Source organism: Lynx canadensis, chromosome A2, assembly GCF_007474595.2.
Source record: "Lynx canadensis isolate LIC74 chromosome A2, mLynCan4.pri.v2, whole genome shotgun sequence".
NCBI classification, from domain to species: Eukaryota; Metazoa; Chordata; class Mammalia; order Carnivora; family Felidae; genus Lynx; species Lynx canadensis.
Window position 1 is genome coordinate 1 of NC_044304.2, and position 54,758 is coordinate 54,758.

The 54,758-nt window shown below is 56.5% G+C and overlaps 2 protein-coding genes and 1 pseudogene across 2 annotated transcripts; all 3 read right to left on the bottom strand.

Annotated features, from left to right (window-relative positions):
- Positions 1-698: 698 nt before the first annotated feature.
- On the bottom strand, positions 699-20,078 carry MIER2 (MIER family member 2). The gene is made up of 10 exons (XM_030297438.2): positions 20,042-20,078; positions 13,174-13,264; positions 11,865-12,007; positions 7,962-8,087; positions 7,338-7,461; positions 6,748-6,839; positions 6,172-6,241; positions 2,990-3,141; positions 2,279-2,360; positions 699-2,189 (listed from the first exon to the last, which is right to left on the bottom strand). The coding sequence occupies exons 1-10, from the start codon at positions 20,048-20,050 to the stop codon at positions 1,879-1,881; spliced, it is 1,200 nt and encodes a 399-aa protein (XP_030153298.1). The 5' UTR covers positions 20,051-20,078; the 3' UTR covers positions 699-1,878.
- Positions 20,079-27,685: 7,607 nt separating this feature from the next.
- On the bottom strand, positions 27,686-39,492 carry THEG (theg spermatid protein). The gene is made up of 8 exons (XM_030293913.1): positions 39,194-39,492; positions 38,107-38,226; positions 37,746-37,817; positions 37,259-37,320; positions 36,268-36,337; positions 34,401-34,518; positions 31,135-31,294; positions 27,686-27,924 (listed from the first exon to the last, which is right to left on the bottom strand). Exons 1-8 carry the CDS (start codon positions 39,490-39,492, stop codon positions 27,686-27,688), a joined length of 1,140 nt encoding a protein of 379 aa, XP_030149773.1.
- Positions 39,493-40,374: 882 nt separating this feature from the next.
- LOC115509540 lies at positions 40,375-40,553 on the bottom strand (annotated as a pseudogene).
- Between the last annotated feature and the right edge of the window lie 14,205 nt (positions 40,554-54,758).

A 54,758-nucleotide genomic window follows, 5' to 3' on the forward strand; every position in this document is an offset into this window, starting at 1 on the left:
CCCAGCAGAGGGGGAGCAAAGGTGCTGGTGCAGCCACAGGGAGGGAAGCCTGCTTTTCCCACCAAGTGCAAAGGGTCACGAACAGCAGGGGAGAGCTTCCCACGAGGGCAAACCAGACACCACTAAGGCACACGCCACGGGTTCGTGAACCCAGCTCAACAACACAACAGGGAAAAGCGAAAATAACTTTGTGTGTATGGTATCCCGGGAAGGGAAGCACACAAATATGTCTGGCGGGGAGCTGGACCCTCCACTTACAAAACCTCTTGTGGGGAAGAAAAGTCACAGGAATGAAATGTACAACCCAGGGAACATGGTCAACGAAGTGTAACAAGGTCACAGAGCAACAGAAAGCGACTATGTTACTGGGGTGAGCGCTGACTGACACACAGAACTGTCCAACCCAAAACCAATACGGTATCACGTGCCAACTGTACTTGCGTTAGAAACAAATGTTTAAAAACCCTCTCTTGGGGCGCCTGGGTGGCGCAGTCGGTTAAGTGTCCGACTTCAGCCAGGTCACGATCTCGCGGTCCGTGAGTTCGAGCCCCGCGTCGGGCTCTGGGCTGATGGCTCAGAGCCTGGAGCCTGTTTCCGATGCTGTGTCTCCCTCTCTCTCTGCCCCTCCCCCGTTCATGCTCTGTCTCTCTCTGTCCCAAAAATAAATAAACGTTGAAAAAAAATTAAAAAAAAAAAAAAAACCCTCTCTTGACAACACAGGGCATCTTCCCACTTTGGAGGACCAGCCCACGGCAAGCCCAGGGCTGTGCCTGCAGAGGGCAATGGCACCAGAGTCCACACCACTGTTGGCCAAGATGAGGGACCAGACACTGGTGCCCAGGACGAGTCTGGAAACCAGCAGGGACAGGGACACACGTAGATGGTCTCATCTTCTCAGTGAGACCCCTTCGCACACCCATCTTGCCAGGGGATGAAGTCCTGTGCAATCTCCCTGGGGCCAGCTCCAGCAAAAACCGGAAGTGCCCGGAGAAGGAGGCCACAGCCGTAACCAGGGTGGGCAGGCACGTGGCTGACGGCACGCAAAGGAAACAACGGCACTGTGCCGACAGTGCCGTGCTTATGAAAGCGGCCTGGGCTGTGGTGAAAACGCAGTGAGCAGAGAGCTGCATCAGGCCACAGGGCACAGATGTGACAAGAGAATCAAGCACTGCCTGTCACAGCGCTGGGCATGGTCAGCTGAGCACCATCAGCCCCCTGACTCTCCACAGGCCCCTGGCCCCCAGCAGGCACCTCATTCACTCCAACCTCCCGGGAGAAGACGCCGAGGCCTGAATGCGAGCCTGGCCTCAGCCAGGCCCTTCTCTACTACATACGTCCCCATGAGCAGCGGGAAGGAGCCACACTAGTAGCCCTAGACAGAGGACAGCAGACTGGATGACAGGTGAGGTGGGGGAGCCACGGTGAGACGGAGCCACAGGCATGTGCCCAGGTAGATGTCCCCCAGGCTGCACACCAGAGGGGCCAAGGCTCTGCCAAGAGGTCAATCTGGGAGTCATGACGCACGAAGCCACGGGCAGATGGCATCACCGAGGGATATGCAGGGACCAGCAGAGACCCAGGCCTGGGGGGGCGGGGAGGCAGGGGAACCTGGCACTCGGCTGTGCCCCTGGTCATGAGTGTTTGCCGTGGGTGGGTCCTCTGAGGAAAGCAGAGACCCTCAGACCGCAAGGCAAGCGGCGGAGGGTGGAGTCCAGGCTGGGGGTGGGCAACACACCAACCAACAGGCTCTACTTCAAGGAACAGCAGGGCAGTACCGAGGAATCGCGAGCAGACAAGACTGCTAGAGTCCACCTCGAGGCAATGTCTCTCCCCAAACTGGAGCCTTCTCTTGGGGACCGGAAGGTGGCCCAGCAAACGTCAGCAGAGGAACCAGAGCAAGACATCAAGGGACGTGTGGCAAGCCAGAGGCAGGCGACAGGGCGTCAGCCACGGCTCAGAGGGGCCCGCCCTGGGCCTGGTGAGTCTCAAGCTCGCTGGGGGGTGAAGGCGACGTGCCTGGGCTCCCAAGCCGCTCGCAGCCCCAAGGCGTAGCTGGTGGAGCCCCGGCGGGAGCAGGGCAGGCCACACCCTCACCTTGTTGGCCTGGATCAGGTGGAAGTTCTTCCCGTGCACTCGGAAGCCATGCTCAAAGTTCCTGCACTCCTCCTCGCTCCAAGCACAGAACCCATCTGCAAGCAGGAGGGAGGGCACAACGGCATCAGCAGTGCCCAGGACGTGACAACAGAGAGAGCGGGAAGAGCTGGCGCTGCACGCTCACCTCGGATCACCTTCACGTTGAATCGCAGCCTCCGCAGAGCCTCCTCTGCGTTGAAATTGCATTTCACCAGCTCATAAAGTGCCTGGGGGGAAGCCACGCTCACTCTTCCAACCTGCCCGCTTCATCCCACCCAACCCACCCCGGAGTAACAGCCAGGGACGTTCACACCACCACGGGGTGGGGGGGGGGGGGGGGGAGACAACATCAGGGGGCATTCAGACCCCCACCAGGGCAGGGATACCGGGAGCGCTCACACCACCACCGGGGTGGGGAATGTCAGGGACGTTCACACCGTCACCAGGGTGGGGATATCGGGAGCACTCACACCCCCATCATGGTGGGGATACCGGGAGCACTCACACCCCCACCGGGGTGGGGAATGTCAGGGACGTTCACACCACCACTGGGGGGGGGGGGGGGGACGACATCAGGGGGCATTCAGACCACCATCGGGGTGGGGATACCGGGAGCGCTCACATCCCCACCGGGGTGGGGAATGTCAGGGACGTTTACACCGCCACCGGGGTAGGGATATTGGGGTGTTTATACCATCATTTCCCCCTTGACAAGTTGTTTTTCATTTCAATTTGCCACCATCACACGACCACACTGGCGCACCTCCCAAACCCCCTCCCGCCCTTGCGTGGGCCCTGCCCTCTGACTCAGGGTGCTACAGCGCCACCGCCCTCTGCGCCCCTGTGGCAGCCCCACCTGCTCGCTGTCTTTCACCGTTTCTCCCTCCGGGAGCTGAGACCCAGCCATCTCGTGCCACCTGCGCTTCACTGCCCGGTACAGGAACTCCTCCACCTCCCTCTCAGGGAGGACGTTGGGGTCCCAGAGCAGCTGGTCGTCATTCTCATAGACTGTGGAGAAGGAGAGCCAGGGTCACATCACAGGCACGCGGCCTGCACCCACCTCCGGAGCTCACGCGCCCCTCTTCCAGCGGCCCCGTCAGAAGCACCTGTCAGGGCAGGCCATCTCAGCTCCTTCCAGGGGACTCCCCTGGTTCTTCCACAACGAAGACCGTACACACAGATATCTAAAGATACTATTTCACGACCAACTAGCGTTTACTCCAGAATGCGAGGTTGGTTTAATGTTTGAAAATCTATCAATATAAAGCATTACCTGAACAGGATGGAAAAAAAAACGACCATCTCAAGAGACTCAGAAAAAATACTTGACACGAGTCCAACTCGTTCATGGTAAGAACTGTCAGCTACTAACAGGAGGGAACTTTCTCCTCTACAGATAAAATTATGTTTGTTTGTTTATTTATTTTTTGAGAGAGCATGAGCGCAAGTGAGGAAGGGCAGAGAGAGAGGAGGGAGAGAATCCCAAGCAGGCTCCAGGCTCTACACTGTCAGCACAGAGTGCAACACAGGGCTCGAACTCATGAACCATGAGATCATGACCTGAGCTGAAACCAAGAGCTGGACACGTAACCGACTGAGCCCCACAGGCGCCTTATCCAATACAGAGCACCTACAGAAGCTTAGAGCCAACAGCATACTAAAGGGGTTACTGAACACGTCCCCCAACTTTGGGAACAAGAGAAAAACGTCCTCTATCACCTCTAGATCCTAGAGGAAAAACCAGTACAACAAAGCAAGGAAAAAAAATAAAAATACGAAGATCGCGAAGAAAGAAAGCCATCACAAGTTATGCCACTGAATACCTAAGAAAATACAAAAGAACCTACAAAACATTAAAGTTGGTAAATGAGCTTAGCAAAGTCACTCCGCACAAGATCAACTAAAACAAACTGCACTTCTACTGACAGAAATCAAGTACAGATGAAACTTCTGAAAACCTCTCGTAAAGCAGCACAAATAGGAGCACAAAGTATGCACAGGACTGCTGCAAAACCACGGCTGGCCCCGCTGGGGTTCGAGAGGGAACCACACGTGTGGACGGCGAGTGTCAATACCACAAAGATCAATTCTGCACAAGTTCATTTCAGGGTCCAGGGCACCTCTGATCACAGTCCTGGCAGGCATCTTGAGGCAGCTGACAAGCTGTGCACAACTTGTGTGGACAACAAGGCTCCAGAGGGTGGAGGCCTGGCGTCGTCTCCCACTTCCTCTGAGCGGCAACAGTAAGACAGCGTGCTGATGGCCAGGGTCCCGCTAGAGAGACCGGCAGGGCAGCAGCGGACCATTCCAGAAGCGGTGCTGGAACAGCGGCACACCACATGGGTTAAAGCAGTCCTGACCCACACCTCCAACCACACCCTGGACATGAAGCCAAACCTCGGCTTTCTGTGCAGCAGGGAAACAAAGCAGAACGTCTTGCACAGAAACTTCTCACCGGCACACACACTATGGGCAGAGTGAAAGCTTGGCCGCTGCCTCCCGGGAGGGACCGTGGCGGCACACGCGGCAGATGACAGACTCGTACCCGGAGCGCAGGAGGGACTGCCACAAATGAGAGAGAGAGGCACACGGGTTTGAAAGAGGGGAAAAGCCTTGAGCAGGTGCCTCACAACAGACGCAACGGCCAGTAAACGTGTTCGCCCTCAGAGAAACGCCAATTACAGCCACAAAGAGACGGCCCTCCACACCCGCTAGGAGGGCTCCAGTCAACATCACATTGTCACGTGTGCACAGGGACGCGGAACGTCGCCGGAGGGGCCCCTGACAAGTGTCTCCTGACCAAAACATGAGCCGACAGTGCAGCTCCCAGCCATCTGTCCGGGAAGAGAGAGACACACACGTACACGTTCGCGGCCACACGTGCCAGCCGTAGCTATCGACCAACAATAGAAGAGATGGGCCATGCGGTCCGTCCACACAAGGAAACAGGGCACAGCGCAATCGAGGTTCTTCTCGGGTGCAGCACAAAGGGAGATGCCAGCTCCCAGCCCCTCGGGGTCAAGGGCCGGCTTGCAGAAGAGGAAAAGGCCCGAAGCCCAGACGCTACGAGGCTGCGGTTCCAGACTGGGGTCCACCCGTCCTCAAGACCCTCCAAGGGTGTAGCTAAGGAGTGCGCACTGGTGCCTCTTTCTGGCGGACAGTCTCGGGTTCTCTCACAGACTGACCTCCACCTGACCTCCCTGTGACCCAGCCGACCTGAGCTTTCCCGGCCCCTCCTTTACCCAAACTGCTTATGGTGCAGCAACCACGTGCCACCAAGCCCACATCCCAGCCACCAGCCAGAGCCCCTGACATCTCCCCTGCCTGCCCCGTCTCTCCGCCAATCTCAGCTGCTGAATCATCCTGGGAAAGACCCCTGGCCATGAGTGCCAGCCCCAGGCTCACAGGGGCTTTGGGGCCCGGAAAACAAGACTCAGGCCAATAGCCAGGTGACTTCACGTCCCATTTTCTTCACCTACAGCTCGAGGTGTCAACGCCTATCTGGAAACACAACAAGCCTCATCCCATGTTCTAGGGGGATCGGGGACAGACAGACATCAGGTCCGGGACGGCGAGCATCCTGAGCCTCACCCCATGTTCTAGGGGGAACAGTGCAAGGCACAGAGACCCTAGTCTCTGGAGGACACTTGGGACAAGGTCCAGACACATGAAGGGCCAGGCGGGGAAAGGTGTGCATGCCCAGAGAGACGAGGACAGTGACCTGGGCAGGGAGGAAAGGGGCAGAAGGGGTGAGCCGAGGGCAGCAGAGGGGTACCAGCTGCACAGGGTGGCAGGACCACACAGCACTAAGCTGGAAGGACAGTGAGCAGGGATGGGGCGTCAACTGGCCCACCTCTTCCTGCCCTGGCCTTGGCCCCAAGTGTCCTACAAGCTCAGGGTGGTGCAGGGGGCACCTGGCCTGAGCCTGGCCCCTCAGATCCCCCCACCAAGAAGGCATGCAGCAGGTTCGTTCCTGACTGGACTAGGGCTCTCCTCTCTTCTCCTCCCTGTAGCCCACACTCACCGGGCCTCACTTACTTTTCTCACCATGGCGGTCCAAGTGCAGGCTGCTGAGGTCAGCTTGGAACTGAGGCCCAACCATGATCTCCTGCAAAGGCAAAGGCCCAGGACACTCAGGGATGATGGGAGGCCAGGCCACAAGGTGATGACATGGGCCCCTGGGTGGCTGCCTAGAGCCCAGGGCTCATCTGTGCAATCTGCCCACAGATACCAAGTCCTGTGATCTTGAGCACAAGAGGCAGAGGTGGATGTGTGTGCGTGTGAGTGACTCTGTCTACATCCACTTATCCATCTGTCTGCTATAGCTGTCATGTGGCCGGGGCGGGAGGCTCAAAGACCCAAGGGTTCTGAGGTCCAGTCTGAAGGCCCCAGAAGGACCTCCAGGACAGGACCTTGGGCCACATCACAGGGACAGGACTCCGGGGACAGGTCCTCAGGCCACATGATGGGGACAAGAGCAGCAGGTGTGAGTCTCAGTCCCCAACAGCACGGTCAGGCCGCAGCCCAGCTCCCCTCTCAGAAACCACGTGCTCAGCCTTGCCCCCAAGGGGCACAGATCCAGGTTCAAGGCACCGCTGGGTCAGAGCCACTCACCTTCTTACACTTGTTGGCAGGAAGAGGGTCCTCCTCTGTGTCGGACGAGGTGGAGGAGCCAGGCTCTTTGTCTCCGTCAGCCAGGAAGCAGGCTTTGGGGAAAGGGGAACAGCTGAGTCGCGCCCACGGCAGTCTGAGTGGCCTAACTGGCTAGTGGGCCCTGGAGGGCCACTGCCTGCACTTCCCCCCGACTCTCCATCCACCTGACCCCAAACTTCGCCCTTCCAGAAAAGGAGCCTGACCCTGGAGAGGCGATGGGTGTGAGATGGGCACAGGGCACAGGACAGGGGACTCAGGAGGCACCTCACACTGCCAGGCCTCACAGGCAGGCAGAGTCGAGGGGACGGGCTGTCAGCTACAAGAACCCGCACATTCCCTCCTCACGTAAACCAAAGCCATTCGTGTCAGCTCACAGGCAAGGAGACCGGAGCCCCTGAGGAGCTCAGACTGAGATCGGGACACATCCAGGTGCAACAGACATCCGTGCACAAGTCCTCGATCCCCAGCATCCCGGGGCCCCTTCCCCTGCATCACCAGAGCTGTGCGCGGCCCGCCCCCAAGGACAGTGCAGGAGCGGGCGGGACACCTACGTCCACTCCGGTTAGGAAACAGATCGGAGGCCTCATGGGAGGTCACGGACGGGGTAAGGTCGTCAGCCGAGGACTGTGTCTCTTCCTCTTCTTCCCCTGAAAGCAAATCCTTCGCTATTTGTTCCTTTTAACAAGAAAGCAAAGAACGTTTTTGTGGTTTGTTTCAACAACCTCGAGATGACACTTAATAACAAGTGACCGCGCTAACTCAGCGACTACCAGCAGCAGCCTCACGCTGGAAACGCCCCGAGAGCGCCCGTGGGTGGTTCCTTCCGCTCTGAAGATGAAGGGACCAGGCACAAGGACAGGCCGGCAAGGGGACCACTCCTTACACCCAGGGTCAGCAGAGCCCCTCCCTCCTGACACCTGCCCCAGAGGGCCCGGCCCAAGGGCATTTCTCCACACCAGTCTCCACTCGGCCCCTTCTCTAGCCCCTGCCCGTGGCCACCCGAGCCATGGGTGGGAAGCCACAGCCACTGAATCAGCTCTGACTCTGGGGAGTGGGGCGGGGGAACAGACAGGGCTCTTTAAGCAGTAGGCCTGGCCTGATGCCGCGACAGCACATCTGTGAGCGCCAGGGCCTTCTCGCCTGTCCTCCCTGAACCCTGCTCCCAGTCCACTCACCTTGTCCAGGGTCATGTCAGGGAGATTGGCTGTGGTGTCACTGCCCTCGCTCTCCCGCTCCGAGATGGGGTCTGACGCTTCATAGCCATAGAGGGCAAGCAGTTCATCAAGGGGCATGTCGCTGCTCTGCAGGGGCCAGGGCTGAGTCAGGAGGCTGCTCGGGGTTCTGAGCCACGTTGGCCACCACAAGCAGAACCACCTCGTCACACTCACAGCAGCTAACTCCAGCCAGACCCCAGGCCCAGTCCTTCAACCAAAGACTCCCTTACGACCCCCAACAGATGCAGGGACAAGACACCTGTTCCCAGAGAAGTCAGCTATTTGCCCAAGGTCACCAGCCTTGAAGGGTGGGGCCAGGATTGGCCTCTCCATCCTCATGGCACTGCCCAGGCTTAACTCCAACAATGCAAGGATGGCTCGATACCTGTAAATCTACCCTCACAACTTATGATGTCAATAAATCAGACGGGGAAAAACAAGACCATCTTGATAAACATGAAAGAAACATCTGGGAAAATCCAACATCTGCTTCTGATTGAAAAAACCAAAACAACAACTACAACGACAACTCAAGATGCTAAGTAGACAGATGTCTGCCTCATCAATGTAACAGAGGTGCCGTGAGCCCTCAAGGGGTTGGTAACGAGCCACCAGAGCAACCCCATCCCATCTGAACACGAAGGGAGGCTCAAGCCCACCGTAAGACACTACACGCCAATGCAACAGGACAAGAAACAGGAATGAAACATTTGATGACTGGGAAGGAAGAGACAAAACTACCACTGCCTTCCTCTCTAGTGCTGGTCGCTGTTCCTCACACCCACCTGTCTGCTCCTGAAGCCAGTGTTGTCCAGCCACACTGCGCCCTGACCCTGCGGGTCACAGCCAGCCTCCAGCTCCCTGGACCTCCCTCTCATTCTCTCAAGATGCCTGCCTCCCCTGTACCCCAGTTCCTGCCCTGCCCTCACCCCGGGGGGCTCAAGTCCACGTGGAAGAACACCCAACTTGTGCCCAGCCCCCTCCCAACTGACTCCGAGGTCCCCCTTCCACCCTCACGGGACCCCACTGACAGGGACATTCGCTACCTCCACCACAGTTTCCAACCGTGCATTTGTTGGGGGATTAACACAGTGGCCCAAAGACCCCCGGGGGTCCCAGAGGCACGGCAACTTTCACGGTAATAGGACGTGACTTCCGGCTCTCGCTGTGCTGGCGCTGGTGCCAAGGGAGCGAGCCAACGGTGGGGCACAGCACCCTCCGGTCGAGGCAGGAGCACAGGGTGTGAGAGCGGTTAGCGTGGGCACCTCCCACCACCCACTCAGCTGTAAACGTGCCATTCTCGCTCCAGAATATCCTGTACAAAATCACTGATTTCATCAACTCTCCCTCTGAGCAGCCGTGGTTCAATTTGCTGCGTGAGGAGACAGGAAGCACGCGGAGTGGCTGCCACACCCTGCAGTGAGGGTTTGTGCAGAAGCACCAGGGTCACGGCCGTGCCGGACGCACACCGTCCCGAGCTCGCCGCTGCACTCGTACCGGACGGCACGGCTGGCAGGTGACAGTGGTCTGGCCCGGCGCAGACGCCTTCGGACACGGGCCAAGTTGGCCGTTACGTCCAAACAAACAACTATGTGCTACAAGGGTGAAACTCCGGTCCCTGAGGAAAAAATTAGAATTTTGGGAACTCTGGATCTGACAACGTGTGCCTAACAAATTCACGATCCCGTTAGGTAAGGTCATACAGAACGGCAGTGTTTCCATAATTACCTTGGATGTTATATTCTTTCCTAATCAGTTTTTAAGAATTACGTCTGAAGAAAACCTAGATAAGGTATTCAAGTAATAAATGGCTGACTTTAGTTTTTGGTTAGATTTGAGAAGTTTTATTTATTTTTTTTTTTTTAATTTTTTTTTTTCAACGTTTATTTATTTTGGGGACAGAGAGAGACAGAGCATGAACGGGGGAGGGGCAGAGAGAGAGGGAGACACAGAATCGGAAACAGGCTCCAGGCTCTGAGCCATCAGCCCAGAGCCTGACGCGGGGCTCGAACTCACGGACCGCGAGATCGTGACCTGGCTGAAGTCGGACGCTTAACCGACTGCGCCACCCAGGCGCCCCGAGAAGTTTTAAATTCACGTTAAACTTTTGTTTTTTTCTTTAATGTTTATTTATTTATTTTTGAGAGAGACAGAGCATGGAAAGGAGAGGGACACACACAGGGAGAGAGAGGGAGGGAGGGAGGGAGGGAGGGAGAGAGAGAGAGAGAGAGAGAGAGAATCCCAAGCAGGCTCTAGCTGTGAGTGCAGAGCCCCAATGTGGGGCTCAAGCCCAGGAATCTTGAGATCATGACCTGAGCCAAAGTCAACAGTCAGATGTTTAACCGACTGAGCCCCCCAGGTACCCATGTTTTCTTTTTTGTTTTGTTTTTAACTTTTTTATGTTTGTTTATTTTTCAGAAAGAGACAGACACAGTGTGAGCAGAGGAGGGACAGAGACAGAGGGAGACACAGAATCCGAAGCAGGCTCCAGGCTCCGAGCCGTCAGCCCAGAGCCTGACATGGGGCTCGAACTCATGAGCCGTGAGATCATGACCTGAGCCGAAGTCGGACGCTCAACCGACTGAGCCACCCAGGCAACCTCCATGTTTTCTTTTCTGAAGAGAAGACTTGCCTTTGGTCTTAAGACCAAATTGGCACCGAGCGATACATAGCACCAAACTGCATAAAGTGCCCGCGATTATTGCGTTAAAAAAAAAAAAAAAAATTCCCAATACTTGAAAGATGTTTGATGAGATCAGTGTAGATACTGAACAAACCAAATGTTCGTGTCTCGCCAAGATGCACATGCCAGAGCCCCAACTCTCAATGCGACTGCACGTGGAGATGAGCCTTTACACAAGGAATTACAGGGAAATGAGTCGTGAGGATGGGGCCCTGATCCAAGAGGGTCAGGTCCTCAAGAGAACGGGCCCCAGACAGCCCGCCCTCGCTCCGACACGAGCACAAGGACACAGCGAGAAGGCAATGAACCGGAAGTCAGGATGAGGGCCCTCGGCAGAAACCACCACGCCTGAGCCTGGCTGCGGACTTCTGGCCTCCACGATTATGACAGAAATAAATCTCTTGTGCGGAAGCCCCCCGGGTGTCTCGGATCCTGTGGTGCACAGGCTGCAAACACCTCACGATGAGGAGGATAAAGAGCCACCGCAAGTCACCACCAACAGGTCCTGACACAACCAAGCACAGAATGTCACAGGGCATGTGGCAGAAGCCCCTCTGCAATCCCCTTTAGAGAACCACCACTGACTGACTCTGGGGGCAGCGTCCAGGAATATCCACCACGATCTGGGAAGGCGCTCTCCTCTTCCAAGAACAGACGTGTATGAAGCTAGGTTTACACTCCAACCAAGAGAACAGATCACTGCTCATCAACATCTGCCTTCAAGACAGTAGCTGGGCTCTCGGATCCGCTTCTGCATTTACAGAAACACAAAGCGGTTCCACTCTTCTCCCCAACTTGCTTTAGTTGGGGAAAAGCTGTTTTTTCATTTTCACAAAAATACGCTATTTCTATTAACAATGGATTTACTGCATAACCCGCACAAAACCCCTTGAGATCCTCCAACATTTGAAGGCCATAGAGGGGGTTCTGAGGCCAAAAAGTCTGACGACGGTGGGTTTTGTGCCTAGAACCCTAAAGCCCCAGAGGCACGACCGGGTCTGGCCCGGCCCCCACCATCTCAGCTCCTAGCACAGTGCCTGGCGCTTTGCAAACAGATGTGCACACAGCACTTGTCCCTGTGAAATCTGAGCTTCGAGACTAATTCAGCAAAAGAAGAAACCGTGACCTTGCCCGGGGGCTCCCCCTACACAGGGGCACGGGGGACGAGCTCAGCCAAGCACCTGGGAGATGAAGTCCTTCTCCAACTCTCCCTCCGGCTTCCCTGGGTCTCCTGCAGCCTGGTCGCACTCCTGCCGAATGCCGTAGTTCTGTGACAGGATCTCAACAAGGTTGAACTGATGGTCTGCAGAGCCCATGGACACCACTGTGGAGGAGACACCCACCTGCGTGAGCTCCCCACCCCTCACCCCACGCACACCAGCCATCGTGCAAGGCTGAGGACGGCTGGGGTAGGACACAACAGCGGCCCGCTGTCACCTGGGACAAAGCCCACAGCCTGCAGGTATGTGCACGTGTGGGTACATGCATACACGTGCAGAAGGCTGTGTGTGTGTGTGTGTGTGTGCGCACGTGCGTGCACGTTCAGATGCGTGTGCACACCAGTGGCCAGCATGGTCAGTCTACCACGTGGGAACTCCCAACAGAACGACCCCTGAGACAACAACACACCTGGCTAACTGGACACACGGATTCTGGACATTTGGGGGGATGTGTTCTCCTGGGCGCTTGCTTGGTCCCCCAACCACAGACACCGGTGAGGGCGTGGGCAAGAGCCCACACACTGGGAAGAAATGAGCACCAGGCGAGCGAGGGCAGGAAGAGCAGAAGGCCTGGCGGGGCCCTCAACTCCGGAAACGCACAGGTGACTGCGCACCCACGAGGGCCTGCAGGGCCAGCACGGCGCGGGCAGGACGCCCGCAGGACACACGCAGCAGGCCCGTCCGAGGCCAGTCCTTTCTGCTGCCTCGGCAGAGCAACACCAGTGCCACCCGCACAGGCCAATGTGTGGTGCACGTCACCGGATTTCTGGTTTTCCCAGAAGAAGCAGGCTGTGATCATTGCTCTCTCTCTCCCCATTCTGGTCTTCAGTAAGTCAAATTTAAAGAAAACAAACTCAAAAGGAAATGGCTAGAGCTCAATCCCCCCAGGCCAGGGAGCGATGAAGGCTGAGGCTGGACGGGAAGGGGGCCAACAGCCAGCCTGGGAGGGGTGCACAGCACCCTGGAGCTCACCCACAGCAAAGCCCCCAGTTTTCCTGCGGCCAGCGGCTCCAGCCCGAGGCCTTGGCTAAGGTGCCTGCCAGGCCAGCGGGACATGCCAGGAGTAAGGCACTCTGGCCCTCTCTTGGGCAGCCCTGCCCACACCAGAAAATGGGGAGAGCCCTGGCCACTCCGCCTACATACCTGTCCCTGGACCCTGGGAGCCAGCACACTGTGTCTGGCTCTGCCAGGCTGGGTGGGACTCTGTCTGTCACAACCACAAAGGCCCTGGTGGCCCTGGGCAGGAGGAAGGAAGGGGCAAGGAATGTACCTGCTGTTGTCTGCAAGCTGGGCTCCCCGGGGCACAGGCTGTGAGTGAGGCAGGAGGCCACGCGAGGGCTCTGCCTCTCCAGCGAGGAGGCCTGCAGAGAAAGAGAAGCAAGGTTAGCCCGGTGGGCCCAGGACCCGCTGGGGCACATCTCTGCATCCCGCCTGGGAGCAGGTTCAGGTCAGAGCCCAACTCCCCAGGCAGCCTCAGAAGTGGCCTCATATGGGAGGAATCTCATCTGGCTTCTGTGCAGAAACTGACAGAGTCCAAAAATCACATGAGGAGGGGCAGACAGCGAGGGAGACACAGAATCTGAAGCAGGCTCCAGGCTCTGAACTGACAGCACAGAGCCCAATGCAGGGCTCGAACCCACGAACCATGAGATCATGACCTGAGCCAGAGTCGGACACTGAACCGACTGAGCCACCCAGGTGCCCCAAGACATAAAACTATGAAACTATAGAAGTCTTAGAGAAAAACACAGGAACACATCTTTTGTTACCCTGGACACAGGCCGTGGCTTCTTAGATAACGCACCAAGAGTTAAACTACATGAACCGGATTTCATCTAAAGAAAAACTTTTCTGTTTGAAAGGCCATCACTGAAGAAGGCAATCCACAGAGCAGGGAGAGGCCTTCGAGCCATGCAGCTGAGAAAGGACCTGTGTCGAGAACACACAAGGAACTCTTGCAACTTGTTAATGAAAAGATAACCCAATTTAAAAATGGGCAAAGCATCTGAACAGACATTTCTTCAAAGAGATACACAGACGGCCAATGAGCACATGAAGAAATGCTCATCAGAAGAAAGCAAATCAAAGGCGGAAATGCAAAACGGAGCCAACACTTTGGGGAGCAGCTGGCGTAGGAGTTCCACTGCTTGCTAGACACCTAGGGGTCAGAGTGTGTCACCCCAACGTGTGCCACTCTGGCGTGAGGGCTACTCTGGGACGAAGACACTGAGCAAGAACAGACACAGGACGACCTCTGTAAATCACTGTGCGGGTGCCTCCCCTCCCGAACCAGGAAGGGAGCAGGTTAGCACTGAAGATGACCGGGCACCCAGCTCACTGAACACACACACCTTACTGACTAGCCTGACCTTCTACTAGTTCCCTGCACATCCACCTTCCCACGACTTGTTGCCTGGACAGACTCAAAGTCCTCCTGTGTCGTAACAGTCCATACAAGTTTATCGTTCTTTTGTGCAGACGCTCTCAGAAGTCCAAGCCCTAGCCACCCCCTTGGGTTACTCATCTGACTTCTCCGGCACATGTGCTGCTGGGTTAATAAACTGTGTATGTTTCTCCTTTGTTCATCTGTCTCTTGACAGTCTAAGTCCCCACCTGAAAACCTAAGAGGGGAAGGGAAAGGGTTAAGCCCTGCTTCCCCTAAGACACCCAAGGGAGAAGAAACCACACATCTACACTAACACTTGCACATGAGCATTCGTGGTGAAACCATTCACGAGAGCCAAAGATGGAAAGAACACGAATGTCCATCCGCTGATGAACAGACAAACCAAAGCTGAACAATGGAACGTCCCTTGGCCCCGAGCAGGAGCGAGGCGCCCACACCCGCCACCCCGCGGACGGACCCTGAACACACGACGCTCAGGGAGGGAACCAGACACAAGAGGCCACACAGGGTGTGAGTCCACGTGTGTGAACGTCCAGAACAGGCCCATCCACGGACAGGAAGGGGGCTCGTGGGGGCCGGGGGTGAGGAAAGATCAGGGGTGATGGCTGATAAAGACAGGGTTTGCTTCAGGGGAGATGGAATGTTCTAGAGTTGACTGCTGATGGTCATACAACTCTGAATGTACTTAAAACCACTGAATTGTACACGTTAAAACGAGCGAACTGTATACGAATTATACCTCCTTAAAGCCATCTGTACGTGCGCGCGCACACACACACACGACTGGAGTATTTAATAAAACTTTTAGAGCTTAGAACGGCAGTTTAGTAAGAATTTCCTCAGAGTCCTCAAGAAAACCTCAAGAGGTTGTGTAACCCTCCTCCTAAGAGAAACAAAGGGACTGAAGCTCAGAGAGATGGAGCCACATACCCTAGCTCACACAGCACATAAGGAGAGCGACTACAAACTCCGACCGAGGCCCTTCAAAAACCTGGCAGCATAAATGAAGGAACGGCACAGCCAGGAGAGAGAGCTGGTAGGCAAAGCCAAGCCACAGGCACCGGAGCACAGCAGGCAGGGGCTCACGAGGACCGTGGTGCAGAAATGAGGGGCACAGGGCTGGTGGGCACGGGGCCCCAGCTTCTCCAGGAGGAAGTGTAGCATGGTACACGGCCTCTGCCGGGAGCACTGGGAGGTTCTGGGCTGGAGCAGGGAGTAGGGAGTTAGGGAGCCCGGTCGGGGCAGCAGAGGCAGCACAGACAGAGGGGAAAGGAGCCAGTGGGGTGGAGCTGAGACGCGGCAGGGGGGCTGGAAGCAGGCAGGGGACACAGAGCACCGTGGCCTGCGTGGCCTGCCACAGAGGGCTTCACCTTCAGCCGCACCCTAAGTGTCCTCTGAAATCACACGGACCCCCTCTAGGACCCTCCGCAGTGATGAGTGTCCAGCCTCCCCCAGTGCAACTAGGCTGGCTTTCTGTCTCTTGCTACCAAGAGCTCTGATGGGCAGGCCGAGAGAGGCCAGCGTGTGGACGGCTCCTTTTCCAGACAGAACGCTGCTCCCAGTCCAGACCTGAGGTGCAGGGTCTGAGAAGGATGCGGCCCTTATGTGACTTGCCCTCTGACAGAGGAGCTCAGGCAAAGGAGCAAAGACAAGTGTCTGGAAGGCTCCTTCCCACCCCACCCCACCCCCAAGGAGGGGGCAGGACTCTGAGCACCCTGCTCCCCACAGGGGACTCAGTGGCCTCAGATCCCCAAGTTCATTTCCAGAGGACTCCAAGTTCCTCAAAACTCACCAAGAAACACTGACTTTGTGGATTCTCTTCCCTCCCCCCGTCCCAACATCTGACCTCTCAGTGCAAGCCCTGGGGTTCCCAGGGGTTCATACTTCCTCTGTTCAGAACCCTCTGGATGTCTCCATCAGAGTCAAAGCCCTCCACTCTGCCAAAATGGAAGAAGAAACAGGATGGGGAGTGGGTGGAGGACATTCTGGGTAAAAAACAAGGAAAGGAGGGAGGAAGAAAAGGAATTCTAAAGACTTGATCACAGAGGAGTGGGCGACCCCAGCCTCGGGAAGGACAGGCACGGTCACCAGTCCTGACTCAGGGGACCCTGACTGCTCAGATGTGGAGGCCAGGGCAGCTCTTCTCCCGGGACAGCGTATGACTCCTCCCACAACTTCCAAGCAGAACCCACAATGATGCCGTGGCAGATTCCACTCTGCAAAACAGCTGCACCCACACATCCCGTCCCGCAAGCTCTTCTGGGACACTGACACACCACCCCCTCCAGAAGTGGGATTCTGTGCCCCTTCCCTGGGGATCTGGATGGGCCTGGGACTTCAGGCAGGGTGGGGGACGGGGGCACACTCCATGTGACTTCCAAGGCTAGGTCTTAAAATGCAAGTCAGGTTCCGTCTGGTACCTTCTGGCAAAGCCATTCAGCTGCCATGCTGTGAGGAAGCCCAAGCTACATGAAGGTCGTGTGTCCGTGTCCCAGACAACAGCCAACACCAACCACACGTGAGCAAGGAAGCTTGCCTCCATGGGGGTCGGCTCCAGCCCCGGCCACCAACCACTGCAACCGCCAAGAGCAACCCTGAGTGAAAACCTCCTGGCTGAGCCCAGCCAGCCCTCAGCACCACAAAAGACAGCAATGAAACAACTGTAATTTTAAATTGAATTTCAGGGGTGCCTGGGTGGCTCAGGTGGTTAAGCGTCTGGCTTCGGCTCAGGTCACGATCTCGTGGTCTGTGGGCTCGAGCCCTGCGTCGGGCTCTGTGCTGACAGCTCGGAGCCTGGAGCTGATTCGGATTCTGTGTCTCCCTCTGTCTCTCTGCTCCTCACCCACTCACGCTCTGTCTCTCTCTCTCAAAAATAAATAAAAGATTTAAAATTTTTTTCTTCAATAAACAAATAAACAACTGACTTTCAAAGTGATTCCTTACACGGTGACAGCTACCCAGAACACCTTCCACCCACAGCCAGCTGCACTGCCTGGTTCCCCACTGACTGCTGGGGCGCCACCCTCCCCCAGCTGACCAACGCTTACTGAACATGTGCTCTGGGCCAGGTGCACCACAGTCCATCAACAAACAGGTTCTGCCCGTCTCCTCCCACACACGTCACCCGTCTAGCTGGGGACACGGACAGCAAACGAGTGGGAGTGGACATCCACAGGACTGAGGGGACACGATGGGGTTCTGGGACAACGCCAGGGCAGCGGAGTCTCCCCAAGGGCATTACGCCGCAGGAGGGAATGGAAGGAGTGGGGGCGGGGGGAGGCGGTCCGTGAGGGTCACATCACTGGGGTGAGATCACAGGGAGGAGATGCACTTTACCCTAAGGACAAAGGAAAGGCGTGGAGGGTTTTAAGCACAAGACAAAGTGTACTTGGGTCTTTCAAAGACCGATATCCAGGAGGAAGACCGTGTGAAACGCTCCCATCTTTTCTCCTGGTGCTGACAACTACTCCAGCAACTACACCAATCAGGCGGCTAATACCGATCAAGCACGTACCAGTAGCTTACAAACTGCCATCTATACCGGTTAGACACAGCCGATTGCCAGCAGCTTCCCCGTGCAAGCCACGGAGCTGAGATCTTGGGAGAGCTCTCGACTGGAGGGTCTCATTTCAGAGATGAGGAAACCAAGGCTCTGAAACATTCAGTCACCTGCCCAAGGTCACACAGAACTAAGAGGTTCCAGCGCTGCAACAGGTCCCCTGGGCAGAGACTGGCTGTGGCTCACCGCTTCTGACATCTGCACACTTCTTGGCCCTTTACTGACCAGGCTCTCTCTGACCAGACTCTAAGGCCCTTCATTTAGGACAGGCACCATCAGGTTTGTGCTCACGGCCAGATGCTCGGGACTTGCACCGAGCCAGGCACGTGGGGGATCTCACACAAAGACCTTCTCCTAGGAAACCAACTCAATTCCACTCAAATGCACCACTACACACTGTCAACACGTGGGACGGGGACACCCTGGGCAGCTGGCTGCTGTGAGGGTCTAGGGCCTTTGCACCAGGCAAGGCAGAGTCAACAGCCAAACCCAACAGCTCCCAGGGGAGGCCAGCTGGGGAGTCTGCCCCGTCCACCCACAGCACACCTGCCAGGCCGAGAGTGCTGACCCAATGCGGGGCTGACCCAGCCCCTGAGCCGGGAGCGCACACAGACCCAAAGACACTACCGCCACACCCCGCTAGGCCACTGAGACACCTAGCTTTTCTGCCCTTGACTCCCAAGACCAGCTTCCCTAAATGCAAAGCAAGGAGAACTAAGAAACCTTCGGGTCCAGCCACCCCACACAACAGGCTGGTGAGGCCTCGCCTTGCACCCAGACACCCACACCACCTCTAGCGCAAACCAGGGCCTGTTGCTGCCCCTCAGAAGGTCACTGGTGGAAGAGAATGGCCATGTCCGCCCTGCACAACACCTACCCACGTCGTGCCAGGACAGAGAACTCACCTTGGCCCCACAGCCATGCCGAGTATCCCACGACCCTGCTGCGCCTCACTGGGTGGACCCCTTCTCCTCTCTGGGTCTCGGGGAGGGGGGGGCGGGGCTACGCATTTGATGAGGGTTGCGTGCTGAGTCTGACAACCGGCTGCATCCCCAGACTAAAACGTCGCGCGCTGAGAGTCACATTACTGAGCCCTGGCAGCTGCAGTCTCCTTTAATCCTCAGTAGGGCCCCAAGAGCAGACCAGTGCACCCAGTCTTATCCAACATTCCAAAGTTTAAAAAAGGCCCAAAAGTGAAAGTTTCCCGTCCCTGGTTTGACAGGACTTGAAACTACTTGCTGACTGTGTTTTCCCAAACGATCCCAGGCGTTATCAGATCAGCCCTCACAGCTCCACACCCCACAAACCCTCAAATCGGAAAACCTCTGCATCGGAAAACACATCTGGCCCCAAGGACTTCGGGGAAGGGTTCGTGGGCCTGCTTCACGGCCCGAGACAGGAGGCTCCGAGAAGTAACTTGAAGCAGCCGGGCCAGGCTGGTCTGCCCGCCGGGGAGGCGGGGTGGGGGGAAGCCCCGACGCCCTAGGCCCTCCCAGCGCACCCCGGTGCCGGCGCCACGCAGGGCGGGCCCTATGTCGGAGTTCGAGTCCCGTTCGGGACCTGGTGGGAGCGAATGCGCGGTGCCCAGCACGGAGGGGGGGGGGGGGGGGAGGGGCTCACGAGCGGGCTGCGGTGCCGGGTCTCACCCGGGGTTCCGACGGGAGAGCGCGGCGCGCCACGACCGCGCGCCCGGAGAGCGCACTCCGCAAAGTTGGCCAACGCCGGGAGGGCAGGGCTGCGCGCCGCCGGGAGCCCCCGGGGGTCCAGGGCCTAGGAACGAGGAACCGGGGAGGGGGGTGGGGAGCGGGGTGGGGGTCGAGTGCCGGGGAATCCCGGCCGGAGAGCAGGGCGCGTGCCCCCACCCCGCGTCTGCCCTCTCCCCGCAGGCCCGCCCCTCCCCTCCCCACTCCGCGCCCCCGCCCCCTGCCCGCACATGCGCACTGCACCCCGCGATGTGGCAGCCGACCGGGGGGGGGGGGGGAACAGAGCCGGGGGCGGCCGCCGACGGAGCTCCGCGCCCCTCGGGCCCCGACGGGCGCGGCGCCCCGCGCCCAGCCTCCGCGCCCCGGGGCAGGGGTCTCCGCGCCCGGGGCCCCCGCACGGCCGGGCCCAGGGGCGGGGGGTGCGGGCGCGCGGGGGCGGGGGGCCGGCTCCCCCGGCCCGCTCACTCACCTCCGCCATGGCCGTGTGTGCGCGGGAGGCGGCGGCCGCGCCGGGATCCCCGGATGCGGGGCCGCGCGCTCATTGGCTGCGGCGCCCGGGAAGGCGGGGGCACCGGGCGGGGCCGGGGCGGGGCCGGGGGCGGGGCGCGGGCGGGCGCGTAGTAGGTGCGCGGAGCTGGCTATGCGGGGAGCGCGGAGCGGGCGCGCGGACGGGGATGCGCGGGGCCGTCGCCGGACCCCGGCCTGGGCCGCGCCTGGGCGGCGGGCTGTGGTGGAGGGAGGCTGATCCCTGAGAGCCACACCTGCGCAGGGAGCCCTGTCCCATTTCCTCCTTCCGATCCCAGGGCCGAGTGCTGTCCGCGCCCCGAGTTAGGGATGAGGAAACGGGCCGCCCGTGCGCCGGTGTTGGACCCAGGATGGAAGGCTGGGCAGCGTGGTTCTGGAACTTTCTGCACTTTTGGCCCGGGGATGACCCACCTCGTGTGCCGCAGAGTCGACTGGGGCTTGCGAAAATGTGCCTGAAGACGAGCTTTGAGAAGGCGGCTCCCTGTGCTGGGAGCCGGTCCTGGCGGGGTGGGCGAGAGGGGAGGATCTCAACGCAGGGCCATTTGGCTCCGAAGTCGTAGTTGTTGTGTTTAGTTTATTGATTAAATGTCTGTGGACCTAATGCACTTCCCGAACCTTTGCTAGGCACGGGGGCAGAGTTTGAACGTGACAGCCCCAACATTTTAAATTTCGGACTGACGAGGGCTCTGAGCACGAGGGCAGAAGGTGTACCAAGAGTGTTGTAATCAAAAGCAAGAGAGGACGGAGGCAGGCCAGTGGCAAGGCCCTCAGCCTGCAGAGACGTCAGCTGCTGACTAGGATGGAGGGGTGGGGACAGAGGTGGACAGCTTGGAAAAGTAGACCCCACAAGACCCCCTGATGCAGTGAAGGTGGCGAGAATGTGACGATGGCTCCCAGATTTCTGGCTGGCACAAATGAGCGGGTGGTGGTTCCAAGACTGAGGAGGTGGGGAATTCAAAAGCCTAGTTCCTTTCCCAGCCGTCAGCCAGTGGGGTACTGAGAAGTTGAGATCCACCAGGCATGATGCTTGATAAAAAGCATTATCCCCAGCCCTCTGAGAGTCTACCAGCCAGGAGACAGAAGAACCACTTTTGAAAGGTCTACCCTGGGGCACCTCGGTTAGTTGGGCATCTGACTCTAGCTCAGGTCATGACCTCACCATTGGTGAGTTTGAGCCCCTCATCGGGCTTTCTATTGTCAGCACAGAGCCCTCTTCGGATCATCTGTCCGCCCCCCCCCCCACCCCACTCTCTCTTGCTCTCTCAAAAATAAATAAAAACGTTAAAAAAAAAAAAGTCTACCCTGCCCTTCACAGTTATATGAGTCAGTGGGCTCCCTACTCCTTGTGTTAGATACACCTCATTCAGATTGGAGGTTCAGGCGCTTGTGTCTGAGAGTCCTCACTGGTACCTAGAGCAGTTGATCATTCATTCATTCATCCATTTATTCATTCAGTTAATCAATGAACTAAGCACATGGCCCCTACAGCCCTCAACTAGGTGCTGGGCTTGCAGGGATCCAGTGAGGCAGGGAGACGGCCAATAGATACAACGAGAGGGGGGTGTCTGTGTTTATAACGTGCAGAAACCAAGGCAAAGGGTTTGAGTCAGGCTGAGAAACCAGAGAACACTTCTTAGAAACGGCTTGGACAAGAATCATCAGAGAGATGCGAAGGGGCAGCAGGGGATCCAGATGAAGGGAAGAAAGTTTTTAAGGTCTGAAAGCCTCTCTCCACAGGCTGATTATTACAGTTACAGTGTAGAAATGAGGCAACATTGGCCGGCTGATAAAAAATTAACATGGTAGTGAGGGGCAGACGAACACCATGTGCCTTCCAATGTGATGCCCTTAGAAGGACACTACATCACTTAATCTGGCCAGGAATGCATATCCTGCACATATTTGAGAAAACTGCAGACAAACCCTGAATAAGGAACATGCTGTTAAACAAACAGAGAAGGACTGTATTCTTCAGAAATGTTACTGCCATAAAAGACCACTTTTTCCGACAGGACAACTAAATGCAGTATCTGATCCTATTGGAAACATAACTGGAACATGAATGACAAAACTGGAATTCAGACGTGGATTGGATAAACGTGTTACATCAATGTTAAGTTCGGGGACGTTGATAACAGTCCTGTGGTTCTGTAAGAGAATATTCTTATTCTCAAAAAATTTACACTGAAATATTTAGAAGTTAACATAGACTGAATGTCCGTGTCCCCCCAGAATTCATATGTTGAAACTGAATCCCCGATATGATGGTATTTGATGGTGGAGACTTTGGGACGTCATGAGGACGGAACCTACGTGAATGGGATGAGTGCCTTATTTTTCTTAAATTTTTTATGTTTATCTATTTTTCAGAGAGAGACAGAGGGGAGGGGAGGGTCAGAGAAAGAAAGAGAGAGCCTCCCAAGCAGGCTCCGTGCTATTGGCACAGAGCCCGATGTGGGGCTCGAACTCACAAACCTCGAGATCGTGACCTGAGCCGAAACCAGGAGTTGGATGGACGCTCAACCAACTGAGCCACCCAGGTGCCCTGGGATCAGTGCCCTTATGGCAGAGACCCCAGGGAGCACCCTTGCCCCTTCTGTCCCCATGAGCAGATGGTGGAAAGACAGCCTCTGAACCAGGAAGCAGGTCCTCACCAGTGACCAAATCTGCTGGCACTTTGATCTTGGACTTTCCAGCCTCTAGAACTATGGAAAATACTTTTCTGCTGTTTACGAGGCACCTGGTCTGTGACGTTTCTGTTAGAACAGCCCAAAGGACTAGACAGGAGTAAGGTGCCATGACACCAGCAACGTAGGTGGTTCGGGACAAATGATAAAGCAAACGGAGCAAAATGCTAATAGCGGAACCTGGGAGAGGGTACGTGAAGATATCTTCTACGCTTCTTCTTGCAATTGTTCTGTATACCTGAATGGTTTTCCAATAAAAAGTAAGAGTAATAAAGCTAAGAAAATAGAAAGCAGTGTCTTTAATGTTTATTTATTTTTGGGACAGAGACAGAGCATGAACGGGGGAGGGGCAGAGAGAGGGAGACACAGAATCGGAAACAGGCTCCAGGCTTTGAGCCATCAGCCCAGAGCCTGACGCGGGGCTCGAACTCACAGACCGCGAGATCCTGACCTGGCTGAAGTCGGACGCTTAACCGACTGCGCCACCCAGGCGCCCCAGAAAGCAGTGTCTTTAGCCGAGTCTTCAAGGAGGAAGAAGAGGCTGGGAGGGTGTCCTCCCAGTAGGGGCCATGAAGACAAAGGCCTGGAGAGCTGATGCTTGGGCACCTGCAAGTGCGCAGGCCCTCCTGGTGCAGACGGGGAGTGCACAGCACCCTTGGTCTGACGGTTGCTGACAAAGCACTCGGGCCCCTCAGGGACTGGGGTCTGGGCTGGGCTCCCCCAGCAACTCAGCCTCGGAGACAGGGAGAGAGGGAGGAGGGTGTGGCTGCAGGTGGGGGTGATGAGTCCAGCCCAGGGTGGCGTGGCGCTGGGGGCTGTAGCTCACCACACTAATCTTTTTCTTACAAGTTTCCCTGCAGAAAAAGAAGCCTAACAAGGTCCTGGGTGAGGTGTTTCCAGAACGTACATCGAGCTGAGCAGTTCTGGGTGGACTGTACTGGATGCTGTGTGCACCATGCAAACCCCCCAAACATACAGAAGCAACATTTCTCTCAGCTGCTAGGGGTGCCAGTGGCTGGTGGCTCGAAGCTGAGTGTCTCCCAGGTCCCCCCTCCTTCACAGAGGCTGCCCACACCAGGACTTCTCCATGCAAACGCATAACGGCCAGCACCTGTGGCTACCGGGGGACAACTGTGTAGCTCCAGAGGCCCCCGTAGGGTCAGCTGAGACCGTCTTCTCAGCCCCCTGTCCCTCTGTCCAGCCCTGCTTCTTTCACTGCCTGGCACGCTCCAACCACAAGGGCGGTCCCCAGGAACCCCCCTGTCCATGATCCCTGTCTCAAAGTCTGTTTCCCGAGGGCATAACCTCCGAGTCCTATTCTGAACGACTTAAAGAACAAACAAAAGGAGTTATACAATTTTAAAGCGTAACATGAAACTGAGGAAGAACTAAGACCAAATGTCCAGTCAGGAGATGTAATAGGCCAAACTCAGAAGGACTCTCAGAACAGGTAACAGGGCAAATCCCAGCCACGTGCTCTACATGCTGTCTAGTAAGGACAAGCTGCATGGAGACAAAGCTAGTCACACTCTTCCACCAGTTTACCATGTTCCAGAAAATTCCAAACCGTGGGGACAGAGAACAGATGAGTGGTTGCCAGGGCCCCGGGGTTGGAGGGACCGGATGACAGCAGAGCAGCGTGAGGGAAGTTCAAAGGGGGACAAAACCCGTCTCTGTCAATAGTGGTGGCAGTTATACAGCTGCCTGTGTCAGTCTCGTCAAACTGTATCCACAACAGTCCGTACGTCTCGATAAAGCTGACCACAAAACACAGTTGTGACGTGCAACATATACGATTCTTCATTCGTGCCTTAAATCACAAGATAATAATTTAAACAGCACTATCCACAATAGCCAAAGTATGGAAGGAGCCCACGTGTCCATCGACGGATGAATGGATACAGAAGATGTGGTCTATATGTACAATGGAGTATTACTCGGCCATCAAAAAGCACGAAATTTTGCCATTTGCAACTACGTGGATGGAACTGGAGGTATTATGCTAAGTGAAATTAGTCAGAGAAAGACAAGTATCCTATGACTTCACCCATAGGTGGAATTTTAAAAACTTAGCAGATGAACATAGGGGAAGGGAAGGAAAAATAATATAAAAACGGGGAGGGGGGCAAAATACAAGAGACTTTTTTTTAATGTTTATTTTTGAGAGAGACAGAGACAGAGTGGAAGCGGGGTGGGGCAGAGAGAGACACACACAGAATCTGAAGCAGGCTCCAGGCTCTGAGCTGTCTGCACAGAGCCTGACGTGGGGCTCGAACTCAAGAACCGCGAGATCATGACCCGAGCCGAAGTCAGACGCTTAACCAACTGAGCCACTCAGGCGCCCCAAGAGACTCTTAAAGATAGAGAACAAACTGAGGGCTGCTGGGGGGGGTTGCGGGTGGGGGGATGCGCTAAATGGGTGAGGGGCATTAAGGAGGACACTTGTTGGGATGAGCTCTCAGTGTTATACGTAGGGGGTGAATCACTGGGTTCTACTCCTCAAATCACTACTGCACAACATACTAAGTAACTTGGATGTACATTAAAAAATAAATAAATAGATTGTAACCCTAGAAAAATACCTGGCTACTCATGTTACAAAGGGCTAATTTCCATAATTCTGTATCTAAGGACTTTCTACAAATCAATGAACACCAGCAATTCTCATTTTAAAAAAGATAACAATTTAAACTTCGGCTGGTTAAATTTTATTTTATAAAGATACGTCAGTGTGAAGTTTGTTTTTTCTCAACTTGTATAGGAACATTAAAACACGAGATGGCCTTTGACCAGAGATCATACACGTCACTTCGGACCCTGAGTTGGTTCAAAGCTTCTGTTTCGTCTTGTTTCGAAGGTCCCTGAGGTTGAAAATGCCGGTTCGCCTTCCCTTTCTTGGTGGAAGTGTGCCTGAACGGCCTGGGGGGCCGCCAGCTGCGCGGCAACCAAGGACGGTCCTCGCCCTCCGCCTCCTGTTAGGAGTCTTTAGCGTCGCTAATCTGTACTAGCTTCCTCTCGCTGCTGTAACAGATCACTGCAAAATCAGCCAATAGAATCCACACGCACGTGTCATTCGGGGGACAGAAATGAAGGGGCCGGCAGGGGCTTGCTCCAACCCGAAGCCCTAAGGGGAGAATGCGTTTCCTTCCACAGCTCGTTCCTCCATCAAAGCCGGGGCTTGACATCATCTTGCTCCGGTGGCAGAAAAAGTACCTTCTTTTTCTGAGGCCAAATCTCCCTTTGCCTCTGTAAGGATGTGTGACTGTATGGCACAGGATAATCTCTTTACCTCCGAATCTTTAATCTCATCCACAAACTCCCTTTTGCCAAACAAAATAAGATTCACAGGTTTCGGGACATCTTTGGGGCATTCTTCAGGGAACCACTCTGGCAGATTCAGGATGGGACCTCACGACATCACAGGGGTTTGAGTCTTGCTTGTTCACTCGTGCTCTTCCTCCCAAACACGTCCTCGGAAGGTCTTCAGTGGTCCCAACTGTGCCCCCCAGAGCAGCGTAGAGAGTCAGCGGGTCCACCCATTAGAGCAGGGGCGCCTGGCTGGCTGGGTCCAAGGATTTCAGGTTTGTGAGTTCAAGCCCCATGCGGGGTGTAGAGATTACTAAAATTAAATTAAATTAAAGTTAAAATGTGTACATATTTAAGCAACAATTGCCACAGGCTCTGAGCTAGGGTCCCAGCCTCCTGGAATGTCAGTTATTTGCTGGTTTATGTCATCATATCATTCAAGAGGGTGAGGGTAGGTTTTTGCTGCTAACTTTTTACTTCTGAGCACCTGTCTCGAGCACCTGTAAGTATTCACTAAATATCCTTTGTTAGTGAATGAATTAATGTCTTTAAGTGACTTAGAGCCTGTTAGCAATTTTGTATTCTCAGACTCATGGCTCCGGACCCGACACTTGGCAGGCGCTAGGAGAACCCTTGTGGAGGGCTGGCCTAAGGGGGTCATCACAGCACACTGTCAGGACCCAGCAAATAGCCCAGAAGTAGCCTGACCAGAATCAGCAAAATATGAGCCTTTGTTTAGAGTTTCAGAAAGAGAAAAGATATCTCTCCGGCTGTGGTCAGCTGAGTAACAGCTCTCAAAGATGCCCATGTCATTGTCCCGGGACCTGGGATTTGTCACCTCAAAGGGGGACCTTGTCAAGACCCCTGAGGCAAGAGTGACCCTGGGTTCCCAGGGGGCCCAGCGTCCTCACGAGGTCCTCACAAGAGGGAGGCAGAGAGCCGGGCGGACCCCGCGCTGCTGGCCGTGAGGATGAGGAGGGGCCGCGGGCCCAGGATGCGGCGTCTCTGGCAGCCGGAAAAGGGGGACACGGGGCTCCCTGGGGCCCCGGGGGAACCGGCCCTGCCCACGCCTGGGTGTTAGGACTTCTGAGGCCAGAGCCGTCAGAACCAGTGTGTGTGGTGAATTGCTAGAGCAGCGCCCCCACCCTGGAGGCTCGGATAGGGGCTGTGAGTCTTTCCCAACTTCTGAGAGCCTCAGTGTCCACGTCTGTAAAATGTGCACAAGTACAGCCCCCCTTCACTGGGCCACTGGAAAGATCAGTAAGTCATGCAATAGGCATCAGCTGGTTTTATTATAGGGTCACTGAGTTTGAGGTGCACGGGGACACCCAGGAGACTCAGAGGGAACGAGGGAGGGAAGTGGGCACCTGAGAAGCGCAGAGGGCAGGAGAGCGCGATCTGGAAGATAACAGGGCCGTACAAATCCCAGGCTGAATGTAAGCATGAACATTATCATTTTCCTCCTTGTCCTCGATTTGGCCACCAGCCTGCCCTCCCGCCTTCGGGCCAAAACACTCAGAGCCAACGACACACAAGGTTAGGGTGCAGTTGGGTGTTTACTGGGAATGGGATCTCAGAGGCCAGGCCTGGGTCGCTCACACTCTTTTGGTGATGCTCTTGGGGGTGGCCAGCTCGTACAAGCGAGGGGATGCCTGAGCCACCAGAGACGCGGGGGAAATGTGGTAGGGGTCATAGCCCTCGTTGAGGTCTTTGCGCACTTTGGGCTTGGCCAGGGAGATGATCCGGGGACTGGCCACTGCCTTCTTGGTGACGTCCAGCACCTCCCAGCGTGGATCTCGGTCAGGAACACACTGGTCCGACTGGGCCTTGGGCACTGGAGAGGGCAGGAGAGAGGGACCGAGTCAGGCACTGAGACTTCAGACATGTGGAGGTCAGAGCTCCCAAGTTCAAAACGGATACACACGACATGGCCCATCCGCCTGCTGGACCACCACTCAGCCAGAGCGGAGCGAGGCGCCCACCCCCGCCGCCCTGCGGACAGACCCTGGACACACGACACTCAGGGAGGGAACCAGACACGAGAGGCCACACGGGGTGGGAGTCCACGTGTGTGAAACGTCCAGAACAGGCTCACCCACCGACGGGAAGGGGGCTCGTGGGGGCCGGGGGCTGGGGAAGGGGTGTAACCTCTCATAGGGACGGGGTTTCTCTTTAGGGAGATGAAAATTCTAAAATTGATTGTGGTAATTGATGCACAACCCTGTGAACGTACTAAAAACTTTTCAAATGTATGCTTTATTTTATTTTTTACTGAGGTATGTTGAACTGTACGCTTCAAAAGGGTGAATTGAAAAGAGAAAAAATATTTCAAGTGGCCACAGGTCCCAGACAGGGGCACACAGAGGGGCCAGCCAAAGGAGGGAGGCTAGCGGCCGAGGGTGAGGGGGGTGCCTGGCCAGCCCCTTCACCTCCTCCCCTCCCTGCTCTGATGCCTCAACCTCTGAAGCAGATGGGTGTGAGAGGCATCTCCTCTCCCTGGCCGGTGCTGCACGCCTGGTGGGGGGATGGAGGGCAGCTCCCCAGGACAGGGCCCCCTGGGGACTCGGCACCAGCCTCCTGGCTGAGACTGCCCTGATCCTCTGGGCTCCTGCCGGACCCTCTCAAGAAACGCAGCTTTCTGCACTGGGTAACGTGGCTCCCACCAGCCACGTGTGAGTACAGAATGCCTGATTTGGGCTGCAGCTTTATTTGATTCAATTTTAATGAAATCAATCAACTAATTCAGATCAACCGATAGGTTGATTTCAATTTCAGCGAAGTAGCCACACCCAGCCAGCGGCTGCGGTTGAGGACTCACGGCTCTCACGCGCAGAGGCCTGTGGCTCAGCCAGGCTCCTCCTTCTCCCCCCCCCCCCCCGCGGCCCCCGCGGAAACCCCTCCTGCTGGTCTGCCCCTCCTCACCTCCTCCCCACCGCCCCTTCCTGCAGCACGTGGGCTGTCTGGGTACTAGAAGAGAAGTGGTCACCGGTGGTCACTGTCTTAGCCTTCGGTCTGTGCAAGCTTCAGGACCCTGGGGTTGCCTCCTTTCCACACCCGCTTGGCCCAGAGCCTCCGTGCGAATGGAAACGGGCCGTCCGCCCTCTCGGCGGAGCAACCCCAGCTCAGTGGGGTCCCTCCCACCAGGCAGGCACAAGTCCACGGGGGGGCCTGGCGGGGCAAGGTCACCGGGGTTGGACACAGATGTGCCGGGCAGGTGACCCAAGAAGCGGCCTGTCCAAAGGGAAGGGGCCGAGCAGAAGGGCCTCGGCGCCGCTCAGGGCTAAGAGGACCGTGCCCAGACCCGGGCTTCTTTGAACTCCTCTGAGACTCTAGAAGCACGACCGCCATCGTGACATCTAGACTTTCCGACTCTGCCCGGGACAACTTAACAGTGGTGACAGAGTGTGTGTCCATACAATACACAACGGACACACGGAGAAGCAAAGCAGCCATGGACTGTGCCCACACCTGTCTGGCTTCACGTGCAAGGTCTCTCCCCTTCAAGTGCTGGTCACAACCATCAGTGGACACGAGTCTGCAGTGTGAAAAACACAGCCTTATACCCTCCTTGCAAACACACAACACACACATGTATGTTTATATCCCAGATGCGGGTGTGTGACAGGGACAGAAAGACAATGGGGCCTAACACAGTGGTACGTGTTCTCACGTGTACATTCACTTAACTGGTCTTTTCATGAATATTAAGAGAATGGATAAATGGATGGGCAAACAAAAGATCCCATAAGCACAGTTAAAAGAAGAGAGACCAGGAAAAGGTTATGTTGCCATGTGCTCAACAAAGGGTTGGTGATTATCTTATATAAAGAGCTGCTCTAAATCAATAACAAAAAAAAAAAAAAAAAGGGAACTAGAAAACCAGGAAAATGATAGAGTGAACCAAAGTGGCCAATCGGGCTCTCTGGTGACTAAGTGCCTCTGACACTGTTGGCCTGGCACATAACAGATGCAGAAATGTACTGGAAGGTCTGTTAGAAGGTGACGGGTGCTGAACAAGTGGTCCCCAGAGGTGGGCTGGCTTGTGGACTGAGACAGGGCAGTGAGGGCCCTCACCAAGGGGGCAGAGAGGAGCCAAGCCCTGTGGGAGGCAGAGGGGCATCTGGGGAGCGCCTGCCAGGCTGTAGGAAGGGCCACTGGGGAGGCGCAAGCAGAATGGAGTCAGGTGGAGGAAGCCAGGGCACAGATCGCAAGGTCCCGTGGGCCACACCGAGAGAGGCAGGTCCCCTGAGTGGGTCATGAGCAGAGAAGGACAGAATCTGAAACAGGCAGAGGTGGCGCCCAGGATCAGGGCAGTCCTGGTCTGGTCCAGGGATGCACGGTGGGCCCACAAGGGTTGTGGGGGTGGAGGCAGCTAGGGGCCTCCATAGCTCAGAAGGCAGAGCCCACAGGAGTCCTCCTTGCCTTGGACGTGGACGGTGTCATAGAAACGCCGGGCAGGGAGAGCATCTGGAAGGGTGCACGCAGGCAAGCACATACACGTGGCCACACAACTTTGCGGATCTGTGTGTGCACACCCAGAAACACACCAAACTGGATTATCTTTGGTGTGGGGTCCAGTTCTCTACCGCTCCTGTGTGGTTGGGGGGCCGGGTACCTCATGTGTTTTAGAGGAAAGGGGAAGAATCAGGTAGGTGCCACCTGAAAGCTTCCCTTGGACCTCAGCCAGGCTCTTGGGTTGGCGTCTGGCCTTGCACCCCACCTTGCTCTCCTGCACCCACTTGCCCTTGGCAGGAGACCCAGTCAGGCCACAAGCCCTCTCAGTTCTGCTCCTGGGGAGTGGTCCCCACTGCCAGCCCCCAGGGGAGCCTGTATGGGCCACACTGTGAATGGTCTACAGGTGTCTGGACAACTGGTGTGCAGTCTGGGGAGAAGATGAAGCAAAGGGGGAAGGGCAAATCTAGAAGAAGCAGGCCTGTAGCCCAGGTCTACTGACTGACCCCCCCACCCCCACCCCATGGCCTGTGGCCAGTGGGGAAGGACACAAGAGCCTGACAAGGAGGCAAGCCCCAGCGGAACTACTTACTGGCCAAGTGAAGGAGGCGATTGTAGTCCGACACGTGCGGCTTGGGTTTTGGCATGGGGTCCCACTCTTCCAACAGGGTGGCTGGGGCCCTGGGCTTTGCCAGCTGTAGGATCCTTGTGCTGGGGATTGCCATCTGGGCTGCCTTGGATACTTGGGACACCTGGAAACAATTACAAGGGAAGAGTAAAACAGCCCATGATTCCTCATAGGCCCCTGGATCAGAAAGACCCCTTTAGTGTTCTAAAAAAAAAAAAAGAAAGAAAGAAAAAAAAAAAAAAGATTGGGAAGTTCAGCAAAGGATTAGTAGCTATCATATATAAAGAGTTCCTCTAAATCAATAACCCAAAAATCACTATGGGTTTTTATGATTTATATGACTGGGCTAATCATGTAGGAGAGTAAACCTAAATGGTGAATAATCATCTCCTTGACCAGGGAAATATAAATTAAAACCACAAAATATTACTTTATGCAAGCAGACTCGGAAAAAATTAAAAAGTCTGAAAAATTATCATGCCCTGGCAAGAATATGGGAGGAGAGAAATCCTCATGCATGGCTGGTAGGACAGTAAATTAGTACAAACGCTTTGGAGAGCGTTTGTCCTTCTCAGGTTGAACATGTGCACTGTTGAAGACCACCATATAGAGAAGCCCTACCGAAGCACAAGGGAATGAGTGGTATTCACCGTAGCTTGAATATCATGGCAAACAGTTGGAAGCAGCCGGGTTGTCTACCAGTAGGGGACTGGGTAAATCGGTTATTCTATACTCGTATGGTAGGGTGCAATCCAGCATGTTAAGTAGTGTTTCTATACGAATCACATGCAGTGTTCTAGAAAACAAATATTGAGAGGGAAGCAAGAAAGTTAAGATGCTGTGTATGTATATGGCTACGATTATAGTTCATGGGTCTATAATAATAAAGTTTAAAATTATGGATATGAGGCAGAGCTGGAAAGAGTGGGGATGATGGAGGGGGAAACCCTGGCAGACATTTCACGGAGAAACTTGACCCACTTCCTCCATAGACAACTTCTTAGTGTTTTCCGGGGAATCCAGACACAATCACAATTGTCGGCTTGGCTACTGTGCATCAGCCACACAACCGCAGTGCCTAGACCGAGCTCTGTCATCTCAAGGTTAATCGTCATCTGCCCCCACCCCCAAAAAAGTGCATACAAGACACGCTCTTCCCAGGCTGCGCTCTCTTTAGTACGTGTCCTGCTCCGCCCCCCCTCTTTCCTCACCACCAGCCCACCAGCTGGCTCCTGCACATGTGCAAACAGTCTGCCCGCAAATGAATCGAAGGGTGGGAAAAATAACATTCTGAATGTGTCTGGCTGTGACAGAAGGGGAAGATGAGCTGGCCACTCCTGCCACCTCTGGAGAGGGAGGAGGAAGCAAGGGTAGTTGTTGGGACGTTTTACTCCTTACAGAGGAGGCGTAGGTCTGAAATAAACCTGTCGGAGTGTTGGAGTAGGTCCAGGAATGCTTGTGATCGGTGGCGCTGTGTTTTAATGTCTCGTGTCATACGAAAGCTCTCTGCACAGTACAGTTTTAGCAGGAACCTGCTTGGAAGCAGGGTTGGCTGAAATGACCTCCAGGGGTCAGTCCGAAATTTGAGTCCCTTTCCTCTTAAAATTGTCTTCCTTGAAAATCACAGATGCTACTCCTATCAAAGACATCTCGGTGTTTACAATGTTATGTCCCATTCAACCCTCTATTGCCTCCCTCCTCCCCACTCCCTGCCTCTCCCCGCCTCCTTTCTTCCCCCACAACTGACATAGCCCAGGCCTGACTGCTGAGGTAGACACGGGCCCAACGGCAGTCCTGCCTGGAGAGGTGGGCAGGCAGGTAGACTTTCACCTACCCATGCCTTCAGCGAACACTGATTGCCACTCTGTGCCCCGCACAGGGTAAGACAGGCTCAGGAATGCCGCCACAATAAGCAAGAAAGGTGCAGTCTCTGCCCTCAGGCTGCTCACAGTCTGGCGGAAGGATCAAGGGTCCATCCAGAGACTATGCTAGGGGCTGGGAAGCAGGCTGAAGGTGGGGTTCCCACCAGTCTGGTCGGAAACGGGAGGGTTGGAGGAGGAGAGTTCATTGAGTTCATTGAGTACACAGGGGCCACACGTAGACGGCAGAGGTGTTCCAAGTAGCGGGACCCGAGGGGTACAGGCCCAGAGGGTCGTTGAGGGACCCTGCAATGTAGCCCGGCAAGGCAGGAGCATGAGGGAGGGAGGTCAGGGAGCACCAAGCCTTGTTGAGCCTTCACTCCTCGGCCTGGGGATGTGGACTCTCCCAGGGACCGGACCGTGCCAGGGTCAGGTGCACAGAAGGGAGGAGGTGTCAGGGCAAGAGCCCAGAAAACAGCAGATGTGTCCCTGGGTAAGAGGTGGGTGGGACCGGTCGAGAGGACAGTGCCCTCCTTCGGATCCTGGTTCAACCAAATTGACCATAAAAGGCCTTTTTGGGGACCACTGAAAAAGTGAACACAGACTGAGTATTCTGATATTAAAGTATTACTGTTAAACTTTTTAGTGTGATCATTGTTATTATGGTTGTCAGTTAGAAGTACATCCTGGAGTGCTTACAATGGTATGACGTCTGGATTTACTTTTAAATATTTTTGAAGGGCGGGGGCCCGTCCAGAAAATAACCACGTGAAAAAATCCATCAACACGTTCTTTGACGCACGTTAAAACCACAGTGAGATACCAGCTCCAAGGCAGCTTTATTGGTGCCAGCCCCAACCGGGAGACAGCTCAGACCTCTTCAGTGGGCGAGGGAATAAAGTTGTGGCCATCCGTGGGACGAAACAGGACTCGGCAACTAAGAAGTCATGAACTGCTAGCAGGCGCGAGGATCTCGGAGACATTACCTGAGCCGCGAGGGCGGCCACGAGTCTGCGGCTCCTTCCCGGCCCCGGGGAGAAGGGGAGGCGGGGGAACGGGGGTCACGTGTCCGGCCTGAGCGGGCAGCAGACCAGTGTTTGGTTCGGAACGGACTGAACGGTTCCAGGCCCTCTGAGATGCCCGCGTGTGAGCCGAAGGCCTGGGCCCCACCTTGAGCCCACGTGGGCAGGGAAGGTGTCCCCGCGCAGGCTTCAAGCGAAACGAAGCTCTGTCCTGAGCAGACACCTGTGAATCCTGCGTGTTCACCTGCGCGGTGACACGCAGGCCGCTCTGGAGTCTGTGTGTCCCTTCTGCCGCGGACCTCCGGCCCCCCGTTGAGGGGGGCGCCCCAGAGGATAGCAAGGCACCTACCTCAGACATGTTTATGCTCCAAATGTTATTCCGGACCCTCGGGGTGGCCAGTTCCCTCAGGCGACTCGAAGCTTGGTATTCCAGAGTAGGGCGAGGAACGGGCCAGACGGAGGTGCTCCTAAGGGACATCCACATTTGAGACAGCAGCCCGACCAGGGGCATGTCCGTGTGCTTCTGTCACCTCTTCTAAGCCCATCTCTGACTTGGGGAATAAGGGACAGCCCCCGGGGGCCGCGGAGGGTTTTGAAAACACCTCCAGGAGGGGATTCCTTAAACAATCCCCAAAAGAAGGCCCCTAAGTGTTCTCAAGGATAGAGCTACCCTCTCCCGAGGTCGTCGCAGCTCTGTGTGCAGTGGCCGCCTCCCCATTCAGCACTCCCATGTCCCCGTCTGTGGTGACAGCATCTCCCGGGGCCTCTTGCCCACACACCTGTCATCGGGGCTGGGGTCAGGATAGAAGGGATAGAAGGGCGTGTCCTGTTCTTGCCACGGGAAGCTGGGGAAAGTGCACTTGTACTGAGCTTGAGGGGCTCGCATCTCCTTAACTCAGACGTCAGCTCTGCCTGTGTCCCCGAAATAAAGCCATGTTTCATCTTTTCTCATCTCTGAGGTTGGAATGCAGCTGACAAATGCTGTCAGCCAAACGTCAGAAGCTCCACGGGTGCCCCTGCCCGCATGTGCTCTGCGCAGTTGTTGGCACAGAAATGGCCTCCGCCGAGTTACATGCATCCCTCCACGTGCAGATATCAAGTCTAATCGCGCTTTACATTATCTTCAGATTACACGGTGAGTCAGCATTAAAGTGAAAAGTTACTGTCACAAAGACAGGCAGAAAGACAGCGTGTGGGGGACGCCTGGGTGGCTCAGTCGGTTAAGCGTCCAGCTTCGGCTCAGGTCATGATCTCATGGTTCATGAGTTTGAGCCCCGCGTCGGGTTCTGTGCCGACAGCTCAGAGCCTGGAGCCTGCTTCAGATTCTGTGTCTTCCTCTCCCTGCTCCTCCCCCACTCACTCACTCTCTCTCTCTCTCTCTCTCTCTCTCTCTCTCAAAAATAAATAAATGTTAAAAAAAAATACAGTGTGTGGAACTTGTCAACTTCTGAGTCAAAAAGTGATTCAAAACATTCAGACGCATTTCAGCTAATTTATTTCCATTATTATTTTCCCTTTTGTGTGCATAAAAGTAGGTAATTAAAAATCTGTATCTAAATAACTCTAAAGATCACTTGTAACAAAATTAAAGTTCTGAGTGATAAGAAGGAATTGTGTTAAAAGTTGTACATAAGGGGCGCCTGGGTGGCGCAGTCGGTTAAGCATCCGACTTCAGCCAGGTCACGATCTCGCGGTCCGTGAGTTCGAGCCCCGCGTCAGGCTCTGGGCTGATGGCTCAGAGCCTGGAGCCTGTTTCCGATTCTGTGTCTCCCTCTCTCTCTGCCCCTCCCCTGTTCATGCTCTGTCTCTCTCTGTCCCAAAAATAAATAAAATTTGAAAAAAAAAATTTAAAAAAAATAAAAAAAAATTAAAAAAAAATTAAAAAAAAAAAAAGTTGTACATAAAATAATGTCTTAGGATTCCTAGCTTTTGGGGGCCAAAAAAATCCATAATGGTGATAAGTAACATTTATTGAGCACTTGCTAGGTCTGACACGGTACTAAGTACCTTTGGTGGATGCTCCCCACCTCCACCCATCCCACAGGTGCGTAGCTGTGCCTCAGGGGTCGAGAACCTGCCCATGGGCCTCCAGCTGGGGATAGCCCAGCCCTGTTTGAAGTCAGGTCATCTACTCCTAGGACCTGGACTCTCCCCATACTACAGCTTGTCGAGGAAAAGGGGAGGTTTTCTGCCCCACTCTGCCTTCCTTCCCTTACCTGTTGTTGTTGAAATACTCCGAGTAGAACCTTTTAGGTCGGGCTAGCTCCTCCACTCGGCGCGTCACCACTATGCAAAATAGGAGAAACAGCCCCAACTTAAAAACCTGCCCACCCTCAGGGGTTTCCTTCTTGCTGAATCCAGCGTTTCACTGGCTACGGCAAATGGCACAATGTACAGCACTGAGCACCTAGAGAGCTGAGCACCAGTTACCTTGCAGAGGAGTGACTTTTGCTGCCCCCATCCTGGGGACAATGGTCTCAGGGGCCTGAAGCCCCTTACTCAGGACACACAGGATGGGAGCCACGGGGCTGGCATGGGAGCTCAGACCCATCATCGGTTCCTCAACAGAACTCAGTGTGGCTCCAACAACCCACTGGCTGGGAAACTGGATTTTGGTCTGCAGTTAGTACAAGCGTAGGGTTTACAGGGGCTTCGTGTTCACTGCGAGAAAGATTCTAAACCCCCAAGAGAGAACTTGCCTTATTACTTCTCTCCAGGAAGAGATTTCTTGAAATATTTTATTTGAAAGAATCCATTTCTCTCAAAAACTAGAGAGACCATTGCAGAAGGGAAGGCAAAGAGTCTTTTAATAAATTTAGTATTAATCCCCATTTTGGCTGTAGTGCAAATTTGGATTCCCCCTAGAGAGTCTGCCCCACACCCCCTCACTCCAGGACCAGCCTCCTGAGGCTCTGGCTCCTCAGGGGACTGAGGCCAGAGATGACACACCTGGGGGAAGGGGGATGGCCGACGAGGGAGGAGCAGCAGGGAGTTCTGTCCTGAGGTTAGGGCTAGGGAAGCCCCAAGATCTCCTCAGTTGGAACGAGGCACGGGTTGGAGTGGAATGGGGGTGACCCAGGAGACCAGGGGCAGCACGTGAGACGGGGTGGCCAAGCACCAGAGCTGGCACAAGGGCTACCTCTGGCCAACCCCTGAGCTAGGTGACCCCTGATGGAGAAGTGGGGGTGGTGGGTGGGCTCAGCCTACCTGGCACCGTGACAGTGAGGGTGGTGTCTTCAAGAAACCTCTCTGTCCAGTACACAGAAGGCCTGGAATACACCGAGACGTGGCTCAGAGCGAAGGAAGCCAGGGCACAGGACACAGACAATGGGGCACAGGCAGGGTGGTTGGAGGAGGAAGGAAGTTGGAGGAGGACAAGTTGAGAGGCTGTGGAAAGGGGCAAGTCAGAGAGGCTCGTGGGAAATGTGGTTTATTTTGAGCAGGGCTGGTGTTCAGAGAAAGGGGAGGTGGGAAAAGAAAAAGGCGCAGCTAAGGGCGGAGCCCAGGGGCCCTATCACAGCAGCAGACCCACTCCTCAGCTGGGTGGGCTGGTGTCCAGAGCACCAGGGTGGTTGGGAACGGCCCTTGGGGTGAGGAAGCCCCCCATCGGAGGGCCCTTTCCCTCATTTCTTGCCCCTGGAGAGGAGGGCAGATCCCCCCGTGGCAGGAGATGGAGAGGCTCCCTGAGACTCACCAGTAGACACAGAACTGCAAGTTCCTCTTGCACGGGGACACCCAGGCATAGCCCTTACAGCAGCACCCCATCCTGTGATGAGACGGCCCAAGCCCCTGCCTTTGCTCTGCGGCTCCATTCGCCCAAAGGCCTCACTGTCCTCAGGCAGTTCCCAGAGGCCACCCCAGTCCCGCCTCTGGAACCCTGACTTCTCACCTCCCTCCGCACCTGTCCCCAGGTCATCATGTGAGTGACAGAGAGCAGTCGGGACGGGCAGCCCAGGGGGTGAACACGGGGGCGGTGGGGGGGGGGCCGCCAGGAGCTGCCCTCCTCCTCATGGACCCCCACCCCTGCCTCCAGTGAGGCTTCCCACAGGCCTCACCTGTCTCTTAGGACTTGCCAGTTGGTCTTGGGCTTTGCCAGCTCAAAGACCCGCTTCCTCCTCCTCCTCATCCCTCTGGCCGAGGCAGCACTGGGGAGCCTCTGGGTGATGGACAGCCGGCTTGGGGAGAGGGGCGTGGTGAGCGGGTCGGGGGCTGTGCCCAGTGAGGCTCCTGGCCTGTCTGGGGCGGGTCTGGCATCGCAGACACCTGGGTGAAGTCCTAGCTCCCCCAGCCAGGTGTGCAACCCCGGCCAGGTCACCGCCTCTGTGAAACGGCAGGAGACCTGCTCCCGGCTCCCTAAATCTCGTGAGCATGCATTAAGTGCCTACTGTGTGCCAGACCCCTGGAAACCCAGGGAGCGGGAGGAATAGGATGTTGGGGGCTCAGACGCCCGCCTGTCCCCTCGCTGGGTGCTGCCCCTGGCCGGAAGCCCCACCGAGGCCCCTCCCACCGGCCTGCGCCTTTTTTCCCACGGCAGGTGTCCCCGGCCACCGCCCGCCACACCACAGGTCTGGGTGTGTGTTTATCACACAAGCTCCATGGGGGGCGTGGGGGCTGTGCAGGGTTCCAGGGGGGGCCACGGGGAGCGCACATGGAGTCCACCAGTGCTGGCCCACGGGCGCTCCCGCTGGAACCGGCTGAGGCTGGCCAGGGCCGGTGGAGGGCAGGCGGGAGGCCCACAGCGCAGAGCCCCGCACGTGCGAGGGAGCACCCGCTTCTTTCCAGGACGCACAACTTGCCAGAAACCAGCCCCCGCAGGTTCGCAGGCCACCAGCTACCACTGTACCCGAGCTGGCGGGGACTTGGAATGGTTTCAGCTTCTTAGCTGCGCCGGGAGACCCTCCCGCTTGCTTTCCTCTCTGGCGGAGTCTCCACCCCTGACTCCTCAACTCGGGGAAGGTCTCCAACCCCAACCCACCCTCCGCCTGGACAGGGCTGTGTTCGCTGGCTCCTGCCTCAGAGGCCAGTGAGCGGCTGTCCCCCGGTCCTCCCGCCCACAGCGGGGGCACCTGGGGCCTCGCTGGGGCTGCTGCCCTCCCCCCACTGCCCCTGCCCCTGCCACAGGCCCCGCTCCGTGGTGCCCACCTCATCTCAGGTATGCCCTCCGCGTCTTTCTCCAGAACCCTCTCCAGCGGCTCGAGGGCCTCCTCGGGGGCCCGGGGGCCAGGCGGTTCTCCCCCAGTCACCTCCTCTGGGAGGGTCTCCGCTTCTCGGTCTTCAAAACTCAGCTCCTCGTCATCCAGGCACGTGGTGTCCTTGGTCCCTGGACTCCTGAACACTGTGCCCTGCACGCCGAGGGCATCATCGTCCTGTCCCCAGTCGGGCCCGCCTTCGGCCTCCGAGCTGTGGTGGCTGTGGGACAGACTTCGCCGGCGGTCCCCCATGTACTGGGTCCTCCCCAGTCCTGCAGCCTTGCTCCCCAACACCCAAGTATGTCTGTGGTCGCGGTCACCGGGCAACAGGAGAACGGCCCGCCCGCATTCGCATTCTCGGGGTCCACATTCCATTCCCAACAGGTCTGCTCCTCCCCGTGGGGGCTCTCCCACCAGGTCCTGCCAGGGGGCTGCTTAGCCCCTCTCTCTGTCTTTTCCTGGCTGAACCAGGAGTAGGACCTGACCCCATCCCACATTTCTTCTTAGTAAGAGGCCCCAGTTGTGCTCAGTTCAAGGGGCCAGTGCTGGTGGCTGTGCCTTCCCAGGACTGGCTTAGGAATGAGACCCGAGGGGGAATCTGCAGGGGGCTTCGAGGAATGGTTTCCTCTCTCTTGAAAGGACACATAGGGGGTGCCTGGGTGCCTCAGTCGGTTGAGCGGCTGGCTTTATTTAGCTTAGGTCATGATCTCACAGTTCGTGGGTTCGAGCCCCGCGTCGGGCTCTGTGCAGACAGCTTGGAGCCTGGAGCCTGCTTGGGATCCTGTGTCTCCCTCTCTCTCTGCCCCTCCCCCGCTCATGCTCGCTCGCTCTCTCTCTCTCTCTCTGTCAAAAATAAATAAACATTTAAAAAATTGTTTAAGTAATAAAATGTATGTCTCTTCTTTTTTGGGGGGGAGGCATATGACACAGAGAAAAGACAGAGGTACGAGGGTGTGGCGGGGGGGGCCTTCCTGTGGTGGATGGAGTGTGGTGAGGCTGATCCTGACGGTGCAGGCACACAGGTCTGTGGGCCCAGGACGGGAGACACGTGCGGTCCCACGTGGAGGGTAGTCCCTAGGCGCTCACGCCAGGAATGCTATGCCCCTGCACGAGACCTCCCACGCTGCCGTCTGCCCCCCCCCCCCCGTCCGCCCGAGGTTCTGCAATCCCAGGTCGATGCGCGGAGTGGACAGAGCAAGTTCCGGCTCCAAAACTCCATTTAATATGTTGTCCTCCGATAGAGGACGTGTCACATGTTAAACTGATAAGAACAGATGCTACGACTGATCTTAGCCAAAAGGCTGAGAAGCGATAAAAATTCTTGTTAAGTCCACTTTCCTTCTAGAGACAGCTCATTAAACCTGCTTCGCGTGAATTCAAGTCCATATTGGGAAGGCCAGGCATCCCTTCGAGCTCACGGGGGGGACCAGGGTCTCCAGAGCCAGGCGCACACACGAGGTCAGGGAGAGGGCGCTGAAGAGGCCAGAGCTCCACCGGCCCTGAGGGAAGGGCTGGACAGTCCGCTTCTGCTGCCCAAATATGCGGAAAAGCAAGAAAGTTCACAGCCGAAGGGCTGAAGGCAGGGTGGTAATCTCTGGATATGCGATGTTTCGAACGGAGAACAGGCCGCAGCCTGCCAGGGAGGGCCCGTTCCCTGCCCCTTGTGGAGGTAGGCCTGGGGTCCCCACTCCCCATGGCTGTCAGCCGAGGGCAGTCCCGGCTCCCAAGGGGCACCGCAGCGCTGGCCCAGGGCCCTCCTTCCATTTCTAGCCAGCAGCGAGGCCTGCCCCTCTCCTGCCCCTCACGCGTCTGGAGTCAGCCGAGAAAGGGCCTCAGTTCCCAAGGACCCACGTGATCACATGAGGCCCCTCCTGGGTAACCCAGCGCAGGGTCTGCAGCCTTAACCACAGCGTACAGTCCCTTCGGCTACACAGGACACTGTGTTCCCGGCACCTTTGAGGCCACTATGCTTCCTACCACACCCAGCTCACCCCACACACGAAAATGCACTCGAAATGATTTCAGGGCTCGAAAGGCAATCGGTAAGAAAAGGCATAAACCAAGCGTAAAATAGGAAGCAGACAGGAGGAGACATTTCACAGGAGACACGAAGACATGACACGCGGTGTCACAAACAGGCAGGGAAACGGAGGGAAAACTGGTGAGGTCACAGTTCACATCCATCCGGCCGGCAAAACCGAAGACTGGCCGTCAGACGTCGGAGAGAACGACCTCTTTTACACACAGGGACGCGGCCCAACTGTGGAGAACGATTTGGCATGAAGTCACAAAGGTGCATCTGGCGACACCCAGCTGGACACTGGCAGAGCTGACCGCGGGGGCCCGGCAGCACCACTCACAATGGGGAGAAGCGGCGGGCAGCCCAGGAGCCGGCTCACAGGGGAGGCGGGGGAGGCGGAGGAGGGCCGGGCAGCGTGAGCACGAGCAGCACCCGGAGAGCGCCGCCGACGTGGCTCAGGAGAAGCAGGGTTAGGAAGGAGCGGCCTGCAGGCACCCGTGTGCCCACAAGGAGACCTGAGGGCGGTGCCGGTGGGGTCGTGGGGGGCAGGTGGCTGAGTCCTTCCCTCCCTATTCTGGGGTTCTGAGTCGAGCTCACGGGTGCTCGTTATGTGAGGCAGGAGCGAGCGCCCCAGCGGGCGGCCGAACAAGAAGTGAGACGTAAGACAGGGTCACACCGGACTAGCAGCGACGGCATCTCAGGAGGGACACAGGACCCTTACTTACTCGGATTCCGAACACAGGCCAGGGCGGGGGGACGAGGAGGGAGGAAAGAAACGAAGGAGCGAAGGAGCGGTGGCATGACCAGTACTGTTCCCTAAACTCCCTCCACCTGGTTTTAAGTGACTTCAAACTAAGCCTGCAGAGAGAAGACACAGCTACTCACCCCGCCGTGCCTGCGGGGCGCAATGCAGGCCAGAGCCCGGGACCCTGCCTGGACCCCGTGGTGGCGGGAGGGAAGGGGGGGTGGCGTGGGGAGGGGGGGCGGCGCAGGTGCGCGGCGGCCCTTCGCAGGGAGACGCGGCAGTGACGCGGCGTGGCCACCAGAGGTCGCCCCTCTCAAGGGCATGTCGGGCTCCCCGGGAGCCGGGCCGATCGGGCGCCCTCACCGCCTCGAGGCCCCGCCCCACTCCTCATCTCTTATTCCCCGCCCCCACTTTCCTCCGGGAAGAAACGTGCTCAGGGAGACAAAGTCACCGCCCGAGTCTGCGTTGGACTCGCACACACGGCGGCTGCCTCCGGTGGTGCCCCCAGCTAGGACCACACTTGCAAAATGCAGTGGTGATGGGGGATGCCCTAAGACTACAGATGAAGCGGGTAGCTTCCTCGGGCTAAAGTAGTCTCCCTGAAGACCAGCCACAACTATGCTCTTCCCTCACACAGCAACCTTCTGTGGCTCCCACCTTCCACAGAATATTTCCTAAAGCAGGGACACAGACTGGTATCTTCAAGGTGCCTGTAAGTGAGATAAAGGCCCAGAGTTCAGTACCATCAAATATGGTGGTGATAAATCACTCCCCTTTTTGCTGAATTACAATGCTTCTGGGTACCTCTAGAGGAAAATCTCAGCTTGCAGCTAACCAAAGTTTGACTTGCTCAGTTTTATTAATCCTTTTTAACCAAAAGAGAGCAGGCCCACGTCTGGGGGCAGGGAGGGAGACCCAAAAAAGCTGGAATTTAAGAACCTTATTTTGTTGGTACTGCTGTTTGTTTACACACCTTGTTTCTGGTTTTGTTCTGTGATTGTTTCAAAATAACTGCCTAGAAAAGTTGCAAGCGTGTACTGAGAACCGTCATGGACTTTTCACCCGGATTCACCAACTGTTAACATGTCGACACGTTGCTTTATCATTCCCTGAACATTTGAAGACAGTTGCAAGCATCACGCCCCTTCACCCCCCCGCCCCCAAGACTTGAAGACTCGGCACGTATTTCTTTCTTTTTTTTTTTTTTTTAATTTTTTTTTCAACGTTTATTTATTTTTGGGACAGAGAGAGACAGAGCATGAACAGGGGAGGGGCAGAGAGAGAGGGAGACACAGAATGGGAAACAGGCTCCAGGCTCTGAGCCATCAGCCCAGAGCCTGACGCGGGGCTCGAACTCACGGACCGCGAGATCGTGACCTGGCTGAAGTCGGACGCTTAACCGACTGCGCCACCCAGGCGCCCCTCGGCACGTATTTCTAAGAACGAGGATGTTCTCTTGCATAACCACAGCAGGTTATCAAAATCAGGGTGAGCATAGCATTGATACAACCCCTTAGTTCATCAAGAATTCTTCCCCAAATTTCAGAGACAGTCCCATAATGTCCTTTCCCACTGTTTCTTCCCCTCCAGAGTCAGTCCAAGCGAGGCATCACACCTATGAGCCTCTTCGGTACCCTGTCCTCTGACAACCCTTCACTCTCTTTCATGACCTAAACAGTTTTGAAGGTTTGGGCCAGTTATGTCACACTGTCTGGGTTTCTCTAATATGTTCTCATGATCGGTGAAGGGATGTGCATTTTGGCAAGAATCCCTCAGCGGGTGCTGTCCGAAGGCGAGCGGAGCCAACAACACATCCCGTCGCTGCGGACGCAAACCTCCCTCCTTTGACTCAGGTGGTCTGGCCAGGTTTCTCCACAATACAGTGCCATGTTCTCCCCCTTGAAGTTAATAAGCATCTTTTGAGAAATACTTGAAGACTATTCAAATACTGTTTCCTCTCACCAAACTTTCAGCCACGACTTTTACAGCTTCTTTCTTTTTATGGAAAGTTGTGCTGGTTTCCCATTTACAGACACGGTACACTCTTTTTCGTACAAATTTACTCAGGAAATGGGTCAATGTGGTGACCTAAAGAAATACATCAGGCTACAAGAGTACGCGTGGGTCGACCAAAATCATGACAGCGACTCGAGTGATAGGGACGCAAAAGCTGTGTGTTGTCCTCCAGGCGACACTCCAGGCCCCTCCCCCCAAATCCCTCCTGCTCAGTGGGAACATGTGTCCCCAGACTATGGGCTTCCCAGTGGCAGTTCCCAACACAGGCTTTGGGGATGTAGGGATGGCCGGAGCACAGGCTGTACAGGGCGGAGTGACGTGTTTCTGCTGGGGCCCCCCTCCCCCACAAAACCCGGCACCTGGGGGCATCTAGAGTCTCCTGCGGCTGCTATAACAAATTGCCCCAAAGGCAGTGGTTTCAAACAACACACATTTATTCTCTTACAGTTCTGGGGTCAGAAGTCAACTCGGTCTCACTGCGCTAAAGTCAGGGTGTGGGAAGGGCTGGTTCCCTCGGAAGGCTCCAGGGGAGCATCTGTTCCCACAGATCCGAGAAGCCACCCAGGGGATGGGGTGACAATTTAAAGAGGAGCCACATCAAGGAGCCACTACTGCCACCACTGTTAGGGGCTGCAGCAGAAGCCACCTGATGGAAGCTGGGACCTCGGTGGGCCTGTCCAGAGAGCTGGAGCCACAGCGGGGACACCACCTAAAGCCAGAAGAAAGGGAGAGGGACAGACACCCGGCTTCTCCCTCTAGGGTTCCCCCAGATCTCCCACTGGTGGAAGAGACAGGGCAGGGGTTCTCCGAGGTGTCGAGTTTTTTCTACAGCGCGGAGCAGGCGGGGGGCGGGCCGAGTGCAGAGAGGCCAGTGACCTGCTCTCCAGGTCGCTTGCTCTGCTCTGTTCAAGGAAGCCGCAGTGACACTGAAATCCTAAATCCTTTGGTGTGTGGTAGGATCGTATTTTGTTACAGTGACTAGGGGAGCCTGGGTGGCTCAGTCCGTTGAGCGTGTCTGACTCTTGGTCTCAGCTCAGGTCTTGATCTCAGGGTCGTGAGTTCAGGCCCCGTGCTGGGCAGCACGTTGGGCATGGAGCCTGCTTAAAATCCTATCATTATTGTTAAACTAGTCATGTTTCCCAAAACTTTGTGATGGAGGGAAATCATTTATACAGAGGCCCCGAGGCCTCACCCGCCCTCTGCTCGTGCCCTTTGTCAGGTGACTCTGAAGTTCTTCCTCTGATGGCTGACTTTGGCAAACAGAAGGTGGAAGACGTGGGTGGCTGTGCCTGTTCCTACCCTCGCCGTCTCCGCTTGCCATTGAAAACGTGCCTGGGCGAGCCTGCCGGAGGATGAGGACATGTGGGACACAGCGGGGTCAGCGCGGCCAGCCGACCCCAACACGCTAAGCGCCCACTGCTGAGCGCCACCCCCGAGGTGTCACCACTGACCTCACGCTGGTTTCCTCGCAAAAGCCGAGGGATGTGATGCCTTCCTCCCTCCGGGCGGTCAGACCATGAGGTGTCCATCACATCATGGAAGGATGTTCCGGGGGGACTAATACGGCCTCCTGGAGCCTCCCACGACCCCCACCTCTGAACCCTCTGAACCCTGCCTACCACCACCCCGGCCAAAGCTTCCTTACCCCACCCTCACCTAAGACTGAATTAAGACCTCCCCAAATGGGAGGGGTAAGTGATCGGGCAGTGAGTCCACACTGGGGGTCCTGGGGAAGGTAGCCCGTGAGCCCTACCCACCTACCCCCCACCGAGGTGGTGCCTGCAGGATCGGAGATTGGGGTCGGCTGGGATTTGCTGGTCTGAAGGGCCCTGGAGGAGGCGGCCTAGGGCCTCCCAGCCTGCTGCACGTTTTACAAAACAGGGTTTCCCCAGCATTCCTGGCCCTGGCCCCACCTACCTGGTGCCAGGAGCGCCCCAGATGTGACCCCAGACAGGGCCCCGTGGCCCCTGGGGCAGGACAGCCCCCATGTCAGGACTGACACGTGGGTGAGGCCTGCTGCAGGGAGTCTGACCATCAGGGTGAAGTTCATGCTGTCTGCTCTCATCCGAAATAGAAAAGCATCCTTCACTCGTGTTTAAGAAGCTTTGACCCTGAGGAAGACGCTTGTCGTGGCTTTGACATCTCCGACCCCAGTGAGGACAGCCTGTCTGTCGTCACAGATGCAACATAGCTTCATGGCTGCGACAAAGACCCAGCAGGTCTATGGCTTATTGAAATGGAGGGATCTTTTCTCTCTCACAAGTCAGGGTCTCTGCATTGCAGCTCAAGAAAGAGGGGGAGGGGAGGCTGTGCCCCCTGCCCTGGGTCCTGCACTTTACTTTCGGGGCTGGATAGCATCTGTCCTAATACAGAGCTTGGCGGATTTCACAGCAGACCCCCAGACCCTCCACCCCCTCTCCCTCGTCCACGGGAATAACCACTGTCCTGCCTTCTGTCCTCATACATGACTTTTCTTTATCAATGGGATCCTTCGGTATTCGTGTTCATTTGCGTCTGGCCTGTGAGGCTCAGAATGGTGCCCGTGAGACGCCCTGTGTTCACACAGCTGGGCAGGGTCCCACCGAGTGAACACACCTGGGTCGTTTGCCCGATCCACAGATGGTAGGACCTGGGGCGGGGGAGGGAGGGGGGGTCCAGGCCCAGAAAAGACGCTGCCACTCTTGTTCGTATCCCATTGGCTGGGACTTAGTCACATGGCTACACTTGGTTGCAAGGGAGTCTGGGAAAGGTAGTCTCTCTCTCTCTCTCTCTCTCTCTCTCTTGCACACGCGCGTACACACACACACACACACACACACACAGCTAGAGATTCTATTTCAAGGGCATTTAAGGGGTGGCTGCGGTTCTCCTCTGCGGATGCCTTCAGCAACCAACAACAGAAGTTCCTGCCTCAAATGGGCTTAAGCAGTGAGGCAACATATTATCTCCCCCCCAAAACGGCTCCCGACGCTTCCCAGCAAGCCTCCCTACTCAGAATCTCCCGGACTTCTCTCCGCTTTGCTGCTCTGTGATCCTCTGGGTTCTGCTACTTTTTGCATTGTTTTCTTCCTCAGTGGGCACTAGTATGGCTGCAGCTGCTCCGGACATCTCATCATGAGGCTGCCATAGCCAAAGGCACATGGTCAGCAAGGAAACCTTCTGCGGTCAGCTGAACAACAGCCCCAAAGATGCGCTCCAAATCCCCAGCACCTGTGAACACATTATGCTGTGGACAAGGGGGATCACGGTTGCAGATGGAATTAGGGCTGTGATCGGCTGACCTGGAGGTGGGGAGATCATCCCGGATTATCTTCGTGGGCTCAATGTAATCGTAAGGATCTTGATAAGTGAAAGCAGGAGGTGAAAGAGAGAGAGCTCCAGAGCTGGCAGCATGAGGAATCAGCCCACATTGCTGAAGGGGTATAAGCAGAGGACGGCAGCGGCTTCCAGAAGCTGCCCCCCTCCAAGACCTCTCCCCCATGTCATTGGCCAGGAGGGGGGGGGTTACACGCCCACGCATAAACCAATCCCCAGCAACGAAGTGGACCACCAGTGAAGATTTGTGCCAGCACCACAGAGAACGGGCTTCCCCGAGACACACCATGGGGAGGGCACCCAAACATTAGGCTCTGTCCGCAAGGAAGGAGACTGACAGGTGACTGGCGACCAGCTGTGGGACCAGGAGCGTGAAAGGCTGGAATGAGAGGAGGCAGCACGATGTGCAGGCAGCTGCAACGCAGACTTGCAAGGCAGGGGCAGCTCTGAGGCAGGTGCCCTACACGGGGTGGTCACCACAGAAGACACGACACCCACTGCCTTGCCCAGCAATGTCTTGGCTAATATCTAAACCCTGTGCCTCAGGAATTTGGGCTCTGCTTGTACCGGCTTGAATTGTGTCTCCCCAGAAAGACACGTTCAAGTCCCAAAACCCCCTCCACACCAGCGATCTGAGAAGACCAGGAGGAACTTCACTCTGTGTGGTCCCCAAGGCTCCATTAACCCTGACCCAGGGCAAGGGCCATCTCCAAGAGTAGTAGGGGATGCTCTCCTGCCCCCTCTGGGCCCTCCTCCCCCAGGCTGCCCCCCAGGAGGCACAGCCCAGGCTCCTCTGAGCTGTTGCCTGCTGACCCGGCTGCCAGAATCTGTTGCCATGGCAACCTGCTCATTACCGAGTCCCCCCAGTGGGACATCATTGGAGCAGCTGGTGACATTTGAATACGGACAGTGTGTTAGATATGAGTACGGTATTGATGTGAAAGTTCCCGATTGTGATAACCGTGGTGGGTTATTAAAGAGAATCCTGGTTTTTAGAAAATATACGGTGATGTGTTATGGGTGAAGGGGCATTACACTTCCAGTCTTAAGTGGTTCAGAAAAGTGCATTTAAATATAAGTATATGCATACAGATAATAGATAGATATAGACACAGAACACAACAAAGCAGACAAGACTAAATGCAACCAATTGGTGAGTCTGTGCAGGGTCTATGAGAGTTTCTGGTATTAACCTTGAAAGTTTCTGCAAATTTGAAATTAGAGCAAAATTAAAAGTTGAGGAAAACAATACCCAAAGTGCAGAGCGCTGGACCCCATCAAGAGACTTGGCTGTACAGGCCCAGAGTCTGAATTAACCAGCAGCTGAGGACAAGAAAGCTGTTGTGGGTTGGACTGTGTGGCCCCCAAACATGTTCACGTCCCAACTCCCAGAACCTGTGAATGAGACCTTATTCGAAAACGGAGTTGGGAAATGAACTTGAAACAAGACAAGGTCATACTGAAGTAGAGTGGCCCTAAGTCCAGTGACTGGTGTCCTTATAAGAAGAGGGAATAAGGACACAGACAGAGGAGGAGGCCAAGGAGGATAGAGGCGGAGACGGGAGGAACGTGTATGCAAGCCAAGGACCCCGAAGGCGGCAGGTACGAGTGTGCAAGGGCGGGCATGCGATGGGACACGCGGACCAGGCCGGCACCCACACACCTGCTGTGTGTGCCCCCGAAATCCTGGGTCTATTTACCTATCAGCCTGCCCTTATTATTGTGCGATTAAGTAACTGGAGGCGGCCGACCACGCAGTAAAAAGGTCCTTCCCAGTCAGCTGGAGAGAGTCTGCGTGTGAGGTGAATGGGGGTCTGCTGCTGCCTCTGAAGGTGGGAGGAGGCCTGGCCCTGCACCCCTCCGGCTGGCTCCTCAGAAAAACACAGCATCTTAGAGTCTTGATGGCCATTCCGTGGCTCATTCGCTCCGCAAACATTTGTGGGGCACCTACTGTGAGCCAAGCACTGGTCTAGGCCTCGAAATTCAGCAAGGAGGCAGTCCTGGCCGACCCAGAGTGCTAAAAGAAAATGAAGAGTAGGGGGAAAGGGAGTGGGAGGGGCATTTTGGATGGACGGCCAGGGAGGGCCTTTCCTCTGTGAGAGTCCTGTGGAAATCTGGAGAAAGAGCACACCAGGCAGGCAGAGGGCACAGCACGTGCAAAAGTCCTGGGACTGGACCATACCTGCCTTGTTGGGGGTGCAACCGGGAGGCAGGCCCGTGTTGGCTGGAACAGAATGAGTGGGGGGGGGGGGGCGGGCAGGTAGTGCAGGGGCAGGGGAGGGAGCAGGTCGTGGGAGGGGGGAGGCAGGGCCACCGGACGCCCAGGGAAAGGTGCTTTCTCATTGACTCTGACACTTCAGCTTGTGGGGCTGGTTGCTAATTGCTAACCTGAAGACTCACAGCTGCAAACAGAAGAATTCTATCCCCAAGGCTACACTTTATTGCCCTGGAAGGCGTTAACTAGTTTTGCTTTACCTTGAACTCGGAATTTGTAAAATTTGAGTCTCCTTTGAAGCAGCTTTGCACTCAGATAAATCTATGACGTACGTTAGGTGGTCACTGCATATTTAGATGAGGTTTATGTTGTGAACGTTTTGCAAGTTTGACTTTGCCACTGCCCCACCCCCAGAGCTAAAAGCTAGTTTAGCACTTTATTTTACACATGGGGAAACTGAGGGCAGGGCAGAGGGTTTTGCTCAGGGTCCTCTGGGCAGTTCAGGGAGCCAGGCTGCCATCCACGATGTGAGTGGCCTCCCTGACTTCAAGGAACAAAGAAGGGGCCCTGTGGCTTGGTTGGGGGAGCTAAAGTAAGGATGGGGATCAAAGGGGTAGCCTTATCCAGGGGCTCAGGGATTGGGTCCTCCCTCCGGGGAGGTAAAGGTAAGCGCCAGTCAGGGGCTGGCAGGGAGTGGGGAGGGGTGGGGGAGGGGAAATGAGTGGTCACCATGGCAACATGAGCTCCCAGGGAGGGCGAGGGGCTGGCGTGGCGGGTTCGGGAGGAAGCCCAGCTGGAAAGACTAGATGACACCAACTGCAAATCCAGGCAACCCCAGAACCCCCTCACGCTTGGTGACTCTCTGGAAGGGAATCACAGAACTCACTGAACACGCGGGCAAAGCCTACGCAGGCGAACAGGGCCAAGGGAGAAGCGTGGGGGGGGGGGGGGCGCGGTTCAGCAGGAACAGTCAGGCTGGCCTCCCGCCACATCCCGCCAGACCCAGCAGGTGGCGCCCTGTGGCTGAACTCCACCTCCAGGTCCGCGGATTTGGGGACCCAAGGCCCCACTTTAAACCACAGGCGTGGGCTGTGTCCCGGAGCCCTCCGGGCAAGCTCAAATTCCCCGCCAGGCAGCGGCCCTAGCAGCGCCCGCCTTGGCTGCACACCGGTGGCAGATCAGACCTTCCCCCAGCCGCCAGCAGCATGGGGGAGGACGCAGAGTGCGAGGAGGAGGCTGAACCACAGAGGAGGGACTGACTTGTCCGGATTCACACTCAGGCCAGAGGCCCAGGCAGGGCCTGGAAGGCAGGGGGTGGTGTCTCCCTGAGAAGGAGGCTGTGAGGGTGTGGGAAGGCAGCCTGGCTGAGGCTGAAGGCTTGGGGTCTGCACCCAGCGCGGGCGGAATCGCCTTCCTGACACCTGCCAGCTGGGCCTACTGCCCTGTGCCTCAGTTTCCCCCTGTGTGAGTCAGGTCAGCAGAGTCTAAGGGTTCAGCAGTCCATCCCTGTCACCCACTGCGGGCTTAACGACGGGCCCTGCGCGGTCTGCATGACAACGCAACCCTGGAGGGCGGAACATCTCCAACATACAGGTGGGGCGCGGCCCCAGCAGGCCCTCTGGGGACGCTGGCTTGACAGGGGTCGGCAAACGCAGTCCGCTCCCTCCCCGAGGTTCCTGTTTATTGAAGTCGTTTTTCTCCGTGGTAGCCGCTCTGTCGCTGCGGCGGAGAAGCGGGGGGGGGGGGGGGGGACAGCTTAACTGAATCCCACACCGCAGAGGGGGTGCCGGCAGCTGGAGGGAAGAGCAGGGGCGGGGGAGCGAGGTCCGGCCCCGGCGGCCAAGGGGGAGCCCGACCACAGTGGGTCTGGCGGTAGCCTACAATTATCACCCTAATGTGATTATATTAATTATCATCGCAAAACTGTGCCTGCTTCTGCAGAACGCGCCTGTGCGTCGAGCTCTGCCCACAAAGGCGCCTGGGCCTCATCGCAGCCCAAGCATCGGAGACCCAGACATGCCCCGGGACTCGCTGGAGGCCGCGCCATGGAAAAATCCGGGGCTTGAATTCCAGCGTGGAGCGCTGCCCTTAAACTCCTCCCTGATTAGGGTTCGGATCTCCAGGCCCAGAAAAGTACAGCACACGCAGAGAACAGGTTCACAGACAGTGGGGGCCTGGGCACAGGGTGGGTCTCCAAGGCCAGGATATGGGGCCATGAGGAGCCATGGAAGGTTTGGGAGCAGGGGTAGCAGGTGAAGGCAGAGGGCAGACTGGGGTGGAATGCAGACCCATGGTGGGCCCCATCCCCAGGCCCCTTCCCTCCACCTTTGGAAGGTCCCTGCTGCCCCAGTGCCCTTCCCTGTCTCAGATTCTGCCCCTTCTGCAAAGCCCTCCTTGGTTAGTGCCACCTTCCCCAACGCAGTGGGATGTGCAGCTCCCAGGCCTTCCGGGGCTGCCTGCCTAGGTCAGGGCTGTTTCTACTTCACCAGACTGAAGACTTGGCCTATCAGTGTTCTTTGACTACAAATGGAAAAACAACAAACAAACAAACAAATATTATCAAGCTGGCTTACACAGAGAAGGAACTTTACTGGCCCTCTGAACTGCAATGGTGTGCAGTCATGGACTTCAGGCACAGTCAGATCCAGGTGCCCACAAGGTCACCAGGCATCTGACTCCTCATCTCTGGCCTCTGTTGTCAATAGTACCGGCTCGGGTCAGACAAAGGGGCACCATTTTGTGATTTGCCCACTGCTAGTGGTGGCCCTGGATGTCCACGGCTCTCCTGGGTGTAGGGGCACTCAGTGTAGCAGCCAGGCTGGAGGGACAAAAGACTCATGCCTCCCCCCCACCCTAGGGTTGCACCCGGGGCTGAGCGCTGGGCGCAAACAACAGGCCATTCCTATCAACTTGCTATCACAGGCGGTGCGTGACAGAACCAGGGTTATGATGGGGGATCTGACCTCACCGAGGGGCCGGCCACCCTGAGAAGGAGAAGGCGGCTTGATACCTAAACGCAGAGTGAGAGCACATGGCGAGGGTGTTCCCAGCGAGGAGCCAGCACGGGGACAGGAGGCAGGGGCCTTGTTGAGCTGCTGGTCCCATCTGGGCACGTCCTCTTGAGTGTCGTGAGGCATGGGGCAGCCACAGCACACGCACACTACATGGTAACACGTGCACACGGTGCGTGCACAGAGAAGCACACACACAGCCCGTGCAGGTGCGAGGGCAGCAGGTGCACACGTTCGAACACACGCGCGCTCCTGCACTTGCCCCTGCACTGTGTCCTGTGCACGCAGCAGGCATGTGGCCACACTAACACGCCCACAGAGTGAACATGTGCACAGACGCCCATGCGCACACGCCCAGCACACACCTGCGCACGCACACACACACACACACACACACACACAGCACACAGGCTGCCGGCAACGAGTGGCTAGTGGGGAAGAGGCAAGAAGGCGCCCGGTTGCCCTGGCAACACATCCTGGGACCAACCGTGCCGGACCAGGCCTCATTAGTGCGGCTCGTCTGGCGGGCTGTCAGCAGGTGGAAGGCTGCTCAGGACCCCAGCTCCGCACAAAGGCTCGTGGTGGTTTCGCGGTGGGCCTGACAGTCCGGGCCCCGTGAGGGTGAGAGGGGAGAACGGAGCCAGGCCTGGGTTCAGACCAGGAGACAGGGCCCTGAACTGGGGCACAGGGCACTCACAGTCTGCTCAAGAATCCCAGAGGAAACCAGCTCTGGTGTTGGGGCGGGGGGGCGTGTCCTAGTGGACCCCAGCTCTGAGCCAGCGGTCGGCGGGGGGGGGGGGGGATCCAATCCAGCCCCCTTGGCCACGCACATGGGTTCAAGGCCAGCTCCTTCCCGGGCTCCCTGCGCCCTCGTGTCTCTGCTGAGAAGTGGGTGCCAGGGGAAGAGCCCAGCAGACAACTGCAGGCACCCAGGGCGCAGGAGCGGCACACAGTAGGGCCACACCCGGATCCTCGCCTCTGGTCTGCGACACGCAGCTTCCCGGCCGGGATGTGGTGGCCTTGTTCCCAGCATACCCCGGGAGCTCAGCTAACGCCCCCTTCAGGCAGAAAGACTGAACACTCAGATGTGTTTGCTGTCCCCACAGCCCACCACCGGGTCTGGTGGGGCCGCTCAGTCCCACCACTTCTACAAGGACACTGGCTGTGCCGGGTGGGGGTGGGCAGGCCCCACACAGGCTTTGTGGAGGAAGGGGTGGCAGGGAAGCACCCCCAGGGCTCAGCCGTGCCCCCTCGACTGCAGGCAGTGACTCTGTCCCAGAACTGGCGTTGAGGAGGAAGCACACCCTTGTTGAGCAGGTCACTGGAAATGCAGCTGACCTGCTTCCATTCTCTGGACCGGTCCCCTCGCCCCCACATCAGACGGAGCAAGTCTGGAGTAAACGGAGCCCACGTCAGCCCAGCTCCCACACTCCCCGAGACTGACCTGCTCTCCTCCTCGTGATGCCCCACCTCCGACCCCCGGCGTTCTGTGACAGGAGCTCCCACACGTCCCCCGGGTCACGGATGCCACCTCCCATCACGCCTTGACGGGACAAGGGTTCTCCACATCTCATGCCAACTCAGCTCCTTGGTGAGAGCCAAGCTGGGGTGAAGGGCGGTCGCCCCTTCACTGCCGGCTTCCCTGTTCCCCAGCTACCCTGCAGGAGCACAGACGTGGGGGTCAAGCTGTGGCTTTCCAATTATTCATCAGTCGCCGGTCGGGCACCTCTTGGGAGCCCAGCATGGTTTTGGACCTGAAGACACCACTCACCGAGATGAACCTGTCCCGACCCTGGAGTCGGAGACAGACAGGACCCCATGCAGCATGTGAGCCGAGGTCGGATGTAGGACATACTGAGAAAAGCCCCCCTTCCCAGCCAAGAGGACCGGGAAGGCCTCCTGGAGGAGGCACCATCTCAGCTGAAGCCTGAAAGTGGAGAAGTTGGGGGCTGGGAGGCATTCGAGGCTGAGGGCACAGCATCGATGTGAATGGCCTACAGCCCGGGCTGTTCCTGCCACCCTGGCCCGGGGCATCTCCAAGTGGCATGACAAGGGTGGGGGTGGCCTCCTGGCTGAAATGCTGGCTTTCTATTCCTGTCTGACCTCAAGGCCTAGGGCTTGAGAGTGAGGGCTGCGTCAGCGGGGGCATTCCTGCCTTGGCAGTTCATGGCATCTGAGGGGGGGGTCCTTATCGGT

Coding starts and splice junctions, on each gene's coding strand:
- MIER2 (XM_030297438.2), bottom strand. Junction 8,088..11,864: donor AGAAGGACTTCATCTCCCAG/GTGCTTGGCTGA, acceptor TGGCCCCTGCAG/AGCAGCGACATGCCCCTTGA. Junction 7,462..7,961: donor CTGACATGACCCTGGACAAG/GTGAGTGGACTG, acceptor TCTTGTTAAAAG/GAACAAATAGCGAAGGATTT.
- THEG (XM_030293913.1), bottom strand. CDS start 39,492: ATGGGGGACCGCCGGCGAAGTCTGTCCCACAGCCACCACAGCTCGGAG. Junction 38,227..39,193: donor GAGGGCATACCTGAGATGAG/GTGGGCACCACG, acceptor CCTCTCCCCAAG/CCGGCTGTCCATCACCCAGA. Junction 34,519..36,267: donor GAGTATTTCAACAACAACAG/GTAAGGGAAGGA, acceptor GATGTCCCTTAG/GAGCACCTCCGTCTGGCCCG.